A 72,089-nucleotide genomic window follows, 5' to 3' on the forward strand; every position below is an offset into this window, starting at 1 on the left:
AATGTAGGCAGAGTTTAAAATGTGTGATGGTCAGACGTGTTGTGAATAAATTCAGTTTCCTCAGAGGATCGAGCTTCAAGTTTATTTCAACGTCAAGGTTGAATACACTGAGTACATTACTATGTTTACTCCAAATTTTATGAAGTCAGTAAAGCTCTAATCAAGTTAAGAAAGTTTTATGAAGTCAGTTATGATCTAATTAAAACTTTGTTCTGAACGGTTTTTTTTATCAGTAAAGCTCTAAGAGCTTTGCTCTCTACATATTGTCTTTTCTATACTTGTCGGCAAGTCTTGTCGTTCAAAGATTGAGCACTTGCTTACTCCTGGATATCTTCAGCAGTTTTGTGCAAACAAATGCAGCCAATACAGACTGGCTGCCAGAAATAGATTTCGCGATATAATACGAAGGCGGGAAGGCAGGCAAGCAGGAAGGTAGGTAGGCAAGAAGGCAGGAACGTAAGCAGGAAGGCAGGCAGGAAAGCAGGACGGTAAGTTAATTGTGGCCCTGTGGCCTGGTGGCTAAAGCTCCCGCTTCACACACGGAGGGCCCGGGTTCGATTCCCGGCGGGTGGAAACATTCGACACGTTTCCTTACACCTGTTGTCCTGTTCACCTAGCAGCAAATAGGTACCTGGGTGTTAGTCGACTGGTGTGGGTCGCATCCTGGGGGACAAGATTAAGGACCCCAATGGAAATAAGTTAGACAGTCCTCGATGACGCACTGACTTTCTTGGGTTATCCTGGGTGGCTAACCCTCCGGGGTTAAAAATCCGAGTTCCGGGGGTCAACGCCCCCGCGGCCCGGTCTGTGACCAGGCAAATATAAGTGAACAAACGAACAGGGTGATTTCGCCCAACTTGAACTCTGAGCTAATGAAAAAACTTAATCTTGAGAATTTAATCAATTTTACCCTAATATGCCCCCGATCACATCACATTAAATGAAAAAAAAAGATACTTTGATAATAGCCTCATTCCTCATTAAACATGAACTGTTATAAAGTTTAATAAGCATTAAGCAAAATTAAATAAATTCGTATTAGGAAACATTAACGTACCCAAATAATTATGGTCACTAGACACACACTAACATAAGCATCGTACAGTAATTTATTTTAAGAGTGTTTATTAATGAAGGTCGAGTTCGTTATGTTGTTATTGGTAAGTAAGTGCGTGCTTCTTGATTGTTGTTTATTGCTGCATCGCTTCTTATTCCTCACACAATGAATCTTGCATATTATCCAGCGAGGCTGCCTTCATGCCGGTCAAGAGCTGTTTCAGTCAAGAATTAAAGCTATCTTTCCCTTCCTTAAATTTAACTTTATTACCTCATCTTGTTGGGATTGTATACCACTATTATGATTCTTGGTCTGCGTATTGTATTTTAATATCCATACCCGTGGATATTAACATGCACACCCATACACTTATCTAGTTACTGTATTGGTGTCATTTTCTTTAGTGTATTGCTATTTTATTTATACTTCAATCAGAGGGAAAGCGTTAAACCCGTCGGAGTCATGTACTGCCTGGATATATTCCTACTAAAAATACTGCTTATTTCAACAAACTCATAGACAAACTGATTGCAACATTTCCCCTCATAATAATTAGAGGTTTCCATTGCAACGTTGCAATTCATCATTGGTGAGCAGGATGCTGACTCCAATTAGGTGGTTTTGTGTTGTGTAGCTAATGGGATTCATTAGTATGAGGCTGCAAACGGAGGGAACTATAACAAGAGCCTCCAGACCCCAACCTGGTGGTATTGTGTACATTTGGTTTGGTATCTTTAGTATGAACCCTACAGGGATAAGCAGGCAACAGCCTGAGTGTTAAGAGACCAGGGTGCGATTGGCAGACGGAGGATCGACCCTCCATCACTCCTTGTACTGAATGACTGACGTGTCTACTCCACTTAAAACCATAGGGCAAAACTGAATCTAGTTTTGAAGTTATGTTTTTACTGCTAGATTAACGCTAGGCTGTAAGTATCTCTGGCAGTACTGTTGTTACTGCTAGAGACTAAGGCTAGGCTATAAATTATCTCTGGCAGTACTGTTGTTACTGCCATAGTACTAAGGCTACGCTATAAGTATCTCTGGCAGTTCTGGTGTTACTGCTAGATGAAGGCTAGGCTAGAAGTATAGAGATGACAGTGACATAAATACAAGGAGTGTGGTCATATAGGGCCTGGAGGATGTTCCGGGAGTCAACGCCTCCGCGGCCCGGTCCATGACCAGGCCCCGCGGTGGATCAGGGCTTGTTACTATTGGCCGCATGCAAACCAGTGTACGAACCACAACCCAGCTGGTCAGGTGCTGACTTTAGATCCTATTCAGTTCCCTCTTAAAGACAGTCAAGGGTCTATTGGTAATTCCCTTTATGTATGCTGGGAGGCAGTTAAATAGTCTTGGGCCCCTGACACTTATTGTGTCTCTTAGAGTACTCATGGCGCCCGTGCTTTTCGTTGGGAGATGTTACAGCGCTTACCGAATCGTTTGTTTTTGTAGGGAGTGATTTCCGTGTGCAGATTTGGAACTAGTCCCTCTAGGATTTTCTAAGTTTTTATTATGATGTATATTTCTCGCCTGCGTTCCGAGGAGTACAGGTCAACCATTCCCAGTAATTGAGGTGCTTTATTGTACTTATATGTGCAATGAAAGTTCACGTACAGTGCCCCAAGATCCAGGCTTTCAGAGACATCGCGATGCAAACCCTGCAGGATATGGCAAAAAAATCATTTAATTAGTGATAAGATATCTGAAATCTTGAGACAGTATCCACATTTTGCGTTTACTATATGAATATTTTTTTAAGAGATTGTAATCCATTATTGACTAATGTTTTAGGGGTAATAAGATATACGTTTTTTGAGACTGTAACGCCATATTAAGAAATTGCAAAATGTATAAATTAACTGGAATATATTTTTCGTGATGTAATACGTATTCCGGGTGGGGTCTGATAAAGACCCATTATGACCTCTGTAATTCTGTTTTTCTTCGTTACCGCTCATAGGATGGGTTATCCTAGGTTCTCTACATGTATGCTGCTGTGTATGATAATCTGTGTAACTGTATTTGTGTATGCCTGAATAAACTTACTAGTTGTGGGTGAAGAATGAATGAGGCACTCAGGCGACACAGCTAACACCCTGGGACACTTGTCTGCGACTTAGCAGAAGCCGGTCACTGACTCAGTTAATAATAATAATAATCTTTATTTACTACAAGTACATGTACATGGTATACAGTCCTAGCTGACAACAATGACATACTACTACATAGAAAGCCACTTGTTATGCTGAGCATCTCGGGCAAATTAAGTCAGTGTCCCAGGATGCGACCCACACCAGTCGACTAACACCCAGGTGCCCATTTTACTGATGGGGAACATAGACAACAGGTGGAAAGAAACACGCCCAATGTTTCTACTCTGGCTGGGAATCGAACCCAGGCCCTCGCCGTGTGAAGCGAGAGCGTTAACCACCAGGCCACCAGAGCCACCAGGCCACCCAGTGTATGGGCTCGAGATTTCTACGGCCTAGCATAAACTGGTCATTGACTCAGCTGAGTATTCAAATTCAAATTCAAATTTTTATTTCTTTACAAAGCTTACAATGTGTGATTTACATATAAAATATTGTTAAGTGCAAAGAAAGCGACTAGCATGCTTGAGCATTTCGGATGTCTATGGCCTAGCAAAAGCCGGTCACTGACTCAGCTGAGTGTGAATATGTTCTACTAGGGAATAAAAAGGCACAGAATATGTTCTACTAGGGAATAAAAAGGCACAATACCGTGATTGCTAAGGTTTTGCCCTGGGATCCACTAGACGTAACTGACAACTTTTTGTTACCGTTTCTGTGTTTTAAAGGAATTCCTGTTTTTTATTTCTGTGCACAATGGGAACCTGTTGTTCCTGTTTTTATGGAACGGATAATAAAAATAATAAAGTAACTAAAAGTAGTGGAGTTGAGCGCCTCTGGTGGTGAGAGTGGTGGCCTAGAGAGAGGTTCCTTGAAGGTGGTGGTGGTGGCGTAGATCACATCCAAGGAATGTGATCTATGGATCTAAGGAGGCCTGGTCACAGACCGGGCCGCGGGGGCGTTGACCCCCGGAACTCTCTCCAGGTAAACTCCAGGTATGCCACCTGGAGTGAACTTATCCTCCCAGGTGGTCCATGACCCCTACGGGTTGAGCGCTCCACCATGAGTAGTACAGATAGTGAAGGTGTAGTAGTGCCATCTAGTGGTGGTAGTCAGAGTTTGTCAGTTATCAGTGATGATGTTATAGTGAAGCTCAGGACAGTGACTAAGCACAAGGTCACTAAAAATCAGTTGAACTTCAGTGGTCGTACAGAAGGTACATGTCGCTCTTCCTCCTACTGTTCCGCCGGCTTTACCGCTTCCTCGTCCTTTTATTACACCTAAATAAGGTAAGTATTGTCTGGTGATGTATTTGACAGTAGAGTTGAGCTGCAGCTCCTGGTCCCCACCACCAGTTTGGTCACCAAATTAAAAATATTTTAATAGTCTTAATTTTCTTTGGGGTTTAATGTCTTGGAGGGGAGGATTGACCTTAGTGAAGGGGTTTTGATACGAGGAACTGGAGCTACTCCCCTTCCTCTGATCAAACAATAACTCCCACACTAGGCGTTATATAACCTATAATGGTGTATCCAGTTCTGGGCTATTTTTTTCAATATTGGAAAATAACTTAGTGAAGGTCTCTTGATCCAAGGAACTTGCGCGTTGTGATCCAGATAATTTCCATGTAAACAAATTGTTAGTCATCAGGCTTATGTGAAAGAAATATTTATTAAAGAAAATGATATCTGTACTTACTATGTTAAACATTAATGGGTGTATGTCAGGCAGTAATGTTACTAGTTTATATTACATGGTAATGTTTGGCTATAAATGTGTGTAATGTTCATAGTTATAATGCCAATGTGTTTTGTTTCAGGTGTAGTAACTGAGGAGTGAAGTGTCTGGCTATGTCTGCTGCAACATTGATCAACACAGCAACTTTGACCAGTCTGAGGGGTGGAGACAACTATTAGTAAATGATGACTCACAACATTTAGTGTTATATGGAGATGCAGCAGTTGGAGACGTCGTTAGAGGTGGGCAGGACCCACTTATAAGGTATTTCCAGGTTATAAGTTCACTAAAGTGGTTATTGAAGGAGACAGTAATTGTATTAGGTGGGAAGGTGGTGGGGAGAGTATAGGAAAGATTGTAAACAATTGATATCAAAAGTAGCTTAGTGGGAAGTATTAGCTTATCTCCCGACCAGATATGAAATCTTTGGCCAGGAAATAATGAGGAATGTATCCATAGGTTACCTTGAACTGGGTGGAAATAAAAATTGGAGAAATGGGTTTTAAAGCTTAGAATTGAAGACTGGTTAAAGCTTCTTTAAATCTGGTTAGTGTAATATATCTTTATTATGTAGTCTATATCCATCCTGCAAGATTGTGGAAAGCATGAAATGTGTGATATATCATGGCTCGGTAGTGGCCCACGTCAACTGAAGAACCGGGATTCGATCCCAGGCACAAGTGGGCATGTTCCCTTATATCCATTGGCACTGTTCACATAAAGGAACACTGAAGCATGCCTACTGGCCCTGGCAGGCCTACTGGTAGGGGTCGCATCCTGGGGAGTATAAATACCTGGAGTTTACCTGGAGAGAGTTCCGGGGGTCAACACTCCCGCGGCTTGGTCTGTGACCAGGCCTCATGGTGGATCAGAGCCTGATTAACCAGGCTGTTACTGCTGGCTGCACGCAATCCAACGTACGAGCCACAGTCCGGCTGGTCAGGTACCTACTTTAGGTGCTTGTCCATTGCCTGCTCGAAGACAGCCAGGGGTCTGTTGGCAATCCCCCTTATGTATGCTGGGAGGCAGTTGAACAATCTTGGGCCCCTGACACTTACTGTGTTCTCTTAACGTGCTATTGACACCCCTGCTTTTCACTGGGGGGATGTTGCATCGTCTGCCGAGTCTTTTGCTTTCGTAGTGAGTGATTTTCGTGTGTAATTCTGTGTTAATCTTCCGGGTTAATTATACTGAGAAGTTTAATGTCATGAGGGTAATGGTAGAGGTCTTTATGCCGGGTGTAATGAAAGCCTTTTAAATCAGGCATATCCATTATTAAGACAATGAGCACTGAAGCAGGCCTATTGGCCCATGTTAGGCAGGTCCAACTGTCAACCACTCGTTTGTCTAACCTATTTTTAAAACTACAAAGCCAAAGTTTTAGCTTAACATGACAGGATAAATTTTCCTTAGGCAGAATATAATATAGCCGGAAAAATCAGTACCACTTTCTCAGAAATGTGGAATTAACCACATCTTCCTATTTTCAGTAGGGTTGTAAAGAACCTGGCCAAGTAATTTTATGCTTTGAAGTCCCTTGTGGGTTTAGCGCGTACGACTCGAGTATGTATTAGAGCGTCTTGGGGGGGGGAAGCATTTTTGAAACTGGGTTATACAGTATATATTTACAGACTTGGTTGATCTTACCTAGACTCTTCACCCCTTGCGCCGCCACTGCTCTGCAAATTAGTAAGGCCTATACCCGGAGTATGCTGCATAATTGTGGTGTATATATGTAACACTATAAGTCTACAATTATTTAGTTTCTATTGTAATAACTTAGAGAATTAGGTGGTGGTAAGTAGGATAGGTAAGGTATAGAAATGGAGAATCTGCTATATGCATTATGAATGCATATAGCAGGGGAGAGTAATCTCCCCCGAAGGCATAGATTACGTAGAACTGTGGGCCTTGGAACCCACCAACGACCTTCAGAAGCTGTGTGCAATCTGTTATTGCACGTGGTTTCTGTGGGGATGCTGGTGGGTTTCGGGCTTTGGGTAGTGGTTGTGGTGGGTGTTCTACGTATTTTATGCCTTTGGCCAGTCTAATTTCTCTTTTACACCAAGTTCACAAAACTGACACTTGTGGAGGAAACTTTAGAGGTTTCGGTATAACCTGGGTGGTTGTGAGACCACTTTCGACTGCACTTGGCCTTAGTGTTGATACCTTTTTTCCTGAACCAGGTTTCTCTTAACTTCTGTTATGTTTTCACATTATAAATGGTGTACAATACCAAGTTGGTAAGAGACATTGTGACAGGTATCATTATTCATGAAATGTTTCGCTTGGGGAGTAGGCTTTATCTGTAGACTACAGAGGTGACAGCAGTCTTGGAGATTAAATTGGAGAGTTAATTTTGAGCTCTATCCTCCAACGTTGATAAAAGATGGTCAGTATCTTAGCCAGACTTTTTATTTACTTCTAATTTCTTGCCTAGCATTGCCCAACAGGAATATTGGAGTTTCTTTTTGTCTCTTGTAGACTCCTGTTGAACTTTATTATTGAAGGTTAACTTTTCGCAATTTCCCAACTGCTCTTTTGTGCTGATACTATTTCAGCTACGAATATTGTTACTACTACTACCAGGACTTATTGCTAGACTGACTACCAGCACTTCTATTATTGCCACTACTAATACTACCACCATTAGCATTATCACTACCATCATTTGTATTACCGCAGATCTTACCACTGCTACCTATACTACTGTTATTACTACTGCTTTTACTGCTACTATCTATACCACTAATACTGTTTTTTGAAACTTGGGCGCCTGACGTCCTTTGAAATTTCACCCCTTTCCCCCTCCATGGTTTTTGCGACCTGTCTTGTGGTCTATTATACTTTTTTGACCCTTTGACTTGATACTCGTCCAAGAGTAACCAAAAGATTCTCGAATTGCTTCTCCATTGTTGGTTTCCAAGAGTGTATTGAGTAGTTTTATATATTTAGGTAGTTAGGTTAAGAATAGAACTGGAGAAACTGCTATATGCATTATGAATGCATATAGCAGGGGAGAGTAATCTCCCCCGAAGGCATAGATTACGTAGAACTGTGGGCCTTGGAACCCACCAACGACCTTCAGAAGCTGTGTGCAATCTGTTATTGCATATGGTTTCTGTGGGGATGTTGGTGGGTTTCGGGCTTTGGGTAGTGGTTGCGGTGGGTGTTCTACGTATTTTATGCCTTTGGCCAAACTGCAAAGTTAAATATTCATTGAGTTTACACAATTTCATTATTTCGGAAAATGAGGCGTTTAGGTTCCTGTGGATATAAAAGTATTAGGGGTCAGAATTGCAGTTGGTTTGATAGTCTGTAAGTAGTGAAGTCTAACGCTTCTGGCAGCAGACGTTAATGATGAAAATAATGAAAACCTCTGTGATCTAAAGTGAAGTGTTAGTCGGCAGAAAGGATTCACTAACATCTGATGCTGGTGAGTATAGTTGGGGGGGGTGATTTAGATTGGTATTAATGAGAATAGGATTATTAGCCTTGTTGGGTTAGAAACCCAGAAAAATAGAGCTAGTGTGTGGGGGCTTGAATGTAGTGGTCCTCAGGTTGTGCCTAGGATGCCAGCCATAACTGGCAGGTAAGGTAGGTTATGAATTCAGGCTAGCATAGTAGTGTGTTAGGAAACTGGTATACGGCGGGCCTCCAACTGGTTAGATAACTCAGTGTGAGTTGTTAGCCTAGTATGCTATGAGAGACATGGAAGTGTAGGGGAAATACCATGTCTTAATGATCCTAACTACTATTACTTTTCATGTAAGGGCACTAGTGCAACTAATGTGACATTTTATTGTGGCAACGTTTCGCTCTTCGTGAGCTGTCAGGCCGTTACGGCTTGACAAAGCTGCTGAAGAGCGAAGCGTTGCCATAATAAAATGTTGCACTTGTCCTTCTACTTTACATATTGTCGGTAATTCTACCAACATAGTATACTGTCTTAATGTTAAATTTGGATGCCCTTCAAGGGGTGTCTTTGTACTAATGAAGGTCTTCATCTTGATGCAACTGCTTGTAAGTACCCCCTCCTTCCTTGGATCAAACCTGGTTGCCTAACATATCCATAGGGGTTACACACACCTTGGGGAAATATAGATAATTATGGGAAATTTTATTTGGGTAAATGTGCACGTAATGTAAAATTGTTTGAATGGGGGGGGGGGGGACGGTAAACTCGGGGGACAGGTAGATTGATTTAAAACCTGATTTATTAAGTCAGCGGAGAGTAGTGCCCTCTTACATTAGAGGGATATTAGAGTAGGTTTGACTAGGTTGTTTAACCTCCAACTTGTTTAATTGCCGCAGAATCATCCTGTCAAACAAGAGGTGATCCTGTCTTGTCTTTAGTGTTCTAATAGCCTGTGTTAGAAGACCTGTTTTGCACGCGGAAGTGTTTTCACTATTTTTTCAGTTGTAATGATTGTCCACTCCCCAGTGTCGCAACACTTGACTTTTTCATAGCTTCCGACATTTAAAAATGTATCATACCTCAAGCTACTAATAATGGCAGTATTGAGGCTGTCTGCTTCGTTACTACTATTGTTAGTAGGGTTGGGGTTGGTATATTTTTTTTTTTTTCCCCGAGCTTCGAGCTCCCGAATTGTGTGAATGTTGTCCTGCTGACATACAGCAGTTGAGGCTTGTTTCAGTTAAGTAAGTTTATTCAGGTATACACAAATAGTTATATTATTATAATCAAAAAGAAGCGCAAAGCCACAAGGGCTATACAGCAATAGTTATAGAATTATCATACATAGCAGCATATGTGTAGAGAACCTAGGATAACCCAAAAAAGTCAGACAGTGACTTATTTCCATTGGGGTCCTTTTCTGTTTGTGTTCCTTGAAAATTTTTTTGCTGTGATAAAGAGACTGTTTATTACATTTTAATTAATGCTCCTAAATTTATCGAATCTTATAGGTTGAAAATATTCTCCATGCTGTGTGGTTAAGTCAGTGTTGTGAGAAGCTGCAGGTCTTCAGAAATGTTATCACCAGTAGCAACTCGCCAAAACAATGTCTGCAAAGAAAGTATGGACATTACTAGATTATTCATGAACTGCAGTAAGCACTTATTTGAAGTTGTGTTGAGAATGCTTCAACATTGTAGAAAAAAAATTGTAAAAATATTTTCAAAGCTGATTAAAAATTACCATGAAATTGGAGTAATGTAAGTTTTTTAATTACCAGAGGTTGATGGAACTGGAAGAGCTGGAGGTGTTGGTGTGGTGGCTGGCAGAGGAATGACTAGTGGCGCCACTATTCTTGACCTCCATGGCTAAATGCGCCATTGACCTGGAGGAGGGGGGGTGATGACATCAGTGGTTGTTTGTGGGGAGGGGGAATGGTCGGGGGTTGGCTGCTGGTGGAAGGGTTTAGGGGTGAGTAGTTAGTTGTTGGTGGGAGGGGGGGAAGGTTGTCACTTGGTAATTACTAAGGGACTAACACAGTCTTGTTACTGTGTTAACGTTGCTTAAAGCTTAATATTTGAAACGCCCTGGACACTAGCCTAAAGACACTCGTTTGCGCCACATTCGTAATTCTAATGAACAATGTCCATGGACTCGTGTTGAAAACTGTCTCCTTGATGTTGGGCTTACGTATTTGACATCTCTTGTGGGTTTAGTGCTTAGTTTTGATAGTGGTAAGCTACAGCACCCTTTATATACAAAAAAAGTGTCACAAGTGCTATCTCCAATCATTGCAACACTTTGACAAATCCATTGAATCCTCCACCTTCCCTACAGTACTCAAAATAGCAAGGGTCACCCCGATCCACAAAGGAGGAGACCAAACAGAGTTGAATAACTATAGGCCAATATCCAACTTACACCCTCTCTCAAAAATCTTCGAAAAATTAATTCATAAACGAATCTACTCCTACCTTATCTCCCAAAACATACTCAACCCCTGCCAATTTGGATTCAGGCCTAATAAAAATACTAATGATGCTATTATACACATGCTAGAACATATATACACTGCAATAGAGAAAAAAGAAGTCCCACTGGGGATCTTCATTGACTTACGTAAAGCTTTTGATACAGTTGACCATGACTTGCTCCACGTAAAATTGTCACACTATGGTATAAGAGGGCACTCCCTCAACTACCTCAAGTCATACCTCAGCAACAGAAGCCAATATGTGTACGCAAATGGGGGCAAACTCTTCTGCGCAACCAATTACAGTTGGTGTCCCACAGGGAAGTGTCCTTGGCCCTCTTCTCTTTCTCCTATACATAAATGACCTTCCAAATGCTTCGCAATTACTCAAACCCACACTATTTGCAGATGACACTACATACGTCTTCTCTCACCCGAGCCCAGTCACACTAGCCAATACTGTAAATACCGAATTACAGAAAATATCTACCTGGATGAGGACTAACAAACTTACACTAAACATTGACAAAACCTACTTCATTCAGTTTGGTAACAGAGCTACAGATGTCCCTCTTAACATAATGATAAACGGATCACCTATCACAAAGCTAACAGAGGGAAAATTCTTAGGAATCCACCTTGATAATAGACTCAAATTTCATACACATATACAACAAATTTCTAAGAAAATTTCCAAGACTGTAGGCATACTATCGAAGATACGGTACTATGTTCCACAGTCAGCCCTCCTGGCCCTATATCACTCTCTTATTTACCCCTATCTCACCTATGGAATTTGTGCATGGGGCTCAACAACAATTAACCATCTCAGACCACTAATTACCCAACAAAAGGCTGCAGTTAGAATGATGATAAATTCTCACTACAGGCAGCACACTCCACCAATATTCAATACACTAAACCTACTCACCATACAAAACATCCATACTTATTACTGCACCTATTACATACATAGAACACTTAACTCTGATATTAACCCTCCCCTCAAACATCTCCTTGCCAACCTCAACAGAACACATGACCATAACACAAGGCACAGATCACTCTTTGATGTTCCTCGTGTCCATCTCACACTATGCAAAAACTCAATGCACATAAAAGGCCCTAAAATCTGGAATTCATTACCTGTAAATATAAAAGAAACACTACCTGTTTATAAATTCAAGTCTCTACTCAAAGATCACTTACCCAAAACCAAATAAATACTGAATAACTGAACCTTACAAATTGTATATCTTAAATGTTTCTCACAATTATATCACATAAATGTTAAACCTAAAACCGAATCTAACTTTATTATTTTTTAAATACACTACCTAACAGAATCCTTCATATGACTGAATGCAACCATATGACCTGTCTTTGTAATACTCACTTGTGCTTTATAGTTATCTGTTTACATTAATGTTTTATCACTGATTTCATCATTGCTTAGATAATCTTAAGTTAATTTTAAGCCAGCCCGTAATGCTATGCATAGTATAAGTGGCTTTGGCATGCTGCTCTTATCTGGATTTTTTTGTACCTCTGTATGTGTGCTCAAATTGATGATAAATAAATAAATAAATGACACCCGAATTGGCATGACAGTGTCCTTCATTGAGGACACTGTAAGACTCCAGGCAGACATCAACCAAATCTTTAAATGGGTCGCAGAAAACAATATGAAGGTCAATGATGAGAAATTTCAACTACTTCGATATGAAAAACGTGAGGAAATTGAAGCTATATTGGAGTATAAAACAAATTCCAACCACACAATAGAAAGAAAAACTAATGTGAAAGACCTGGGAGTGATAATGTCAGAGGATCTCACCTTCAAATACCACAACATTGTATTACCTGGAGAGAGTTCCGGGGGTCAACGCCCCCGCGGCCCGGTCTGTGACCAGGCCGCCTGGTGGATCAGAGCCTGATCAACCAGGCTGTTGCTGCTGGCTGCACGCAAACCAACGTACGAGCCACAGCCCGGCTGGTCAGGAACAGACTTTAGGTGCTTGTCCAGTGCCAGCTTGAAGACTGCCAGGGGTCTGTTGGTAATCCCCATTATGTATGCTGGGAGGCAGTTGAACAGTCTCGGGCCCCTGACACTTATTGTATGGTCTCTAACGTGTTAGTGACACCCCTGCTTTTCATTGGGGGGATGTTGCATCGTCTGCCAAGTCTTTTGCTTTCGTAGTGAGTGATTTTCGTGTGCAAGTTCGGTACTAGTCCCTCTAGGATTTTCCAGGTGTATATAATCATGTATCTCTCCCGCCTGCGTTCCAGGGAATACAGGTTTAGGAACCTCAAGCGCTCCCAGTAATTGAGGTGTTTTATCTCCGTTATGCGCGCCGTGAAGGTTCTCTGTATCAATCACATCTGCTAGAAAAATGACAGGATGGCCTGGTGGCTAAAGCTCCCGCTTCACACACGGAGGGCCCGGGTTCGATTCCCGGCGGGTGGAAACATTTGACACGTTTCCTTACACCTGTTGTCCTGTTCACCTAGCAGCAAATAGGTACCTGGGTGTTAGTCGACTGGTGTGGGTCGCATCCTGGGGGACAAGATTAAGGACCCCAATGGAAATAAGTTAGACAGTCCTCGATGACGCACTGACTTTCTTGGGTTATCCTGGGTGGCTAACCCTCCGGGGTTAAAAATCCGAACGAAATCTTATCTTATCTTATCGAGAACCTTCAAAAATAGGGATGCCAACCCTGTGATGAGACTCTTCAGGTCGCTTGTTCTGTCTAGGTTGGAATGTTACTACACACTAACAGCACCTTTAAAGGCACGTGAAATTGACCTAGAAAATGTAGACAACTGCGATAAAACACCTAAATTACTGGGAACGCTTGAAGTTCCTCGACCTGTACTCCCTAGAATGCAGGTGGGAGAGATACATGATTATATACACTTGGAAAATCCTAGAGGGATTAGTACCAAACTTGCACACGAAACTCACTCCTCATGAAAGCAAAAGACTCGGCAGACGAAGTTATCTTAACTGTTACATTCCACTTATTTCTTATTTTTAAAAATGCTCATGTAATTTATTCTTGTGCATTCGAGTTATTCAGTTACTTTATAGCTGTGAATATGATGATATAAAGTACCATACCATCATGATAATTAAGATGTGCAACAGTTAGGTATCTTTATCACAGAATGTTTCTCCTACACAGTAAGCTTCTTCAGTCGAATAGAGGCAACAGAAACTATAGAAATGTGAAGACGATGTAATCAGTCCATCACCCTGAGGGACTGACCACCTCAAAATTGTCATCATTATATCTCGACCGTTTCTGTTGCCACTGTACTCTACTGAAGAAGCCTACTGTGTAGGAGAAATATTTTGTAATACCTAACTGTTGCATGTGTCATAATTATCAACTTCCTTTATTCCTATTAACTAAAGTAAATCCTCCATACATTAGCCTTTGGAAATACGAAAAAATCCACTGGGTCACATGATTTTGAAACGGTACGCAAAAGTTTGTTGGTTACATTGTTTGGTTATGATTGTAACAGTGAACAAAAATCTTTTTCTATTCACTCCTCTTCAAGGGGGGGGGGGCTCCTTGTAGTAGTGAAGAGGTTCTTGGTCTAAGGAATTGGACCTTTTGATCTTCCCCCTACGGAACCTAATTACCCCCCAGTCCTCCCTTCCCTCCCCACTCGCCACCCTCCCCTTGTTTCCCATCCCATTTGTAGCCTCTGGAGTCCTCCCCTTTGACATTAGTTTCTAGGTAGGGGATGGTGTGCCGGGGTTCGTCCCACTCCTTGAGGTCCCTCAGGGGGGGTGGTGTTTGCCTTGGAATCTGAATTGTCTGAAGATGTCCTGCTCCCTTACCGGATTTCTGGAAAGTGGGCGGGGCGCCCTTCGGGTAATGGGTGTAACTCTGGAAGTGGCCTGTCGGTTCTGGGAGGTAGCAGCCGAAGGAGGTATGCTTTGTGGCAGGTTTCCTACCGCCCTTTCTTTTGTCTGCCTAGGTAGCTCGGTAGATGTGAGGCTGCTATCCCGGAGGGCTGGTTTACTGGCGTGAAGGATAGGGTATGGCATGGGTTCCATGCTGCATCTTCACTACCTGTGGGCTCGAGGCCCCCTCAGATGAGGGGAGGAGCTTTTGGCCCCTCCATGCCTCCTAGTGACTGTCTCCTTCCATTTTTTTTTTTTTTTTTTTTTAAATAACGAGAAAGAAGATATCACAGAAGTACCACCTTTATTATGGAGTCTTCCAGTTAAGCCCTTCCTCCTCCCAGACCCCTTTCTGTTCTGACCCGGCTAAGTTATTGGTCCATTCTCTCGACTCTTCTCATACCCCGGTACTTTCTGCCGGTGACGCTTCGTCACCTGCTTCAGGTGTTGTGGCATTACCCGTTTCTGTTCGTGCCACTACTACTGGCATGCCTTTCACAATGCGTCTGGCTTCCCCAAATACGGTGAGACAGTTTTTGGATCACCCACATCTCTCAGGTCAGACCGCCCATGGTACTATTAAACATCCCAAGACAACCTACTGACAACAGTTCATCAATGATCGCTCAAAATCAACCTACGCGATGCTCGCTACCTTTGTGTACCTGGCTAACGAGTATGGATTGGACAAAATTCTTTTATTTTCAAACGACGTCCCAAACTGATTATCTTTCTGATCGTGGAATTGTTAAAAAAATTTTATAGCACGTTGGTCAAAATAGATCCTTCCACGCTCTTCGAAGCAGTGCACGTGTTGTAACAGTGTAGAATTCAGAGCAAGCTCATGCTCTCCTGCATCACTTCCATAGATGACATACCAGTCACCGTTTGTAAGCACGCTACTCTTAATTCTTGCAGAGGTACTGTGGCCTTACCATGTACCATTGTACAGAGTGATTTTTTGTCTTGCGGCAATGATATTTCAGAACAATTAGCCCTTCAAAACCTCCCTATTCTTAAGGTAGATACATACATCCTGCCCACTTGTGGGCGGAGGCGCTTTCCTAGTAACATCGCTAGTTTAGCCTTTGACCGAAATGAACTTCTGACCTCTGTCTATATTGCAGGCCATTGCCTAGAGGTCCATCAAGTAGTTCCCCCTCCCAACAGTGTCGTAATTGCTGGCGTTTGGGGCATACCACTAAACACTGCAGATCTGCGGCAGAATGCCCGGTCTGTGGTACAGCAGATCATTCCAATACGTTTTGTAGTCTTTCCCCCTCTTGTCTCAATTGCAAGGAACCTCATCCTTTTCATGCTGTTGCCAAGTCTATTGTAATGAACGAGAGATCCATAATCTTAAGGAGCACGAGGGCCTTACACTATGGCTGTCTCTCAGCTCTGCTTTCAAGGAAAACCTTGTGTCCAGTATGCTCGAGTAGCCCGAAGACCTCCAACCTCCACAGTCCTCCCGCCTCCTAATCTCTCTGTGTCCGTGTTTTCTGGGGGTCACCCTAGTTTCTAATTCTTTTTCAGTTTTATCCTCTGACACTCCTACCTCCGTACCACTTCCTACTACTACTTCATCTTGCTCGCTTGCTTCTCAATCTAAGAGACCTCACAGACCTACACTTTCTTCGCATCCATCACCTGTACAGAATCTACATATCTTCTGCCTCAAATCAAACCCTAGTTCTCACCCCCTTTCCAACTCTCACAAAGGTGGAGGTTCATCCCCCTCGTATAGCACCCTGTCCCCCCCGGTCTTCCTCCATAGTTGCTCTCCAACCTCCTTCCTCTCCTATTACACTGCAGGACTCTTCTACCCAGCCAATGCATCTCTCCAGGTTCATACTCCCTGCCCCCCTCAGACCTCTTTGGTTACCTCCATAGTTACTCTGACCTTTCCTTACCATGCCTCTCCTGTCTCTGACACAATGGCATCCTCGGCTTCATTAACAACCGAGATGTTAGTCTATCTCCAGTTATAATGCAGAGACGACACCCCTGATGGACACCAATGCACCTCCTCCTACCCCTTCTATTTCATGACCATCACAACAATCTCTTCCTCCGCGACATTGTAATTCTTCCTTGCTTACACATTGTTGCCCCCACATGTTGACTTTACTGATCCTAAAAGCCCATAGGTTTTATCATTTCTTATTGTTGTCATTTTTATTTCTGTACATGTCTTTTTTACAGTGGAATATTCGTGGCCTTTGGGGCAGTCGAGGAGAACTCCAAGTGTTGTCCCCAGTATGTGTTGGGTTGCAAGAGCCCAAAATTCGTTCTGCTGTCATTCGCCCCGTTTTGGGCTACATGCTGTTACATTCTTCTGATCCTCTACCTGACAAATCAGTTAATGAAAGCGCTCTTGTACATGTTAATATACCGTATCAACACGTTTTTGTTCATTCCCCGCTGCATTATACTGCAGCTCGTATTTATTTACAAAGATGGTTTACAGTTTGCTCTCTATCTTTCTCCCTCCCATGCATTCCATTTTTAATTTCTTCTCTACTGCTGCCCATATTGTTGGGTGATTTCAACTCTCACCATCACCTGTGGGGGAGGGTCTCACTGCGACTCATGGTGATCAGTTCGAGACTTCTCGCTTCTCATCCTCTTCATGTTTTAAATATGGACACACACTCTCCTGCATTGATCTTTCTATAAGTTCCTTACCCATTGCACTTGATTTTGCATGGTCTGTTCTTCCAGATTTACATGATAGTGATCACTTTCCTGTCCTTCTTACTTCTCTGTATACCCGACCGTTTCATCGCCCTAGTTGGCAATTTGCTTGAGCAGATTTGGACTTATGCTCCCATCTTACCACCTGTTGCGAAGACCCCCTTTCATCCTCTATTGATGAATTGGCACACCAATTTTTGACCATAGTCCTAACTGCAGCAACACGGTCTATCCCCCAAACCTCAGGTAGGCATTCTCAGGCACGCATACCTTGGTGGTCTCCTACATGCGCCCATGCAGTACATTTAAAACGTGCTGTGTGGGGCCGTTATCGATATAATCGTAATGCAGAGCATTGTTGGATTTTAAGCAGGCATGGGCAGTTGCCCACCGCGTCATCCACAATGCTAAACGCACTTGTTGACGAGACTACGTGCCTACCATTACCTCATCTTCCCCTATGTGTGCGATTTGGAAAAAGGTGCAGAAATTGTATGTACCTCATCTGCTAGGAAAATGATAGGATAGATAATGAGAACCTTCAAAACTAGGGATGTCGAGCCCATGATTCTCTTCAAATCGCTTGTGCTCTCTAGGCTGGAATACTGCTGTACACTAACAGCCCCCTTCAAGGCTGGCAATATTGCAGACCTGGAGTCTGTACAAAAAACTTTCACAGCGATGAGGCCCCTAAACTACTGGGAACGGTTAAGGTCCTTGATCTGTGTTCCCTTGAATGCAGGCGAGAGAGATAGGTGATGATATACACTTGGAAGGTCCTGGAGGGATTGGTACCAAACCTGCACACGAAAATCACTCCATATGAAAGTAAAAGACTCGGCAGGAGATGCAACATTCCCCCGATGAAAAGCAGAGGCGCCACGAGTACACAGTGAACACAAGTGTCCGGGGCCCAAGATTGTTCCATTGCCTCCCAGCATACATAAGGGGGATTACCAACAGACCCCTGGCTGTCTTCAAGAAGGCACTGGACAGGCACCTAAAGTCAGTACCTGACCAACCGGCTGTGGTTCGTATGTCAGCTTGCATGCAGCCAACAGTAACAGCCTGGTTGATCAGACCCTGATTCACCATGAGGCCTGGTCTCAGACCGGGCTGTGGGGGCGTTGACCCCCGAAACCCTCTCCAGGTAAGTACACTCCGGACCCAGCTCCCATTTGGCGGATTGCTGAAGTTGATGGCGCAGAACCTCTAGAAGTTGCCACAGAAATTGGGAACTATCTTGTCCGTATCTCCCGAGGGTTTCACCTCTGTCCCTCATTTCTTGCGTCTAAGCCTACCAAAGAGCAATTGCCCTTAGATTTCTCCAATGGATTGGAGCTGTATAACTTGCCTTTTACTCTCCTAAAATTGGAGTTCACGCTTTCCATTTGCCAGCCGTTGGCAACGGCAACGGCAGTATGCTACATCTCCATTCTACAGCCCTTCCTGTTCTTTTACGTCTTTTTAATCTTATTTGGGAGCAAGGGGTTCTCCCTCAACAATGGAAATCGGCTATTGTACTAGTTTCGCAAACTAGGCGCCTTGGGGCTTGACATCTCTCACTATCGTCCCATTGCCCTGACCAGTGTGGTCTGCAAGGTGATGGAACGATTGGTGAATAAACGTCTGATGTGGTTCTTAGAGACACTCAATGGCCTTTCCCCTCGCCAATATGGCTTTCACAAAGGCCACTCTGTCCTAGCGGTCTTTTTTTTGATCTAGAGGAGACATATGACACCACTTGTAGGTATAACATTCTTGCCCAAGCCCACTCCTTAGGCCTCCTTCACTGCTTTCTTGTCCCATAGACATTTTCGGGTCCATATTAGCGCCTAGCTTTCTTCAGACATTGTACAAGCTGAGGGAGTCTGACAAGGTTGTGTCCTTAGAGGACCCCAATGGAAATAAGACACAGTCCCTGACTACTCACTGACTTTATTGGATTATCCTACGTGGCTAACCCCCCAGGGTAGAAATCTCTACAAAATATAATATTACCTGAGAAAGGTAAATTCCTGCTGGCTGTTGTCTATAATGTATTCCCTGGAATGCAGGCGAGAGAGATACATGATTATAAGATAAGATAAGATAAGATTTCGTTCGGATTTTTAACCCCGGAGGGTTAGCCACCCAGGATAACCCAAGAAAGTCAGTGCGTCATCGAGGACTGTAACTTATTTCCATTGGGGTCCTTAATCTTGTCCCCCAGGATGCGACCCACACCAGTCGACTAACACCCAGGTACCTATTTGCTGCTAGGTGAACAGGACAACAGGTGTAAGGAAACGTGTCGAAATGTTTCCACCCGCCGGGAATCGAACCCGGGCCCTCCGTGTGTGAAGCGGGAGCTTTAGCCACCAGGCCACCGGGTCACCCCGGAAAATCCTAGAGGGACTAGTACCGAACTTGCACACGAAAATCACTCACTACGAAAGCAAAAGACTTGGCAGACGATGCAACATCCCCCCAATGAAAAGCAGGGGTGTCACTAGCACGTTAAGAGACCATACAATAAGTGTCAGGGGCCCGAGACTGTTCAACTGCCTCCCAGTATACATAAGGGGGATTACCAACAGACCCCTGGCAGTCTTCAAGCTGGCACTGGACAAGCACCTAAAGTCGGTTCCTGACCAGCCGGGCTGTGGCTCGTACGTTGGTTTGCGTGCAGCCAGCAGCAACAGCCTGGTTGATCAGGCTCTGATCCACCAGGAGGCCTGATCACAGACCGGGCCGTGGGGGCGTTGACCCCCGGAATTCTCTCCAGGTATGGTAATGCTGTACCACATATTTTGACAAAAAAAAAAAATACATTCAGGGGCACCCAGTCATTCACACTGAACCACTCGAGTGACAGAGTACGCCACAGCAAAATAAAATCTAATATAGCCACACTGAGGATGACATTAAAGCAGAGGACAGCAGTGAACAGGTACAACCCTGGAGTTTACCTGGAGAGCTCCAGGGGTCAATGCCCCCATGGCCCGGTCTGTGACTAGGCCTCACGGTGGATCAGGGCCTGATCAACCAGGCTGTTACTGCTGGCCGTACACAATCCAGCGTACAAACCACAGCCCGGCTGGTCAGGTACAGTGGAACCTCAAATATCGAACTTAATCCGTTCCAGGAGTTCTAAATTCGAAAAGCGAAGCAATATTTCCCATAAGAAATACAATTAATCCATTCCAGAAACCCAAAAATATTCACGAAAAAAAATACATTTTATAGATTAATTATGCTTTTACATATACACAACAAATGTAGTGATGAATGGTTTGAAAAACCGACAAGTTGAAGATTGAGACACTTATGCAGCATATGGGAAACTTTATTCAGGAAACGTTTCGCCACACAGTGGCTTCATCAGTCCAATACAAAGAGGAAGGCGTAAGGAGAGGAGGAGAATGAGGTAATCAGTCCCTCAACCTGGAGTCGATGTGTTCAGTCCATCAATCTTGATGGACTGAACACATCGACTCCAGGTTGAGGGACTGATTACCTCATTCTCCTCCTCTCCTTACGCCTTCCTCTTTGTATTGGACTGATGAAGCCACTGTGTGGCGAAAAAGTTTCGTTAAGTCCAATGAATAAAGTTTCCCATATGCTGCATAAGTGTCTCAATCTTCAACAAAAAATGTCCAGTGTTCAATTATGTATTAATAAAAATTTAAATAGAAAAATAGCATATAAAATAACTACAACGTTTTACAAGAAATTACTTACCTTTATTGAAGAGTGGTGATGGCATCTGGAAGATAGGGAGGAGGAGAGAGGGAGTTGGGGTTAGTGTTTGGAAGGAGAATCCCCCTCCATGAGGACTTCAGGTATCAAAGCTCTCTCTGGGGTTACTTCCCTTCTGTCTTTTAATGCCACTAGGCCCAGCTTGAGTCACTGGACCCCTATCTCACAAAATAACTGTCCACAGTCCTATATCAAAATTATGTTAATATTTTTTTCTGTTGTTTGTTGGCCAATCATACTGAAACTTTGTCACATTAAACTATATATGCACCTCTAAAAGTACACCAAAAATAAAATAAATCGGTTGAAAACAAAAAAAAAAAAATATAATCCCATTCTCCCCCCTTAAGATTTCCCTAAAATGGAACATGGTTCTGTCACTGAACTTGTTGCAAAGATGGCTTGGTTCAGCTTGCTCAGGGTGGTACTTCTCCACAAACATTTGGACATCATTCCACTTCTGTATTATTTCCTTCCTCACATCTATGGTGTTTCTCACTTTCTTTACCACAGGGGTACCACTAGCAAGTTTAATTGCTCCCATTGTAGCTTATTTCACAGTCCCACAAGCACTAACCACAATGAAATAATCGTAAAATGTTTGAATGAGATCTCAGGTTAGTGTTCACTCAAGCATCAACAAAACCAGACTGGCTCACAGCTCCTGCGTGGGGACACGGACAGAGCGGGCTGCCGGACAGGTCCGGTACCCGGCAGTTCGAAAATAGGGGCGAATTCGATAATTGGGACAAAGTTGGTTCGAAAAAAGGGTTCTATTTTTGAAGAGTTCGATAAGCGATATATTAGAAATTTGAGGTTCCACTGTACTGTCTTTAGGTACTTGTCCAGTGCCTGCTTGAAGACAGCCAGGGGTCTATCGGTAATCTTCCTTATGTATGCTGGGAGGCAGTTGAAGTCTTGGGCCCCTAATACTTATTGTGTTGTTTCTTAACGTGCTAGTGGCACCCCTGCTTTTCATTGGGGGGGGGATGTTGCATTGTCTGCAGAGTCTTTTGCTTTTGTAGGGAGTGATTTTTGTGTGCAAGTTTGGTACTAATCCCTCTAGGATTTTTCAAGTGTATATAATCGTGTATCTCTCCTGCCTGCGTTCTAGGGAGTAAAGGTTTGGGAACTTCAAGCGTACCCAGTAATTGAGGCGTTCTATCTCAGTTATGCGTGCCATGAAGGTTCTCTACATTTTCTAGTTCAGTAATTTCACCTGCCTTAGAAGGTGCTGTTAGGGTGCAGCAATATTCCAGCCTAGATAAAACTAGCGATCTGAAGTGTCATCATGGGCTTGGCATCCCTGCTTTTGAAGGTTCTCATTATCCATCCTGTCATTTTTCTAGCAGATGCAATTGATAGTGTTATGGTTCTTGAAGGTGAGAACTTCCAACATGATCACTCCCAGGTCTCATGAAATTGTAATGACATGATTGCAAACAAACCATACCATGGGTGGGGTTTGAACCCGCGGTCAGAGAGTCTCAAAACTCCACTATGTCCACAAATGCATTTGTGGACACAGTGGTGCCTATGCTAACCTTCCTATGGTGTAGAAATATACCTAGTTGGACGAATCTTATTGAAGTTAGCTGACCCAGTGGCTAATGAGACGGTCTGGAGTTTTGAGACTCTGACCGTGGGTTCAAACCCTACCCGTGGTATGGTTTTTTTCACTCCCAGGTATTTGACGTTAGTTTCTCGCTCAATTGTGTGGTTGGAATTTGTTTTATACTCCCATGAAATTTTAATTTCCTGACGTTTACCATATTGGAGTAGTTGAAATTTCTCATCATTGAACTTCGTATTGTTTTTTGCAGCCCATTGAAAGATTTGGTTGATGTCCGCCTGGAGCCTTGCAGTGTCTTCAATGGAGGACATTGTCATGCAGATTAGAGTGTCATCTGCGAAGGAAGACATGCCACTGTGGCTTATATCCCTGTCTGTCCGATATGAGGATGAGGAACAAGATGGGAGTGAGTACTGTGCCTTGCGAAACAGCTTTTCACCGTAGCTGCCTGTTGACTACTGCTATTTGTGTTCTATTTGTCAGGAAATTATAGATCCATCTACCAACTTTTACTGTTATTCCTTTATCACTCATTTTGTGCACTATCACACCATGGTCACACTTGTCGAAGGCTTTTGCAAAGTCTGTGTATTACATTTGCATTCTGTTTCTTCTATAGCATGCAGGACCTTGTCGTAGTGATCCAGTAGTTGGGAGAGACAGGAGCGACCTGCTCTAAACCCATGCTACCCTGGGTTGTGTAACTGATGGGTATCTAGATGGGTGACGATCTTGCTTCTTAGAACCCTTTCAAAGATTTTTATGATATGGGACATTAGCACTATCAGTTTATAGTTCTTTGCTATTGCTTTACTGCCCCCTATGTGGAGTGGGGCTATGTCTGTTGTTTTTAGTAACTGTGGGACGACCCCAGTGTCCATGCAACCTCTCCATAGGATATTATTATTATAATCAAAAAGAAGCGCTAAGCCACAAGGGCTATACAGCACCATAGGATGCTAAAAGCACGTGATAGTCACATTTCTAAAAACACTCCCACATAAGTGATGGTTGCAGAGTAGAAACATACCATGATCATCTTAATGTACTAAATCAACCTGGACAAGGTTAGTTAAGGTTGGTACATGCTGAGGAAATTTGTAAGGGATGAATGCTCTTTGTGAAAACCTTGCTGAGATTCATGGGTTAAACTGTATTTTTCTAGGTGGCTTTAAATTGCATCCCAAATTATTGATTTCATCAGTTCCCACAATTGAAATTGTCGATAAATTAGACACATCTGCAAATCTTGGGTATCTTTAGATACCCAAGAGTTGCAGATGTGTCTAATTTATCAACATGTCGGTTCTCTGAACCATTCATCTACAAATTGAAATTATGTTGATTTGTATGTGTGAAACTAAGGACCTATATCTTATGCCATTATCCACTAGTATGATACCCATTAGTAGTGATGAAGAGACCAGCTAATGGTTGACTTAAGTTCTCCTTATATTCCTTGTTTGGTTTTAATCTGTGAAGTTGTCTGAGGACAATGTCACCAGTGACTTTGATCTTGCGTAATTTATCATCATCCTGATCTGTTCAAGATTTATCTCCAGGACTTCATTTGTATCCTCTGGCATAATGGCAGGGAGGAAAAAAAAGTGTTAAAAATGGTGCACATTTTTGTCACTGACATTGAGCTGTTCTGAGTTATATTTGCACATCGATAGTATCATAACCAATATGGTTGACCTTCACTTCATCTAAGCTCAACATTATCTGCAATATTAGCAAGGGTTTTAGGTAGTAGGTTGGTAGACAGCAGCCGCCCAGGGAGGTACTACCGTCCTGCCAAGTGAGTGTAAAATGGAAGCCTATAATTGTTTTACATGATGGTGGAATTCCTGGTGTCTTTTTTTCTGTCTCATAAACATGTAAGATTTCAGGTACGTCTTGCTACTTCTACTTGCAGTTAGGTCACACTACACTTGGATGTACAAGCATATATATATACACACCCCTCTGGGGTTTCTTCTATTTTCTTGTTTATTTCATCTTGTTTCCATGGGGAGGCAGAACAGAATTCTTCTTCTGTAAGTCATGTGTTGTAAGAGGCAACTAAAATGTTGGGAGCAAGGGGCTAGTAACCCCTTCTGTATACATTACTAAAGTTAAAAATAGAAACTTGTTTTTCTTTTTGGGCCACCCTGCTTCGATGGAATACGGCCGGTTTGTTGAAAGAAGAAAGAGCAGCAAGGGTAAAATTTTCATTGCTGATGCACTTTGGTGTTGGGAAGAGTGAGGCCAGGAGTAAGTTGTTTTATTGGAGAATGTTCTCAGAATCTGTGTGTTTCCTGGATACTAGTGGCATACTTATCCACCATAGAAAGAGACAATATCATGCATGTGAAAAAGTATATAAATCTTTTTATAAATTTTTCTATAGGGCTGTGATGCATGCAATAGCAGTCTTGATCATTGCAGCAGTGGAAGCAAGAATGCATCAAATGCTCACAGTGCTCTAGTATTGCCATCATTAGTGATGGCTCAGAGTAGATGACGTGAGGGCCTGCCAGACGCATCATCCTCGTTGGGCCAAAGCAGTCGTGGAAGTTGAGAACCAACATGAGCGAGACACGAGGACTGTCAATGTAGCTATTCAAACTGACTCATCATCTCAGTCACCTCCCCTGACACTTCCCTCAACACATTCCTTAGTGCTCTAAATGATACTTGACACCAGTCTGCCTCACTGGATTGTAATTATGATAACTGGTACTAATTAGCTTCACTGGTGTGTAATAACATTTGAATTTCATATTAACACGTAAACGGTCCCAGCAGATCTACGTTCACATGTGTAGTGCTACAAAAGTAGATCTAATTTTTTTTTACATATTTTCAAATATAACAAAAAAAATAGATGAAAGTTTTTTTTACACATTTTCAAATGTAGAAAAACAAAAAGATCTACTTTTTTTACATACTTTCAAATGTTGAAAAAACGTATATGTACGTTTGGACCGTTTACGGGTTAATACTAATTAGAAGTAGTGATTATATGACTTTGATAACTAACATTAATGTCCTCTTAAAGTTATCAGTACACTTAAAATTGCACTTTCCATCTGCATGGATAAAAAAAAAAGTTGAACTCATCAGTTACCCAGAGAATGAATATCTGCAAATTTTGCTTAGGAAATGTAAGATGATAAAGGATATCAATAGAGTACATATAATACCTGATTAAACTTGTATTAATAGTTGGGAATGTTTAGTGTCAAGGCTCAGTATTAGCACCTCGTAGCTCAGTGGTAGGAGGAATGAATCAAAGGCTTGGGCTTGCACCCAGGCCCCTGGTTCAGTCTTAAACTGGTTGAAGCTCTTGTCTGCCCCTCTTCACATAGTAAATAAGTACCTGGGTGTTAGCTAACTTGTGGGTTTCATCCTGTAGAGTATCCATAAACCTTTGAGCTGGGTTATAGTATGTGCCTGTAAATTCAGTACTACTGTGGTAACTGCAGTGTTAAAAAAGTGAGCTGCAAAGAGTGAGATGAAGAAAGAAGAGATGCTAAAACTACATAGTGATGCCATAATGTAGAAAGAATTCTTAGCGCCATCAGCAGGGAGAGCAAAACCCCACATTTACAAATAAAAGAGGTATGCTTAAAAGTAGGGACATGCCAAAGTATCAGTATCAGATAATTTCGATGGCACTCGTATTGGTATCCGCTAATTTTAATGGTATTGGTACTGGTATCAGTTAGTACAGTACAGTATCAGCTACTTTTGATGGCGTCAGTTTCAGTATTGTCCTAAAATTTAGTATTGGTATGTGCAAAAAATTTTACGTTGTCCCATCCTTCCTTAAAAGTTTTCCTTCACAAATAATGGAACATGATCAAAAAGATGCAGTAAGTATTGTTAAGAAAATTCCCTGATTTAGGTATTAAAGGATTCTTGTTATTAGTGTAGGCATTAATTGCAATCTGAATACGTTCACCTCCTCCATACTCTCTCCCTCCAATCTGATATTCAATCTTTCATCACCTAATCTTTTTGTTATCCTCATAACCTTACTCTTTCCTGTATTCACCTTTAATTTTCTTCTTTTGCACACCCTACCAAATTCATCCACCATCCTTTAATGAACCATATTCATTATGAATTACATTATGGTACTAATTTTCAGGTTGAACTAGATGAAGTTGTTGTGCTGAGCACCTCTCCAGAGGTGGCCATCAAGCTCATTTTTGGCTGCCTCCACCCATCTGCTATCCTTCATCCCTGTACCACCAAGGTGTAGCCTTGCCGGGCCCACTCTCAATACAGAGTTAGTGCAAGTTCATCAGTCAATGAACCCAGGATGTAGTGTGGACAGCAAGTAAGCACAGTAAAGCTTCATTATAACTGACTAATGGAGGAGAGGGGGTGTGTAATAAAAATCCATTTTATCAAAATGCCCACTCCAGTGAACGTGGTCCATTGGATGGAAAGCATACTAGATAATCTGTAACAAAAAACCATTTTCAAGATATTGCCACAGAAACAGCACCTTTTATTTACAAATTTACTCCAGTTTAAGAGCTCAAACGTTTACCATTGGCATATTCTGGTCTGATGAAGATTTGTATTGTTATTTGGCTAAGTCATAGTTTATTGATTCCTTACACTAATTGGAATATTGGTTTCCATGCAGTAAGTGGAAATAGTGGTGGTAATCTTGCTACCACTTGTGATAGACTAAACTCTCAACAATATTTTTCTTTCATTAAAAATCAGTCAGTTGGCTTCTATAATATAAGAGTGAGTTTAACCTCCCTCTCATGAAAAGGAGTTTCTGTGGCTAGTATAAAAAAAAAACATAAATGACCTAGCAAGTTTGGGAGTTTTCTCTAATAATTTTATAGTGTTTGATTGGGCTGAGCTTGAGGGTGGGGCCTCTTGAGTGGGTTGATTTAGTTCCTGGGCATTGTGAGGGTGTTTATCTACAGGAAGTTGGCTTGTGCATAATGTTCTAAAACCTATGGAACTTTTGAAATTGTTGATGTACAGGCCCTGGACCTCTTGGGAGGGTTGTTATAGCTGCTACATATGTTGTAGAAGTTGAGCTATACTTGCCATGCCTATAGGAAGCTTCGAGTCAAAACTGTTAGGCATGTTGCTTGTGTTAACATACAGGGTGACCAGGGTTATGTGATACAAAGGATACTATCTGTGAATCATGCAGGGACAGAAACGAGTCTAGTTGCGGATTGTGGCAGCAGTTGAAAAAACTATGCTAAGTGAGGCTAAGTTTTTGAGAACAAATTTTATTTGCAATCACAGTTGTATGAAAAAACTCAAAGCAGCAGTTAGTGAACTCAGTTCACGAAAAAGGGGACATAGTCAAACCCCAAATGAGGCAAGGCACATTTGCAAGTCTCCTAATCTGTTGCTGTTCCATACCAGTAAATGGAAACCTAGATATACTATCATATATTGTCACAGTAGTAATATGCAACAGAAATTTATTCATGCATGTGCACTGTGATCTACATACAGTACAGTTAGAAAAAGACAGAGGGAGAAAAGGAAAAACTTGGATATGTATGTTAACACATACAGGAAAATAGTTGATATCCCTCTGCTCATGGAACCACTGCCGCACATCCCTGGCAGTATAAAGTATTATTCATGAAGATTTTTTTCAGGGAATGGGAAAGCATAGGCCCAAACAGAGGGAAACATGACCTTCAGTATTTCAAGATACTGGTCCATATTGAACCATTGTTCAATCTGAGCCAACTCTCCCACACCATGAAGGTAAATCCATCCCCATATATTGCAGGCTATGTGACCACTCTTTGCTTCTTCATAGATATTGCTACATGTTATTACATTGAAGTGCAATTGCATGAGGGCATTTGTGAAATGTGCCTGATGAATGGCAGTTATACAAAAACACTTATCTGCTTGTCTAAAATGTATGGGCAGGTATTGTTAGTGTTGCCTCCATAAAGTTCATTAGAAACAGAAGTAAAAGCTTTGGTAGAGGCCTGCCCTACCATTGCATTCAAGATATCATTTTAATATGAACATATTTTAATAAATTGAAGATTTTGCACCCTTATCCATCTTGTGGATGGTAGTGCAATTATTATTATTATAATAAAAAAAAAGCGCTAAGCCACAAGGACTATACAGCGCTGCAGGGCAGGAAGGAAGCGAGGGCATCAGGTGGCAAAAGGGAGATGGATGAGTAATAGGTTACGGATAACAGCGGGGCAGTGGATGGTGAAAGGGTAAAGGGCAGCAAGAGACTGAACTAGAAAGGGCTGAGGGGAGTGCGAAAAGTATCATCAGAGTTTGTGGAGTAAATCAGTCGTTGTCAAGAAGTCAATGAGAGAGTCAGGATTAAAGGAGGGTCCATCAGCAAGAAGGGAAGGTAAAGAGAGAGTAGTAGAACAAAGACAACGTTGGAGGTAAATTCTGCGTGCTCGTTGATAGAGAGGGCAGTCTAACAGAATGTGGCTAATCGATACTGGAACTTGACACTGCTCACAGAGAGGAACAGGGTGCCTCTCCATGAGTAAGACGAGTGTGGCCAATGCGAAGGCGGGAGAGAGTGGTCTCCCAACCTCGGCACTGATGACAAGAAGACGGCCAGTAACCTATGCTCGGTTTAATAGAATGAAGTTTGTTACCGAGCAGAGTTGACCAACGTTGTTGCCAACGGGTGCGAAGGTGGGTAGCTATTGCAGCAAAATAGTCCAGAAATGGAACACCTCGATAAGAAATTGGTAGGTCATGTACTGCTGACCGCGCAGCAGTGTCTGCCTGTTCATTGCCCTGTACGTCGACATGACCAGGGACCCAACAAAAAACAATATCTTTATGTTTGGTAGAGATACGGCGTAGCCAAAGTTGGATACGGAGAACTAGGGGATGAGATGTATCAAATTTTCGTATAGCCTGTAGAGCACTAAGGGAGTCTGAGACTACTACAAATGATGACACAGGCATAGATGCGATACGAATAAGTGCTGCAAGAATGGCATACAGTTCAGCAGTAAAAATGCTAGCTGAAGATAGTAAATGCCCCCGTACGACGCTGTCTGGAAACACTGCTGCGAATCCGACGCTGTCTGAAGACTTAGAGCCATCTGTGTACACAGCGGTGGCATGAGAATGGGAGTGGAAGTGATCAAGAAAAAGAGAGCGGGAAGCCACCGTAGGCAGTTGAGCTTTCGAGCAAGGGAGTGAGAAAGAACAGACCCAAACAGCTGGAACTTCCCAGGGGGGTAGGAAAAAGTGAGATGCTACATGAACATATAAAGGTGGTAACTGAAGGGAAGACAAGAGTGAATGTAGGCGAAGAGAAAAGGGACGGAGCAAACAGGGGCGGCGAACGAATAAAGAATGTCTACTAATATCGGTGACCATTCTATAAATGGAAGGATTGTGTAGATCGTGAGAGCGTACATAGTAGCGAAGGCAATGGGCATCACGGCGATCAGACAAGGATGGAACATTTGCTTCTGTATAGAGGCTCTCAACAGGGGAAGAGCGAAAAGCACCAAGGCACAAACGTAAGCCTTGGTGATGGATAGAGTTAAGGCTAGAGAGAGTAGCAGGAGAGGCCGCGGAATAAATCTGGTCACCATAATCTCGTTTCGATAAAACGAGGGCTGAATGTAGGCGAAGCAGAGTTCGACGATCAGCTCCCCAGGAAAGATGAGCAAGGGTTTTAAGAAGGTTTAGCCGGCTGTGACAAGTTGTCTTCAGAGAGGTAATGTGAGGTTTCCAGGATAACCGACGGTCAAAGAGAAGGCCTAGAAACCTGACTGTATCACGTTCGGGGATACGGGAGCCATAGAGATACAAAGGATGATCGGAGATAACAGAGCGTCTAGTGAAAGTAATTTGGTGAGTTTTGGTACTTGAAAATTTAAACCCATGTGTGGTGGCCCAAGTGGAAACACGGTCGACTGCATGCTGGAGAGAAACTGCAATAAGGTGACAGTCAGCGCCTGCACAAGCAATAGCGAAGTCATCAACATAGAGTGATGACCAAATATTGGGTGGAAGAACAGAGGCCAAATCATTTATAGCAAGGAGAAAAAGTGTTGTGCTTAGAACACATCCCTGAGGGACACCTTCAGCTTTGACGAAGTCCGGGGAAAGAACATTATTGACTCGAACACGGAAATGTCTGTCAGTTAAAAAGTTCTTAAGGAAGGATGGTAGATTGCCTCGGAGGCCTAAGGAATGGGCCTGGGCCAAAATATTATACCTCCAAGTTGTGTCATATGCCTTCTCAAGATCAAAAAATATGGCAATAACTGAGTGATTATTCGCAAAGGCATTACGAACATACGTATCCAAGCGTAGTAAGGGGTCTATGGTAGAACGACCCTTACGAAAGCCATATTGACTAGCGGAGAGACTGTTGTGAGTCTCTAAATACCACATTAAACGTCGATTTACGAGGCGTTCCATCACTTTGCAAACTGCACTAGTAAGAGCGATGGGGCGATAGTGGGAGGCATCATGTCCTGTAGTACCCGGTTTGCGGAAAGGGAGAACAATGGCAGATTTCCACAGCTGGGGAAGAACTCCTTGTGCCCAAATAAGATTGAAGAGGTGTAAGAGGACTACAAGGGCTGACCGATGTAAATGTTGTAACATACGAATATGAATGTCGTCAGGCCCAGCTGCCGATGATCGGCAAGCTGAGAGCGTTGCCTCCAGTTCTTGAAGTGTAAAAGGCACATTATACTGTTCTTCTCTGAGAGAAGAAAAGTCCAAGGGTACTAACTCTCTGGCAGACTTTGAGGAAAGAAACGAGGGGCATAGATGGAGCCCTCGGGAAATACGGACCAGATGTGTGCCAAGTTCAATGGCAACGTCGAGAGGGTTTGCTACATCAACACCAGTGACCCGTAGAACAGGAGCCGGGTCAGGAGAGTATTTACCACTCAATTTCCTCACTTTTTTCCAGACTGCACTCATAGAAGAAGCAGAGGTGATGGTGGAAACATAGTCTCGCCAACAAGTGCGTTTAGCTTCACGGATGACACAGCGAGCGATCGCACGCTTCTGCTTAAAATCAACAAGTTTCTCAGCGGTTCTATTGTACCGGTACCTGCCCCATGCAGCACATTTCAAACGTACTGCACGAGCACAAGCAGACCACCAAGGCACGCACTTCTGAGATACACCCGTCGCCCAAAAGACACCCAAAGCTACTCCGCGATACCGGAGAGGGATCGGGACATCTCCAGGCAATCCAGATTCCACGGCAAACTACGCCACCGCCAAGAACCTCAACGGAATGGGATGGACCCCGGTGTCCTTTCCCCTACGTAGGAACTAGCGCGCCTGTGGGAGAAATCCCAAAGGCCAAAAAGAGGGGTGAGGAGGAGGAGGAATGGAAAAAGGGGAGGATGGGATAGGGGAGGGGAGAATTGGGGGGTAATTAGGTTCGGTCTGAGGAAGAAGACCGACAGGGCTAATTCCTCAGACCAAGAGCCTCTTCACCACGCCAAGGAGCCCCCCTTGAAGAGGGATGGTAGTGCAAGAGCATATGGATACACAAAAGGCCTAGTTCCTAGGCCTCAAAAGGGTTTACAGGAGTACATCTGGATTTATATCTACAGTTCACTTACCTGTTGCAAGCAAATTTAGGAAATTTGTTTATTTATTTATTTAGTAATTTAAGCATACAGAGGTACAAAAAATACAGGTAAGAGCAGCATGCCAAAGCCATTTATATGCATAGCATTACGGGCTGGCTTAAAATTAACATCTTATTTTCATTAATAAGATCTCTTGACATATCACATATGTTGTTATGCTGTCTATATTCCTCAGTAAGTGGACAGTTAAGTAACCAAGCCTGGCTACTGCATCAGTCTGTTCACATTGCAAGTTGCTCCATAAACATTTGTCTACATTCATGTTATAGATCTACTCAGGCTTCTACAACATTCAGTTTCATTATTTACTCCAAATATTCCTAATGCTAGACACAGATACACCAGAGTTTTCCTTCAGGGTACTTTTTTCTGGCTATCATATCAACTTTATCATGAAGTAATCAAGTGTGTGTTGGAATCCATAACAATTGTATATTAATTCCCGTTTCCCAGATATTTTATCTGGGTTCTCCAATGAACATGTTGGTATTCATTAGGAGAGTCGAGAGCCTTCAGTGATGACGTAGAATCAGTAGTAATCATAGTCAAGCTCAGTGTCATTAGGATGGCAAACAATTCAATTTGCAGTGTAGATGCTCGGTTAATTCTTAGGCGTAACTCGACAAATTCTTATCATTCTTAACTAGGGAAATTGCATAAGATCAGATGCTGCATTCCCAGTAGACTCCTGCTTAGATCCATTAGCGTATACAACCTGTGATAATTAAAATTTTGTGAATAAATTGTAATTTTCATTGTAGGCCCAGGGAGGTAATTGCTGAGTAAAGAATGTGTGTGTGGTCAAAGTTCCTTAATATAAGGAATTGAACTTGTCCTTCAGGCGGTGCTGCATGACCTGCAGTCCCTAGTTTCAACCTTAGCTAAACCTTTTTGTACTCTTGAACCAAGGAATTGGAGCTCCACCCTTTTCTTTGAATTGAATGTGGTTATTGCCTCCCATTCCTATAAAGTATTACATGACCCTCATGGGTTTAGCTCACACCCCCTTTCCTCCTGATAATGTAATTCCTATGGGTTTCCTCTTTCCCAATCAATCCCTCACTAATAACTTTTGCACATCCTTATTTTACAGATAGAGTTGTGGCAAGGCTTGAAACTGGCATCATGTGTGTATGAAAGGCAGTACCTCAGGGAATGGAACAAGCCCATAAACACAGGACTTCTATGGGTTTCCTAATGAGACTAATCAGCTTGTAGGGGGTGCAAGAGGCACACATGTGACTTGGGGAAGACCTATTGTTGTAAGCAAACAGCAGCACAGCAATCCTCATAGCTAGTAAGACTACCACATATTACTTGGTAACCAAAGCCCACAGTGGCCTGTATTCCTGCCTTCTCAGCTATCTTAAGTCACTCTATATACCCTCCTGATCTCTCCCCAACACACATTTCTCATCCTTCATGCTCTCACCACATATTTTCCTCTACTCCTTCCAAATTTCTTGCCTGTCCTTTCATGTATTCTCTCCCATCTCTGTTTCCTCACCTTCCCTGCTTTAATCCCTTTCTCTTACCTCTCCTTCCCCACACTTTTTTTAGGGGGGGGGGGTCCCTGTATTTCCTCTTTCCCACATCCTAAATCAGCCATTTGTACAAGTTAAAATAAAAATTAAAAAAAAAAAAAAATTTTAATTTTTCCTTTTATATGTATGTATATTAAGTCTCATAGAATTGTTGAAAAAAGACAAATTTTTCATTCCCATTTTCTAGGAGTTTTTCTTTTGATAGCCTATCATGGGAAATGTCAGTAAAAATAGGAGGCTATCATAGAAAATAAGAAAATAGTCTAGTATGCAGTTCCTATAGCTACAGGACTGCTTGGGATCCAAGGTCAATTACTTGAATCAAAAATCCCTAGTCAACATCAAGGAGCCTCTCATGAGGGGAAAAAAAAATTTTTTTTTAGAATTATCAGGGGGGAGAAGCACTAAGCCCATAGGAGAGGTTCAATTTTTTGGATCAAGGCACCACTTTGATGCAGACATTACTAAAGGTGATGCCTGCACAAGGGCACTTGAATGGTTTGAAGATTGAGATACGGAATCGTTATTCAGGAAACGTTTTGCCACACAGTGGCTTCATCAGTCCACTGTATAGTCCTTGTGGCTTAGCGCTTCTTTTTGATTATAATAATAATAATAATTCATCAGTCCAATATAAAGGCGTAAAGAGAGGATGAGTTAATCAGTCCATCAATCTTGTAGAATATGTTGCATAAGTGTCTTAATCTTCAAAGTAATTAATGGCAAGCAGGAAGAGGGTAGTGCTACACCCTCAATCTGGAGAAAAATTATTATTGATGCAGACAAAGCAGTGCCTCTCCAATAAGAAATCTCTGGAAAAGTGGCAAATTGCTGTGGCGGCTAAAGGAATGAATTTGGGTTGATTATTATTATAATCAAAAAGAAGTGCTAAGCCACAAGGACTATACAGCAGAATTTGGGTTATGATAAACCCACACGAGACATTAAATTGAGAAGGATTATCAGCAAAAGTACTAAGGATGTGTATCTGAGGGGGTTCAAAAATTAAATTAATGAGAGAAAACAAATTCTTACTCCCAAGTTCCAAACTGTATGGTGAACCAGGCATTAAAAAAAAATCAAGAGCAAAGGGTCTGTAATATAATATACTCTACTGCCTCATGAGAGACAGAAATAAAAGTTTAGGTAAGGAAGAAAATATAAAGGAGAGATACAAAGAGCAGACTATGTGCCACTTGTCTAAAAATTATTATAATCAATTTAAGTGCTAAATCCCTTGGGTCATGTTTGTCTAAAAACAAGACACTGCCCTCCTAGGCAGTTTCTGGGGTTACAAAAGTTTAATTGCTGCCATAGAGGGCACAAATAAGAATTGGGCAGATAATCAATTCTTTACAGATTGAATCCATCAACAAGATCTTAGATCTAGTGAACATAAACATGAGGGGAAGGAGCCCCTGTCTGCCAACAAGGACAGAGAAGAATATTCATCTGATAATTCCACCTCTAAATCAAGAGGATGGGATTGTCTCCACCAGTGACTAATAAAAATTGACCTACTTGAACACTTAGCTTCTAATAAGAAAGTCCTGATCCACTTACAGAACTACTCATAAATATGTTACTTCTAACAAGAAAGCATGATGTCCTCCTTAAATCCCTGGACAAGGCTAGGCATCCAACAAGTCAACAGCAGAGGCTGCAAAACTTTGTGGCACAGGTGTGCTCACAACTTTCAGGGCTTACCTTTTCCCCTTCTCTTAGTCTTTTATGACTTGGCCAAAATTGAGACTGGAAAGCAATCTGGTTAGATCTAAGAGGAAAGGTCCAATATTTTTGATCAAGAGTTCCCAACCAGCATCTAACTAGAAAGGAAGATAGTATCAGCAGGAGCATTAAAGTTAATACAGTGCATGGAAGGTGAACATGTTCAATCCAAACAGTATGAATCACCATTTAACTGATGGGAGTTTTGTGCTAGTTGTAGTGCTACTTGTGATAGTAATAACAGCAGTAATATTGACATTTATTGAGCACTCAGACCCCCATAGGTGACTGCTCAAAGTTATTAACATTAATAAAAGCAACATGAACAATCACCATGCCAAGTTAAAATAGCAAACAGCAGCAATTAATGTTAAATGAATCTCCTACAAGTACCCTGGTAATTATAAAGTTCCCTACAAGTATCTTGGTAATTATGAAGGTCTCTACAAGCACTTTTGTTATTTATAAAAATCATAAGGCAGAAAGACTAAAATATGGTCCACAGTCAGGGACTTTTATGGTGACACAAAAATCTTATTTTTTTTTTTTTCCACTCATGAGTGATAAATTCTTAAGGGTCATACAGCACCTTGGATGGGGATGGGGGGCAATCAAATTTAATCCAAGGGCACAAATGCCTATACCATACCCATTATTACATTCATATGAGTGCAAAACCCATATGGATACTATGGTGACAGGACAACTCTGTCCCGGTCATTGGCATCCTTGGACAGTTGTGTCCGTCCTTCTTGCGACCAGGACATTTACGTTCCAATACATACGTATTTTTTTTATTTTTAGGTTAGGGTAGCATCCATTTTATTGATTAAAAGTCCAAACTTAAGTATGCATGTTGTGGAAACCCCTCGTAAGAAATTTAATTTCTCCTCATTTGTCTACAATTACCCTAATTGATTAGACAGTTGCTTTTTGAACCAAGATAAGAGGCTTAGCATATATAACATGAGGATTTGTTACCCAGTAATAGTTACATATAGTGGGATGCCAATGACTGGGACACAATCATCCAAGATGCAAATAGTAATAAAGTAGGTAGAATTACCGACAATATGTAAAGTAAAAGGACACAAGTGCAACTAATGTGACATTTATTGTGGCAACGTTTCGCTCTCCAGGAGCTTTATCAAGCCATTACAAACAATACATGGACACAGAGGGTATATAAAGGCTCTGAGTGAGGTGCAATACTAGTGAGGTACCATTTCGATGTTCACTAGTGGTAGTAGTAGTAACAAAAATAATACAATATGGAAGAGCAAATAATTCGTACATGAGTAAAAGGATATAAAAGCTATTACTTGGGTAACATAAAAATAGGTTGGACAAATATAGAGTGGAAAGAGGCAGCTTGTTTCAGTGTTCACTCTCTGTAATGTGCTCGTGTAGTATATCAGGAGAGACTATGTGATGGCAGGGTTTACTGTTTTCAGGAGGATTCTTGCTAAGACTTCGGAGATGGTGAAGCTGCCGTTGTTTTGTTTAATTGTATTCGAAACAGCGATCAGTGCTGATTCAAGGCACTTGCGTGTGCGGAAATTAGTTTCTTTGATCACTAATTGGGCATCTCTGAATTTCATGAGATGATTGGTGGAATTTCGGTGTTGTACACAGGTGTTGTGTACAATTCTTCCCAACAGCCAGGTTGCACTGAACGTCTCAAAAGTACTTTCACAAGCTAACACCAGAGTCGCCATCGCTTCTACCACTTCAATAAAGGATCTAACCAGGACAAAACCCAAGCACCACGAACCAGTCAATGCAGGAGTTTACACTATACCCTGTGGAGGCTGTGACAAGATCTACGTGGGTGAAACAGCAAGAAACCTCGACACCCGCCTCAATGAACACATTTACGCATGTAGGAACGACAACAACGCCTGTGTACAACACCGAAATTCCACCAATCATCTCATGAAATTCAGAGACGCCCAATTAGTGATCAAAGAAACTAATTTCCGCACACGCAAGTGCCTTGAATCAGCACTGATCGCTGTTTCGAATACAATTAAACAAAACAACGGCAGCTTCACCATCTCCGAAGTCTTAGCAAGAATCCTCCTGAAAACAGTAAACCCTGACATCACATAATCTCTCCTGATATACTACACGAGCACATTACAGAGAGTGAACACTGAAACAAGCTGCCTCTTTCCACTCTATATTTGTCCAACCTATTTTTATGTTACCCAAGTAATAGCTTTTATATCCTTTTACTCATGTACGAATTATTTGCTCTTCCATATTGTATTATTTTTGTTACTACTACTACTACCACTAGCGAACATCGAAATGGTACCTCACTAGTATTGCACCTCACTCAGAGCCTTTATATACCCTCTGTGTCCATGTATTGTTTGTAATGGCTTGATAAAGCTCCTGGAGAGCGAAACGTTGCCACAATAAATGTCACATTAGTTGCACTTGTGTCCTTTTACTTTACAAGATGCAAATACCCTAGTACTGAATACTATACCACCTGGGAAAAAGAGGACAGGTTCCATGACAGCCTGGGTGATCTGGCAATATTTCTAGTATGTGCTGGTAGCAGGCTGAATAGTCTTGCATGACAGATGTTGACACTGTTATCTTATTGTGCCCATGGCATCCCTGCTCTTCACTGGATCTATTGTAAACTTCCTCCTATATGTCTCACTCCACTTCATTTTTTATGGTTGTAGATCCATATCTCTCATGTTGTTATGGTGGTACATAGGTTTGGGATTAAGCCCTCAGGTATCTTCCACATAATGTGACTCTCTCTGCTTTCTTCCTAACTCAGCAGTCACCTTGCTGGCCCCTCAGTACATGTCAACACAATCCTGCAATAAAAGTTAGCATTTATTCATAAAATACTTTAAAAGCTCATTCATTCAAAACCACTCTTGCCAGAAGTTATCTGAAATCACTATTCAAATGACCTTACAAGTTCAAAATTAAGAGGCAGTTGAAATTCAAATAAGTTCAAAACTGAATATAACAGTTTAGAACTTAAAGGCAAGTTATTAGATAGTAGTAGAGGTGGTTGCAAGTCAAATATGTTTGAAAATGATGCACTGTTTAACAAATGGGCTCCAAGTCAAAATAATATGGACTCAGAATCAGAGGTATGGTTATTTGGGTTTGAACAAGAGGCACAGTTTAAGAGCTAACTGGGGTTCAAACAGGATTAAAATCGAAGACAAAAGGATTCAGAAATTTGGCTCAATAGGATTGGCATTGAAAAAGAGAGTGGGATTCTTCTCACCTCATCTGTATTCTGGATATTAAACATGGTACCTAAGAAGAATACTGTATTAGCAATGCTTGAGGTGTCAGGTAATCTTTATTTCTACAAGTACAAGATATACAAGCTAAGCTGACATCAATAACATACTACATGTACTATATAGAAAGCCCCTTGTTGTTCAGAGGATTTCGGCCAAATTACGTTAATTTTGTCCCAGGATATGACCCATACCTATCTTACTGATAGGTGAACAGGGACAGCAGGTGTCTTAAAGAGACTTGTCCTAATGTTTCCACCCACACCAGGGATCAAACTATGGACCTCAGTGTGTGAGCTGAATGTGCTGCCAATCAAGCTATGGGGCACACATGAACCCCCAAGGGTAGTGAAAGTGGAAATTTTAATCCTTAAACTGTCCAAACGTAGATCTACGTTTGCTCGCGTAGCGCTCCGAGAGTAGATCTGTTTTTTTTACATGCTTTCAAATGGAGAAAATCAAGGTCTGAGCTCTACACGCATAAACATAGATCTATGTTTGGACAGTTGAAGGGTTAAATATGCATATGTGATGCATAATGCTTTCACATTTTGTCTGAGAATTCACATATACAATTAGAGAGAACAAAAAGAAATGTTAATGAGTGTGCAAAATAAGGAGAAAACAAGAAAAGGGTCCCCACTTAGTGCACAGGAAATGTGGTACAAAGCCTTAATGTACTGCAAAATAGTGTTTGAAAAGGAAGGAGAGCATTCACAACAAAAAATGTTGTGTTTATTATTCTGAGCTGATCACTGGACATCAAGTGAGGTAGGCTTCTTTCAGTAAGCGAGGAGGGCAGGAGGCTGAGGTTATTGGGCAGGCTGATTTACCCTGTTTCATCTTACCTACAGCCTTGAAAACTTTAAAAAAAGCACAATCAGCTTCATAACATAAAGTCTAGTAGCAAGAGTTAAGCAGCTGATCATATTGCCATGCAAAGTTTCCCTGTGAACTCTGTGCAAATTATTTCCAAGAACGATTACAATCTCCACCTAGTGTTTAATGCTTTTAAGATAGTACAACCTTGAATATTAGCCAAAGGTTTAGCATAATTTACACACTGCATATGCACTAGTGATTTTACATACACTTTTATTTATTAATTTGAACATGATACAGTGAGATACAAAGTTATTACAGTGCAACATGCCAAAGCCCCTTGTATGCAGAGCATTATGAGCAGGCTTAAAATTAACTAAGCAATGATATATTCAGTAGTAAAAACATTATTGTATACAGATAACAATTTAGCACAAATGAGTATTACAAAGACAGGTCATATAGCCATTTACTGTGTTGCTGAGCATTCAGTAGAATGGAGTATTCTGTTAGGTAATGTAATTAAAAAATAAAGCTTGATTGGGTCACAGGTTAGACATTTATGAGATACAATAATGAGAAACATTTATGAGATACAATTATTCAGTATTTATTTAGTTGTGGGTGAGCAAGTGATTTTTGAGAAGAGAATTGAATTTATAAACAGAGTGTTTCTTTTATATTCACAGGTAATGAATTCCAGATTTTAGGGCCTTTTATGTGCATTGAGTTTTTGCATAGCGCGAGATGGTCTCGAGGAACATCAAAGAGTGATCTGTGCCTTGTGTTATGGTCGTGTGTTCTGTTGAGGTTGGTGACGAGATGTTTGAGGGGAGGGTTTATATCAGAATTAAGTGTTTTATGAATGTAGTAGGTGCAGTAATAAGTATGGATGTTTTATATGGTGAGTAGGTTTAGTTTTGAATATTGGTGGTGTGTGCTGCCTGTAGTGGGAATTTATCATCATTCTGACTGCAGCCTTTTGTTGGGTAATTAATGGTCTGAGATGGTTTATTGTTGGTGAGCCCCATGCACAAATTCCATAGGTGAGATAGGGGTAAATAAGCGAGTGATATAGGGCCAGGAGGGCTGACTATGGAACATTGTACCGTATCTTCGATAGTATGCCTACGGTCTTGGAAAAATTTTTGGAAATTTGTTGTATATGTGTTTGAAATTTTGAGTCTATTATCAAGGTGGATTCCTAAGAATTTTTCCTCTGTGAGTTTTGTGATAGGTGATCTGTTTATCATTACAGTGGACCCTCGACTAACGCTATTAATCCGTTCCTGAGAGCTCATTGTTAGTCAAGTTAATTTTCCCCATAAGAAATAATGGAAATCAAATTAATCCCTGTAGGACACCCCAAAGTATGAAAAAAAAAATTGTTTTTACCACATGAAATATTAATTTTAATACACACAAACTGAAGAAGACATGCACAGTTACATGACACTTACCTTTATTGAAAATCAGGTGATGATTGATGGGATGGGAGGAGGGGAGAGTGTTGATGGTCTTAGTGTTTCGAAGGGGAATCCCCTTTCATTAGGACTTGAGGTGGCAAGTCCTTTTCCGGGGTTACTTCCCTTCCCTTTAAATCTCTCAAACCAACCTTTGCTGGCCTTAAATTCACTTACATCACCACTAGTTGCTGGCATTTTTTTAATTAAATCGTCATGCAACTTCCTAGCTTTTTCACATATGATCGCTTGAGAGATGCAATCTGTTTTTCGTTTATCCACACCAATAACAGTCTCTCAACATCTTCGAGTACTTGCGATCTCAGTTTCGAAAACATAGTTGCACCTTTGGCAAAAACAGCTTCCTTGATTGCCGTTTTCTTGCCCACAATAGTAGCGATGGTTGATTGGGGTTTTGTGTACAACCTGGCCAGCTCGGAGACACGCACTCCACTTTCATACTTAGCAATGATCTCTTTCTTCATATCCATAGTAATTCTCACCCTTTTTGCTGTAGGGTTGGCACTAGAAGCTTTCTTGGGGCCCATGGTGACTTATTTTGCAGGTAAAATCACTAAAAAGGCTGTGATAATATGAAATGTTCCGAGTGTATGCTTGGAAGTGACCACGGTGGCTGGCTGGCTTGTAAACACTGGCCAGAAGTGGACGCGTCTCAGACGGAACGAATAGTGTTGGTCGAGTTTTTTAGCGCTAGTCGAGGCAAAATTTTTGCGTTAAAATGTATCACTAGTCGGATTTATCGTTAATCGATGCCATCGTTGGTCGAGGGTCCACTGTAGGTTAAGAGGGACGACTGTAGCTCTGTTACCAAACTGAATGAAGTAGGTTTTGTCAATGTTTAGAGTAAGTTTGTTAGTACTTGTCCAGGTAGATATTTTCTGTAATTCGGTATTTACAGTATTGGCTAGCGTGACTGGGCTCGGGTGAGAGAAGACGTATGTAGTGTCATCTGCAAATAGTGTGGGTTTGAGTAGTTGCGATGCATTTGGTAGGTCATTTATGTATATGAGAAAGAGAAGAGGGCCTAGGACACTTCCCTGTGGGAAACCAACTGTGATTAGCTGTGCTGAAGAGTTTGCCCCCTTTGTGTACACATATTGGCTTCTTTTGCTGAGGCAAGACTTTAGGTAGTTGAGGGAGCGCCCTCTTATACCATAGTGCGACAATTTTATATGGAGCAAGTCATGGTCAACTGTATCAAAAGCTTTACGTAAGTCTATGAAGATCCCCAGTGGGACTTCTTTTTTCTCTATTGCAGTGTATATGTGTTCTAGCATGTGTATAATAGCATCATTAGTATTTTTATTAGGCCTGAACCCAAACTGACAGGGGTTGAGTATGTTGTGGGAGATGAGGTAGGAATAGATTCGCTTATGAATTAATTTTTCGAAGATTTTAGAGAGAGGGTGTAAGTTGGATATTGGCCTATAGTTATTCAAGTCTGTTTGGTCTCCTCCTTTATGGATTGGGGTGAGCCTTGCTATTTTGAGAACTGTAGGGAAGGTAGAGGATTCTATGGATTTGTTAAAGAGTGTTGGAATGATTGGTGATAGTACTTGTGACGCTTTATTGTATGTAAGGGTGGTAAGGTATTTAAATCTCCTGCCTTGTTTTTTGTTGATAATAAGGGAGACATCAGTAGGGTTAGTCGGAGCTAAGAACAGTGTGTTCGGGTAGTTGCCAGTGAGGTAGTCATTGGGTGGGGTATCTGAGCTTAGGATTTTATTGGCAAGGTTTTTTCCTATAGTGGAGAAGAAATTATTGAGTCTGTTTGCTGTGGGAGTTGGGTTCATCTGGTTTTGTTAATTTAATTTCACTATTTTGTGATATCTTTTTTGTTCCTAGAATTACTGATAGGGTTTTCCAGGTCTTTTTTATATCACCTTGTAAGATGGATAATCTGTTCTCATAATACAGTTTTTTAGCCCTTCTTATCAGGCTGGTTAGGATTGACGAGTAACGTTTTGTTTGGTCTCTGGTTATGTGATCCATTCTGTACTGTTTTTCATATAGGTGCTTTGTATTTATGGATTTGAGGATGCTGGGTGTTAGCCAGGGACTGTTCAGTCTCCTAGCTGTCATCTGTTTAGTTTTTTGGGACAGTGCTTGTTATAAAGGTATTGGGTCTTTTTTAGAAAATTATTAATACATTCGTCAATATCTGTATAGATTTCTAGCTCAGTGTGCCAGTCAATGTTTGTCACTGCTGCTGTGAAGTTATTAATGGCTGCCTCATTGTGAAGTCTGAAAGTGACTTTAGTAGTGTCTTGGGGTAATTTGCCAAGGTTTGTGATGAGGAAGGTAGGGTAGTGATCTGTGGTATTATCTGCCTGATTTTAGAGGGGATATGGTGTTGGTCCAGTAGGGAAACACTAGTCTCTGTAACTCTTGTAGGTTTTGTTACTGCTGGTAGCAACATGCAGTTACTCATAGTGTTTGTGAATTCAGTAACATGTGGGTCCTGGTCTTGCAGGAGATTTATATTGAAGTCACCTGAGAGTAGCAAGTGATCTTTGTTCATGCGTGCATCAGTTATCATACTTCCTAGGTTGTCACTAAAATGGCTAATGTTTGACTGTGGTACTCTGTAGATGTTTATCACTGTGAGAGGTTTTTGTTGTATATACAAGCATACCTTGTTAATATGGCGCTTCATTAATATAGCACTGTGATTTGCTTTAAGGCGATGTTCACTTTACAGAGGTGGTCTTGAGCCTAAGCTGCCGTATTAGTGAGGTATGCCTCTACCATACCACCTCACCATTCACAAATATGTATGTCATTGTGTCATTAAGGACTATCTGTCTTATTACTATTGGGTGTCCTGTAACTTGATCACTATCACACTCAGCTCACATACTGAGGTCTAGGGAATGATCCTCCAGTACAGCTGGAAACACTAGGAAGTGTTTCCACAAGACACCTGCTGTCCCTGTTTACCCATCAGTAAAATGGGTACCTGGGTGTTAGTTGATTGGTGTGGGTCACATCCTGAGGAAAAAGTTGACTTAATTTGCCCAAAACTTTGTATAACAAGGGACTTTCTATATAGTAGTATGTCACCTAGGCCTGTACACCTTGTACTTGTAGAAATGAAGATTATTATTATTATTATTAAGAGAGTGTGTGTGTATGTAATGTATATACACCTTAATCTCTAAACAGTGGGACCCCCGTATCTGCAGGGAATATGTTTGAAGGACCTGCCATGATACTGAAACTGGATAGTAGCAAACCCTAAATGTACTGTATATAAGTCCTATACATACCTATTATAAAGTTTAATTGATTAATTATGCACAATAAGTGGAGAATTATCACTTTTTCACTGATGAGAAGCACATCACAGCTTCTCTTAGGCTTTGAAGAACTCCCAGCTTCTCTACTTTTGTGCTTTGGGGCCATTATTATGCAGAATTAGGTTAAGTCTGCCCGAAATGCCTCAGCATGATAGTGGCTTCCTTTGCTCCAATGATATTATGGTATAAACACACATAGTAACCTTAGAAATAAATATTTTATTTTTATTTTAACAGGACAACTGGTGTAAGGAAACATATTCAATGTTTTACCCTTGCTGGGGATCGAACCACGAACACTCAGTGTGTTAAGCAAGAGGGAGGGGAGAGGATTATGTACATGATCCCAGTGGAAATAAGATTGACAGTCTTTGATAATGCATTGCCTGCTTGGTTAAGTCATCATGTTAACTAACTTTAATAGAAAGTCTGCAATGCCAAAGTTTGTTGGTTTTTATCAAGTTGTTCAACATGTAAGCAGTAATAAGTACAAAGTTGTTTTATGTAACATACTGTAGTTAATTCTACCAACATTAATACAAATACAAAGTTAGAGAAATTAGCAATGGTCAGTACAAAGTCACATCTAGACCATAAGTTTATTTAGGTATAGGTACATATAAGTGCAATTATCATACACAGTAACAAGTAAAATAACTACTGTGAAAAAAAAAAATTGTAAATTTCCAAGCACTTTCGTGATTTCTCACATTACCAAGAAACGGTTCCTTGATAATGTGAGGAATAATAATAATAATACCTTTATTTCTACAAGTACTGTACAAGGATGTCAGCCACAGCACCGTGTCTTCCTTTGCAGATGACACCCGAATCTGCATGACAGTGTCTTCCATTGCAGACACTGCAAGGCTCCAGGCGGACATCAACCAAATCTTTCAGTGGGCTGCAGAAAACAATATGAAGTTCAACGATGAGAAATTTCAATTACTCAGATATGGTAAACATGAGGAAATTAAATCTTCATCAGAGTACAAAAATTCTGGCCACAAAATAGAGCGAAACACCAACGTCAAAGACCTGGGAGTGATCATGTCGGAGGATCTCACCTTCAAGGACCATAACATTGTATCAATCGCATCTGCTAGAAAAATGACAGGATGGATAATGAGAACCTTCAAAACTAGGGAGGCCAAGCCCATGATGACACTCTTCAGGTCACTTCTTCTATCTAGGCTGGAATATTGCTGCACACTAACAGCACCTTTCAAGGCAGGTGAAATTGCCGACCTAGAAAATGTACAGAGAATTTTCACGGCGCGCATAACGGAGATAAAACACCTCAATTATTGGGAGCGCTTGAGGTTCCTAAACCTGTATTCCCTGGAACGCAGGAGGGAGAGATACATGATTATATACACCTGGAAAATCCTAGAGGGACTAGTACCGAACTTGCACACGAAAATCACTCACTACGAAAGCAAAAGACTTGGCAGACGATGCACCATCCCCCCAATGAAAAGCAGGGGTGTCACTAGCACGTTAAGAGACCATACAATAAGTGTCAGGGGCCCGAGACTGTTCAACTGCCTCCCAGCACACATAAGGGGGATTACCAACAGACCACTGGCAGTCTTCAAGCTGGCACTGGACAAGCACCTAAACTCAGTTCCGGATCAGCCGGGCTGTGGCTCGTACGTTGGTTTGCGTACAGCCAGCAGCAACAGCCTGGTTGATCAGGCTCTGATCCACCAGGAGGCCTGGTCACAGACCGGGCCGCGGGGGCGTTGACCCCCGGAACTCTCTCCAGGTAAACATGTACAAGATATACAAACCATAGCTGACATCAATGACATACTGCCATATAGAAAGCCCCTTGTTATCTGGAGTCTACCTGGAGGTTATTCCAGGGATCAACGCCCCCACGGCCCGGTCCACGACCAGGCCTCCCAGTGGATCATGGCCTGATCAACCAGGCCATTACTGCTGGCCGCACACAGTCCAACATACGAACCACAGCCCGGCTGATCCGTCACTGGCTTTAGGTATCTGTCCAGCTCTCTCTTGAAGGCAGCCAGGGGTTTATTGGTATTCCCCTTATGCTTGGTGGGAGGCTGTTGAACAGTCTTGGGCCCCAGACACTTATGGTGTTTTCTCTTAGTGTATCAATTGCACCCCTACTTTTACATAAGAACATAGAACACTGCAGAAGGTCTACTCACAACTTGTCCAATACCCCTGCCAAGCTACCCAAGACTCTATAACCCCACCCGGTAGATCATCAGATTCAAAATTCTGAACCTGACTATAAATACTCGCGTACCTTCCACCCCAGGTAGATCCGTTTGTGACTTGAAAAAGCCCACTGTGTGGGCGAAACGTTGTCAATAAAGGATCACATTAAACTGCATGTGTTTATGTTTCCATTGTGTCGGTATTTTATACCATCTATTTTCACCCCTACTTTTAATTGGGGGTATTTTGCATCGCCTGCCCAGTCTTTTACTTTCGTAGGGAGTGATTTCTGTGTGCAGATTCGGGACCATTCCTTCTAGGATATTCCAAGTGTAGATTATGCTGAGCATTTTGGGGAAATTAGGTCAATTTTGTCCCAGGATGCGACCCACACCAGTCAACTAACACCCAGGTACCCATTTTACTGGTCTACCTGGAGGGTATTCCAGGAATCAACACCCCTGCATCCTGGTCCATGACCAGGCCTCCCGGTGGACGATGGCCTGATCAATCAGGCTGTTACTGTAAGGAAACACGCCCAATGTTTCTACCCTCGCCGGGAATCGAACCCGGACATGCCATGTGAAGCGAGAGCTTTGCCACCAGGCCACGGGCCTGGAAATTCAATATTTTTTTTTTCCACAGTGGTTATTTGGCATATTGTGATATCACGTTTGTGATCACACTAACGTGTATTTTTATTTATATAATCACAACTAAGCGCTAAACCCACAAGGGACAGCACTGCAGTAACGTCTGTACAGCACCTAGGATCCCCCTCCCCGAAACAAAAACAAAAAAAAAAAAAAAAGGCAAACTTATTTTCATTGGGGTCCCAAAATCCTCATTTATATTAGTGGTTTCCTTTGTGTTTAACAAACTTTATACTACGCAAAGAAATACATTTATGAATTTGAATAGCCCTTGTGGTTTAACGCTTCTTTTTTATTATAATAATAATGTGAATTTGAATATCTTAATAACTCTCCTTAGCGTTAAAAATCTAACCAAAATTTTATGCAAGGATTTTCGATATTTCCAAACTTCAGTCTAAAAATAGTGAGAGATCCATTTATATCATTTACATATTAATATTTACTATAAAATACAAAGGAGGGGAAAGATTATTAACATTTAAAGTCAATTCTTGCACTTACAACAGTGTTGTTGCCACTCCTCTAAATAGCCTTAAATCTGCCTCCCACAGAAATAATTTCCACTAACCTCCTCATGTCTGGCTGCCCAAACACACCTGCAGGAAATTGATGATAGAGATAAATTCTCGCCATTTTTTTGGTGTTTTTTGCAAGTAAAAATACACGGATGTGTTCCACAAGAAGTGTCCTCGTGAGGGTTTATAGGACCACTGACATTTTGCGCCGTATTGAACCCGGTCTGTGTCCTGGCAACCACACCCATGGATTATTATTATTATTATAATCAAGGGGGAAGCGCTAAACCCGGAGGATTATACAGCGCCTGGGGGGGGGATGTGGAAGGCATTCAGGCTTAATTCGGGGAACTGGAGCACAGATCCAATTCCCTAAATCAAGAGCCTCTCACCAACATCAAGGAACCTTCCTTGAGGGGCCACACCCATGGAAGCAACTAATTTATTTAGTTATTTATTTGAATATGATACAGTGAAGTACAAATAATAATAATAATTTTATTTTTACATCATATACTGTTGTACAAAGGAATAAAAATAGTTGAGTGTGCATGCCAAAAGCCCCTTGTATGCCCATAATGCTCTGCATATAAGGGGCTTTGGCATGTTGCTCTTTAATAACTGTATTCCTTTGTACTTCTCTGTATCATGTTCAAATTAATAAATAAAATAAAATAAAAGAGTATTTCGGGCAAGTCATTTTGTCCGACTTTTTTTTTTGGGGGGGGGGCGGTACATCCTGGGTAATTTACACTATAGATGAATGGTTCAAAGAACTGACACGTTGTTAAATTAGATAAGATAAGATTTCGTTCGGATTTTTAACCCCGGAGGGTTAGCCACCCAGGATAACCCAAGAAAGTCAGTGCGTCATCGAGGACTGTCTAACTTATTTCCATTGGGGTCCTTAATCTTGACCCCCAGGATGCGACCCACACCAGTCGACTAACACCCAGGTACCTATTTGCTGCTAGGTGAACAGGACAACAGGTGTAAGGAAACGTGTCGAATGTTTCCACCCGCCGGGAATCGAACCCGGGCCCTCCGTGTGTGAAGCGGGAGCTTTAGCCACCAGGCCACCAAGATGGAAGTTGACTAGATAGCGGGGATGCCATGCATGACCTGGAGAGAGTTCCGGGGGTCAACGCCCCCGCGGCCCGGTCTGTGACCAGGCCTCCTGGTGGATCAGAGCCTGATCAACCAGACTGTTGCTGCTGGCTGCACGCAAACCAACGTACGAGCCACAGCCGGGCTGATCAGGAACCGACTTTAGGTGCTTGTCCAGTGCCAGCTTGAAGACTGCCAGGGGTCTGTTGGTAATCCCCCTTATGTGTGCTGGGAGGCAGTTGAACAGTCTCGGGCCCCTGACACTTATTGTATGGTCTCTTAACGTGTTAGTGACACCCCTGCTTTTCAGTGGGGGGATGTTGCATCGTCTGCCAAGTCTTTTGCTTTCGTAGTGAGTGATTTTCGTGTGCAAGTTCGGTACTAGTCCCTCTAGGATTTTCCAGGTGTATATAATCATGTATCTCTCCCTCCTGCGTTCCAGGGAATACAGGTTTAGGAACCTCAAGCGCTCCCAGTAATTGAGGTGTTTTATCTCCGTTATGCGCGCCGTGAAAGTTCTCTGTACATTTTCTAGGTCGGCAATTTCACCTACCTTGAAAGGTGCTGTTAGTGTGCAGCAATATTCCAGCCTAGATAGAACAAGTGACCTGAAGAGTGTCATCATGGGCTTGGCCTCCCTAGTTTTGAAGGTTCTCATTATCCATCCTGTCATTTTTCTAGCAGATGCGATTGATACAATGTTATGGTCCTTGAAGGTGAGATCCTCCGACATGATCACTCCCAGGTCTTTGACGTTGGTGTTTCGCTCTATTTTGTGGCCAGAATTTTTGTACTCTGATGAAGATTTAATTTCCTCATGTTTATCATATCTGAGTAATTGAAATTTCTCATCGTTGAACTTCATATTGTTTTCTGCAGCCCACTGAAAGATTTGGTTGATGTCCGCCTGGAGCCTTGCAGTGTCTGCAATGGAAGACACTGTCATGCAGATTCGGGTGTCATCTGCAAAGGAAGACACGGTGCTGTGGCTGGCATCCTTGTCTATGTCAGATATGAGGATGAGGAACAAGATGGGAGCGAGTACTGTGCCTTGTGGAACAGAGCTTTTCACCGTAGCTGCCTCGGACTTTACTCTGTTGACGACTACTCTCTGTGTTCTGTTAGTGAGGAAATTATAGATCCATCGACCGACTTTTCCTGTTATTCCTTTAGCACGCATTTTGTGCGCTATTACGCCATGGTCACACTTGTCGAAGGCTTTTGCAAAGTCTGTATATATTATATCTGCATTCTTTTTGTCTTCTAGTGCATTTAGGACCTTGTCGTAGTGATCCAATAGTTGAGACAGACAGGAGCGACCTGTTCTAAACCCATGTTGCCCTGGGTTGTGTAACTGATGGGTTTCTAGATGGGTGGTGATCTTGCTTCTTAGGACCCTTTCAAAGATTTTTATGATATGGGATGTTAGTGCTATTGGTCTGTAGTTCTTTGCTGTTGCTTTACTGCCCCCTTTGTGGAGTGGGGCTATGTCTGTTGTTTTTAGTAACTGTGGGACGACCCCCGTGTCCATGCTCCCTCTCCATAGGATGGAAAAGGCTCGTGATAGGGGCTTCTTGCAGTTCTTGATGAACACAGAGTTCCATGAGTCTGGCCCTGGGGCAGAGTGCATGGGCATGTCATTTATCGCCTGTTCGAAGTCATTTGGCGTCAGGATAACATCGGATAGGCTTGTGTTAATCAAATTTTGTGGCTCTCTCATAAAAAATTCATTTTGATCTTCGACTCTCAGCCTGGTTAGCGGCTTGCTAAAAACTGAGTCATATTGGGACTTGAGTAGCTCACTCATTTCCTTGCTGTCATCTGTGTAGGACCCATCTTGTTTAAGTAGGGGCCCAATACTGGACGTTGTTCTCGATTTTGATTTGGCATAGGAGAAGAAATACTTTGGGTTTCTTTCGATTTCATTTATGGCTTTTAGTTCTTCCCGCGATTCCTGACTCCTAAAGGATTCTTTTAGCTTAAGTTCGATGCTTGCTATTTCTCTGACCAGTGTCTCCCTACGCATTTCAGATATATTGACCTCTTTTAGCCGCTCTGTTATTCTTTTCCGTCGCCTGTAAAGGGAGCGCCTGTCTCTTTTTATTTTACATCTACTCCTTTTTCTTAGAGGAATAAGCCTTGTGCATACATCGAGTGCCACCGAGTTAATCTGTTCTAGGCATAAGTTGGGGTCTGTGTTGCTTAGTATATCTTCCCAGCTTATATCGGTTAGGACTTGGTTTACTTGGTCCCACTTTATGTTTTTGTTATTGAAGTTGAATTTGGTGAATGCTCCCTCGTGACTAGTCTCATTTTGTCGGTCTGGGGCTCCTCGCATACATGTCTGAACCTCAATTATGTTGTGATCTGAGTATATTGTTTTTGATATGGTGATATTTCTTATCAGATCATCATTGTTAGTGAAGATGAGGTCTAGTGTATTCTCCAGTCTAGTAGGCTCTATTATTTGCTGGTTTAAATTGAATTTTGTGCAGAGATTTAAAAGCTCGTGTGAGTGTGAGTTTTCATCAGAGCTGCCTCCTGGTGTTATTACTGCAACAATATTATTTTCTATATTCCTCCATTTTAGGTGCCTTAAGTTGAAATCCCCTAGGAGCAAGATGTTGGGTGCAGGAGCTGGAAGATTTTCCAGACAGTGGTCAATTTTTAACAGCTGTTCCTGGAATTGCTGGGATGTTGCATCCGGAGGCTTGTAGACTACCACAATGACTAGGTTTTGGTTCTCGACCTTTACTGCTAAAACTTCCACTACATCATTTGAGGCATTTAGCAGTTCTGTGCAAACAAGTGACTCTGCAATGTACAGGCCAACCCCCCCCCCCTTTTGCCTGTTCACTCTGTCACATCTGTATAGGTTGTAACCGCGAACATTGCCTTTGCCTCTGCAAGCAGTCCACGGATGAAAGGTATTTTGTTGTTTGTTGCTGGCTTTAGACCCTGTATATTTGCAAAGAAGAATGTCATCGGACTGGTGGTATTGTTGGTACTGGGGGGGGGGGATTTTTTTTTTTCCGGCATTAGTATCTGTATCTGTTGGTTTGGAGTGGAGGCCATCGACTGTGGTTCCACTCCAGGACCCCTCAAGGAAGGTTCCTTGATGTTGGTGAGGGGCTCTTGATTTAAGGAATTGGATCTGTGCACCAGTTCCCCGAATTAAGCCTGAATGCCTTCCACATCCCCCCCCCCCAGGCGCTGTATAATCCTCCGGGTTTAGCGCTTCCCCCTTGATTATAATAATAATAATCCACTCCAGGAATGACTGGATTTGGTGTACGATTTCTGCCATTTCCTGCCAGTTTTTTTTCCTTCCTGGCACTAAAATACCTCTCCCTCTTGAGTGGTTGTGGCTACCCAGGTTTTCCCATGGCCTGGATGTTTTGTATCTTTTTGTCCCCTTTAGATGGTATGCCTGGCAATTTAAGTTATAGCACAGTCTTTCCTGTACTGAAGAGGTACACATTTCAGGGTGAAAAAGCTTACAGGAAGGGAGTTTGCATTTTCCTGTTGTCATATGGGCACGACATTTTCTAGGGTGGTCATAGTTGCACGTCCCATCTGTTTTTCCAGATTTCCCATGCCAGCAGATACCAAGTGCATAGTATGTGCACAGGCTTGGTTTCCGTTTGCCTTGGGTTTCTGTGACTGTATTTTCTGTTGGTGCATGTTTCCCTGTCTTATTCCTATCCTCCCTAGCACCAACAACGGAGCTCCCACCAGTTGTTTTTGGTAATATATCCTCACTATTGCTAGTGGAGTCCTCTTGTTTGCTATTTCCTGCGGTATTTCTAGTTTGCAATATTGGTTTTATCTTATCTTTGACTACACTTGTTTCCCTACTATGGCTCCTGTCCCCTATGAGGTCATTTATATGTATTCCTTCCTCCGTATAATTCCCGACTATGAGTATGAAGTATAATAATATAGTAATAACCTGTATTACTACAGGTGCATGATACAACTAATACAGACGTTAGCTGACATTAATGGTATACTATATAGAAAGACCCTGGATATGCTGAGTATTTCGGTCAAATTAGAGTAATTTTGTCCCCAGGATGCGACCCACACCAGTCGACTAACACCCAGGTACCTACTTACTGTTAGGTGAACAGGGACAGTAGATGTCTCATGGAAACACGTCCTAATGTTTCCGTAAGTATGATAGAGTTGATGAATTAGCTAAACCATTAAATAAAGAGAATAAGTATTACTTTGGTTATTCATGATTAAAGAAAATAAAACAGTACAGATAGGAACTACCAGATCCATTATCCATCATAATGAAAATGATGGATCAAGGCTCCATAAATTAAATATATAATGACTACTGTAGTGACTTTTGATGTCACAGTATTATTTATTAGAGTCCCTGTCCGTGATATACTTACATATCTTGAAGAGGAGCTAGAAAACACTCGTGCCCTGCCCTACCCCAAGAACATAATTATTAAACTTATTAAGCTTTGTGTTATGGACTGCAAGTTCATATTTGAAGGTAAATACTATGCTCAACAACAAGGCATGGCCATTGGAAATCCCCTTATCCCCTTACTCAGCAAATTATACAGCATAACCTCGGTTTTCAAATTATATTTGTTCCAGATGTTGATAACCAAAATCGGCAACAACCAAAGCAATTTTTCCTAAAAAGAATAATGTAAACAGAATTTATCCATTCCATGCCCCAAATGACAATATAATAATATTTTAATAAATTACTACTCCATAAAAAATGTATAAAATTATACAGTGCAGGGGAAACTGTAAAAATGAATACAGTACTAAATGAAAATTTCACTGCCCCTTACCTGTCAGAGGTGAGCTAGTGTTGTTTCTCTTCTTTGTCTCTTTTCACCACTAACACCTTGTTCTAGCTCAATGGTTCTTTGTCTCACTAAAAACCTGTCCAGTGAGGTTTGTTTCAAGCTTCATTTTAACACTTGTCTAAACTGAGACATTACACTGTCACTGTATATGTTAGAGAGATGGATGGCCACTGCCTTGTCTGGATGGTTCTTTTCAGCAAACTCCTGCACTTCATACCATTTAGCACGCATTTCCTTGACAAGCGCAGTGGGCACATCATCCTTCCCTCCTTTTCTTCTGATGACGGTTCTACTGCTGTTCCTTCTGAAGGTCACATCTAGGCCTAAGGTCTTCCCCAGGGACACAATACCCTCTACCAGTTCAGACTCATCTTCAAAGCATTCAAGATCCCTGGCTGTCACAATTTCTTCCATGCTGACTGCATGGTCCTATTAGACATATTTCCCCAGGCTTTGTCTATAAGCCTCAAGCACCTGAGGATATTGAATGGTCCTTCCAGAACTCCTTGAGGGTTAAATTTGTTTCTGAAGTGATTTCAAAGCACCTTTCAAAAAGTGCTTTGGTGTAGACTTTCTTGAAGTTACAAATGACCTGCTGGTCCATGGGCTGCACGAGAGGAGTGATGTTAGGAGGCAAGAACTTTACAATTATAAAATTAAACTCTTCCAGCAACTATTTTTCCAAGCTTGGAGGGTGAGCAGGAGCATTATCCATGAGTAAAAGGGCCCTGAGTGGCAATTGTTTTTTAATAAGGTACTTTTTGACAGTGGGAGCAAAGACCTCATGAACTCACTCAAAAAAATCGTCTTGTTACCCAAGCTTTCTTGTTGGCCCTCCACATTACAGCCAACTTGTTCTTAAAAACTCCTGGATTTTCAGAATGATAAACAAGTAAAGGTTTCAATTTCAAATCCCCACTTGCATTACCACACAATAACAGAGTGAGCCTTTCTTTCATTGGCTTGTGTCCTGGTACTGATTTTGTCCTGTTCTGTACACACAAAAACTTGTCCTTCGACAACCAAGAGAATGTACAAAAGACCGGGACGTTTTTTCCTCAAATGCCTTATTTGAAAACACATTTATTTGACAAATAATGCAATCAACAGCCGAGGTTCGACTTTACAAGGAATTATGAGACTAGACTCCTTAAAGATATCCTCCTATGTAAAGCTAGGATATGTACATGTTCTTTTGTCTTTGCCCTAGATTTCACAATATTGATGAGTTCCTTCCTAGACTCAGTGGTTTAGTACCCTCAATTAAGTTTACCACAGAGCATGAAGTAGACAACAAATTGCCTTTCCTAGATGTTCTAATCCATCATGTTGACAGGAAATTTAAACTTAGTGTACACAAAGTCAATTAATGTGTCGTCATACATTCACTATTATTTTAATCATGAATCCTTACAGTGTTCTTGAGATCTTTGCGTATTTGTAGCCCGGAGTATTTTGATGATTAAATTAATGAGATATGTATTCAACTGAACCGAAATATTCTAGGAATTTTGTTGAGAAGGCATTACTGAAAGCCAATTAGACTTTGTATAGGACTGAACCTAAGGAAGTACTTTCCAGAAAAAATATATTGTTTTTGCCTTACAATGAGAATCTGGACAGCCTGTGTGATGCATTAAGAAAGCTGAATATAAATACGTATTATCTTTCAAGAACACTGGAACAATGAAGAATTTGATCAACCATGTACCATCCAACATGGTGTTCACAAGGTCCCATGACCTCTTTGGCTAACCACTAGAAATCAGACTACCCCAACACCAGTGCTCGGAAATGACAGCTCTGGAGTTGAATGCAATCTTTAGCCATGTTAGTACCTGCAATCATCCACTGGGGCAGACAAGAACATAATTTAATTATGATAGGAATGCCTTGTATAATTCTACTGATGGATTATACAAATTCAACTGCTATTTAATAGTCATTTGTACATAATCTTAGGAAATGATGCTATACAAAATTGCAATTGCCCATTGTGTAATGGATCCTTGTGATAATCTGGTGACATTAGATCATTGTTCTCTGTATCCATCCTATTGGAAGTCATGCCTGTCTATCCCTGTAGGTAGGTGTAGGCGAGAGCATGCCCCTATTAGTGCTCAATTTTTCTGGTTCCATTTTGAGATACACCGTGATAGATTGTTCCACACATTTTGCCCATTGGAGATTGCACCCCCCTGTCTGTATCACCATATACAGGGAATTATGGAAAGTAGAGCATCTCCCATGGGTTGGTGGAAGTGAGCATATGTTCCTGTCACTTCTCAATTTTTCTGGTACCATTTTGAAGGTATACTTTAATAGGTAGTTAGTAGCAGTAAGTCTGTTTAGGCCCTGCAAATGAGTACAGTTACACAAGTTTATATGACTGCAACATATATGTGAGTTTCATGGGATAACCTAAGGCAGAGATTCATGTGTCTTACCATATCTAGGAATACAGAGGAACAGTTACTATTAAAATACTTAAGATGTAGTAACAAGCCTCTGTATGGAGCAGAGTAGGTAATAACGTAGGATGGGAGTAGGTAAATATGTAAGGATCTTTGTAGGTAATCCTCTCTGCTGGCACTTCCTGGAGCATAATGATGTATGTTCATATATTAATGTAAAGCTACAAAAAGCTTGAGTGTGTGGATGTATTAACCACTTAGGTAACATTATTTCATATGGCACTAGATCAATTGATATCAATTAGATGCAGTTTTGGGCTTACTAGCACTTTTCCTTATTATTCTGTAATTTTCTTTATATAAACTTCTGAGGTTTCCCCCTCCCTTACCTAAATGTAGGAGTGAAAGGATGGGAGGTTGGGTGTTGACTAGCAGAGAGCCCTCTCACTCACTTTACAGTGATAGGGTCCAGTGCTGATACGCTTCTGCCTTGTCTCTGAGAGAAATTTTCCCCTCCAATCTATCTGTTGCTAGTCTTAATATATAGAATACCTCCTGACGACGCATGAGTGCGAAAGATCCTGAACAAAAGATTTCGATCCCCATGTGGGTTGTTCCACACACACACACAAATATACATATACATGTAAACATACATACACATATGTACGTATATAAAGTCATTATTAAGGAAATGCTTGTTCACTGAAACATCCAACTACGATTTATATATTTATTCAAAGGACATTATATCACAGCATATTCAGCAAGCCCAGATGCATATAAAATCTTTACGAAACTAACATGGTGCATTTTATCCACAAATACAATTAACAGATAACGCAAGAGAAGAAAGATATGATTTACTATAAACCATACATGTATATATATTTTACTAACGTAGAATGGAGCTTACTACAGAGTAATTAGCATGGCAAAAGCCAGTGGTAATGACCTTGTTACTTCACTGATGTCTACAAAGCTAGTTTAACTTATTTATATTTATGGGGAGCACTAAACCCATAGAGATCATCCAGAGCAGAGGAAATATGGAATGGGAGGCACTCAAATTTAATCCATGGAAGTGGAGGTAGCTCAAATTCCTTGGACCAAAAGCCCCCTCACTGGCATCCAGAAACTAAATGACCTATATGGATTCAGCACGTTTGTGAGTAAAATAATAATAATAATGGTAACTTTTAGGCTTATATATAAGTAAAATTAAATTTTGCATATGAATTACTAGTGTATAGTAATTTGATTCCAACACAAAATACAAATAATTATTTCTTCCCTCTGTATTTGTGATAAAATTATGTGGCTTAGGTTTAATTAGCATGTGTCAAACATCTTCAAAAAGAAGTTAAAGCCATAACTACAAATAAAGTATTGTCTTATAATAAAAAAAATAAATTACATACTCTTTATATTAACTGATGGCCAACAATACCTTGGCAAATTTTTTTGCAAAGACATTTCTGAAGAATCCAGTTTCAAAATTCTTCATATTATAGATGTATGTAACCCCTTCTCTTGTATACATTACTAAAGCTAAAAAGAGAAACTTTTGTTTTTCTTTTTTGAGCCACCCTGCCTCTGATATATGTTTTTTTTTGTGTGTGTGTTTGATATATATATATATATATATATACACATGTAGTAGGTTGGTAGACAGCAACTGCCCAGGGAGGTACAGTACTACAGTCCTGCCAAGTGAGTGTAAAACGAAAGCCTGTAATTGTTTTACATGATGGTAGGATTGCTGGTGTCCTTTTTTCTGTCTCATAAACATGCAAGATTTCAGGAACGTCTTGCTACTTCTACTTACACTTAGGTCACACTACACATACATGTACGAGCATATATACACACACCCCTCTGGGTTTTCTGCTATTTTCTTTCTAGTTCTTGTTCTTGTATATTTCCTCTTATTTCCATGGGGAAGTGGAACAGAATTCTTCCTCTGTAAGCCATGCGTGTTGTAAGAGGCGACTAAAATGCCGAGAGCAAGGGGCTAGTAACCCCTTCTCCTGTATAAATTACTAAATTTAAAAAGAGAAACTTTTGTTTTTCTTTTTGGGCTACCCTGCCTTGGTGGGATATGGCCAGTTTGTTGAAAAAAAAAAATATATATATATATATATATATATATACACACACAGTATTGTACTGATGTGTTTTATGGTTACATGTTTATATAAATTAACTGTGATATAAACCAACCATTTGAAAGTCAGTGTCATTATTCTAAATCCCCCACACTATACCTATATAACTATTAAACCACAATACAAAATAACCCTGTACAGAATTAGCATTGGTTATGCCCAAGGAGCAGTATAAATTATAATTTACCCAAATTCCCAGGTTTATCATTTTTAATGTACACAATCTCCATATTTTTAATAAATTAAATTATATAACTGAGGCAGATATTTATCAACAGTGTAGCAGTGTTGACTAAAGACTGTACATGAATATGGGCCTGCTGATTTAATACTGTTGTTGTATAGTTTTTCAGTACAGAATTTGAACTTTAACAGTACAAATAAAATGCGTGGACATACAACCAATTTTTAGTGGTTATACTAAGATACTTACCTTATCACACACTATAAATTCATTGCCAGATTTAAGGCTTATTTCCTCGCATTTGTATTTGTGCTGTCTCTCACAACCACGGGAGAATGACAGCTCGCAGCCAAGAGTATCAATCATCACAGTACTAAATTGCAAAACTACTGCTTAACATTTTTTGGCAATATTAAATTACTCTAAGACATTTATGTACTCAACTAAAAAAAAACTTCACTTTTCAACTTAGTACAATCATGCCATGCACTCGTACATTGCACCAGCCACTGGATTCATCTCTCACAAAACAAATATACATTACCCCTGAGCACTACCTCAAGTTTCTCAACAAAAGCATACTAAAAATGACTTTTCAGCTTGCACTAAATTTTTAAAGGGACACTATTAATATATATAAAATATTAAATTTTAAAACTACTAATAGGATTTATTTTTGTCAATTCAGCACATGATCTTGTGTCATGCTCCAATTAACAAGATTTTTGATTACTAAGGATCTAACTAATGAATGTATATTAAAATTATAATAAAATTTATTTTTGCTTATGAATTACTCTCCAATTATTCTGATATAAATAGCAAAGATGAGTATATGGTTCAGAATATTTAACTTATAAAAGATAATTATTTCTGTTCTAGCTGTTGATAATCAAAGTATTGGAGCGTAATCTAAGGAACAACAACCACACATAAAATACACGCCTACACTCCCTCTACGAAGCATTACCAATGGAGAACATAAGACCAATGGAATATTCATAAACATCTTCATTATCTTAGACCATTTATGAATGATTCTACATGAAAATGTACAATCGAAATACTGTTTTCCTGATGAAGTTTCAACAGAATTCATAGCACACAAACTATCATTTTACATAAAATTCATCCTCACACTTTGTTCAGCAACAATAGTGCTAAAACCACATGTTTATCATTTTGGCTGGTTCCTCACTTTAAAGGAATTGGCAGATAGGACAGAGGACAATGGAATCATGGTACAAAATATTTCATAACATTAAAACGATAAGACGACAGGAAGACTCTTGTAGTCATAATTCAATTTTTATGTATTGTTGAACATATCAAATGCCAGCAATACAGTACACCAGCTGTGACTTAGAACAAAACAATTGCTAGTGCTGGAAAATTTGCACCACTTAATGAGGTATTTAAAGGAAATGTATGAACTGTGCATACCATACATTAATTTGTTGCTAAATACCTTATTCATTAACAAAAAAATCTTGGGGTAAAAAAAGTATATTAAAGATCTCTTACATAAAAATATAAGTCAAGGCTGACCTACATTAAAATATTAACACCAAAATATACAGTAATACATTATAAAATAATGAAAATTGTGCCCTTCAAGGTTTGTACAGAATGTTATGATAAGCATAGTAAAGTGGAAAGACTCAACAGCATTGCATTCTGCTCTTACCTTACATAAGAAGAAATATAGCAAGTTGTAGCCTCCACTTCCTATGACTATTCACAGCATAAACTCAAACCAAGAATATTTTTTTTGGTTGCTGTTTCATATAGTTGTATCATAGTTGTCTGACACCGTTCATACATGTGAGGTGTACAACAGTGTTGAGTCTGTGTGATGATATCCAAGAAGGGTCAAGCTTTTATTTCTTTACCACTAGGACAGTGAGCATTACTGGATTCTCTTCCATAGCTCAATATTTGCAGCCAAGCCACATTTACATATATGGACAAGATTAAAAAATAGTTCTCAAGTATAATGTTTACTACATAATTTTAGGAGCTAAATTTCTCCTGGACACTTGTTCATGTATGTAGCTTGCATGGTTCTACGTATTAATGTAGCGGAACTAAGCTTAAAAAAAAAAAAAAGGCTGAAATTTGAAAATATAAACTGTAAAGACATTCTACTTGAGCACTATAATCTATTGAAGCATACATAAATAGGTAATAAAGTCCATGACTGCATAATAATTATGACCATGACTGGATAACTTTTACACAACCTGATTAAGAAATAAATTCTAAAGACCAATTTGTACTTTCACTTTTTTAGGGAAACATGGTTATGTACTGTAGAACAAGAAAAAAAAATTTTGTCTTAGAGTAGTAGGGTTATGAAAAATCTGCCATACATGTATCTACAAAAATGGTTTTGAATTTGTACAAAAAATAACAGAACTTTGGGCAAAAAGTTCCTCTCATAGTAGGAACTTAACCAAATCAGTGGGACACCAATGTCACAAAATAGTTTATGCCTTCCAATTCACTAGTAAACCAACCAAGAACTGAATTCATCTCTAAGACAGAAATCAGTTCTCTTGACTGGTCCACTAAATACATGGCAAGTCAAGGCAACCTTGAAAAGTTTACTTTCCTATACTAGCCAAACTATATAATCAGTTTCCACAACCTCTTTTATCTAAGTATTTCAAGTGTAACCAAGAAAAATTAACTGTAGAAATTATGTTATATAACTGGTAGTTAAGGCAGTTTGGTAGATTTGAGATCTTGTTGCAACTTATGGTATACCTTATGTTAAAAACCGGGATATTTCTCCCTTAATGAAAGCATAGTGATGTCTCTCACCTTTCCACCTTCAAAGTGCTTTCATGTATTGTAATGTATATAAATTATAATGCAAAATATAAACTTTAATGAATCCCCTACAAGTTATTTCCATAAACTTCTACTAACAATAACATGTAAAAATTGAGACAGTATGTACTAACTACACCAAAGCTGTCATTCCATATAAACTAGCAGATTGCATAGCTACAAAAAGTTTTCTTTTAAATCATTACATCAAATGATCATTCATATAAACATATGTATTTACCATAGGAGCCATACATAGATACAAACAATCATACTGTGCTATACAACTTTGATTATCTTTTATAATCATCACAAGCCCGCCTTATTCGAAGACATAACATGTACACATCGTATGTACTGGTCAAGAGCTTCTTACAATACACACACATAACCACAGAAAATACTGATGAATTTTCACACAACAGGATTATATAAGAAATCATGTATTGCACTTCAGATGTAAAAATCTTTAGGTCTACAACAATTAGAAAAACCCCAAGTCATTTCAACCATTGTGCTTCACTCACAGCTCTTGCTACCTCAGCAGTCCCACGTGATAAATTTCATTATATCGTAAAATCTCACATATCATTCAATTACCTACGGTCTTTTTAATGGGCCCAAGTTCAGTTCTATTTACAGTCCATAAGTGACGGATATTTGATGTAGAGTTTGTAATTAGGAATACACCGTAAGAATAGACTTGTGTGCTAACATTGCTTCCTACAAAGCCCCACGAGGAAACAAGACACAAAGTTCTAGGGAGTTGTACCTTAACAAATGGCTGGATCACCACAGGAGGACATGTTACTTGTGACAGCAATGACAAGCAACCACTTGGCAGAAGATAATTATAAATAATTTCATTCATTCAGATACTGTATACATTAAGGATTGTATTCAGGTGATACACTCAAGTAAGTCGACTCACTCATGATACATCACAAATGCACTAAGCATCTAGGTTAGTACTTGCCTGACATTATTTCCTTCTAAGAGGGTGGTGCACCTTGGTGCTGGTGAAGGGCTCTTCTTGGAAATTGGAGTTGCTCTCCCCTTCCTCGGATCAAACCTGATTATTTCTCATTCCCCAGGCATTGTACAACTCCTACAGGTTGACCACTTCCCTATGATTATTCTATATATTAATAATTTTCCAACAGTACTGTGAACAGCTTCAGAATTTAGCCAGGTAATTTTCATTAAAACATATGTATGTAAAAACGAGAAGCGTAACCAAGGTTGGAGGCCTATATAAAATGCATAAAAATCATGGATAACAATCTATGAACCACAGTGTATCAACTGACTCAGGTGCATATCTTAAATACAATATCCTGATATTAATTTCTTTTAAATCTACACAATATTCCATAATAATATGAACCAGGATTGTCAAGCTGAATTCTCATAAAGACAGTTGGCTATAATTGGACGTTAGTACTAAATTGAGCTGAATTGAGCTTAAAATTTTTCCTGCCATAAAATCTACAATGTTCAAGAAAGGGTTACAATTCTAAAGATTCATGAAAAACTAATTCTCAGCAGGAATAAAATTTTGATCCTTTACTATATTCATGGTAATCTAAAAATAACATTCTCACCAAAATATGTTTATATTTCCATGAATATATAGAATCCATTACAAAAAAATGGCCCATCCTTGATGACTGCTTCTTCAAACTCTCTTAGGTAAACTGGACCGCATCACAGCCTTGATGATCGGAGGTTTGTTGTTCCTGCAATCACTGTTGGACACTTACATTATAAAAGACAGATTGCAGACAGATTTCCATGTATTTTCATCTTCTGATTAATGAACTTCCAGGGATGCAAATAATTTCTTGCCATTTGAAAATTCCTAAATATATTTCAAATTAAAATGGCTATTATGACTGTTAGAAGCATATCTAAAAATGTTGAAAAACTAAACAAAGTATCTCACTTCATGTGTGAAAGAAGCACTTTCCAAAACAGTGCATGGTACAGATAACTTTTCTCTCACACATTTACAGAGGTGTGGACCTCTTTCAGGTGTACACATAAAACATATCCACAAAAAGGGGTTCAAATTAAAACACACACACACACACACACATATTGTCTTCCACTGGAAAAATGATGTGTTTATAATGTATCTCTTTCCAAATATCTGGAAAACTGATCTCCTCTTTCGCAACTCGAGGAAATTTTTTGTCTTGATGTATATTTTCAAATATGGGCTAATGATGGAGGAGTAGGAAGATTGGCACTGGAGGCTGGCAGAAAGATGGGGTTGAGGCGGAAGCACTGGGCCCGAGCGCTGATGTTGCTATGTCCCCTCGCTATCCCACACACTGAGGTCCCCTGCCACAATACAAATGGAAATGGCACCAATTATTTGTCCACATCTCAAGTGAATATAATACATTTAAAACTAATATTCAATCTTATGTATCATTATTGTGGAAATGTATTGAACAAAAGGAAAATGTTGATCTCTAATCAAGGGGGAAAGTAAAAGTCTTGATACTGATAAATTTTTGTACATTCATGGCAGTAAGGAGTACTGCCATGAATGTACAATACTGTACTGTACTGTAGTAAGGAGACCATAATACAGTGGACCCCCGCTTAACGATCACCTCCAAATGCGACCAATTATGTAAGTGTATTTATGTAAGTGCGTTTGTACGTGTATGTTTGGGGGTCTGAAATGGACTAATCTACTTCACAATATTCATTATGGGAAAAAATTCGGTCAGTACTGGCACCTGAACATACTACTGGAATGAAAAAAGTTTGTTAACCGGGGGTCCACTGTATTGAATCGAGTGGGAAAAATGACCTAATTGTAAGTGTAATGTAAAGTAAAAGGACACAAGTGCAACTAATGTGACATTTTATTGTGGCAACGTTTCGCTCTCCAGGAGCTTTATCAAGCCGATAAATGTAATACCAACTGTAATAGTGGAAGACCAAATAAAAAGATATCAGTGGCACATTCATCACTGGCAAACCTCATCAAGAACTCCTTTAAGATAATATGCAAGACTCTATGTAGTACGTAGCACCAGCATGGAATTCATAGGGCCTCAAAACATAAGTTTATGAAGGTCCAGCAATTTACTACCATTCTAGTCAATGAGATTAAGGTCCTGAATTATGAGAAACTTAAAGAGCTGAATCTCAACAGTAGAGACACTGAGGAACAGAGAGAATATGGTCACAATCTTGAAGATAATTAGAGATGCTGATTAAGTGGATATGAATAAATACCTAGTTCCTAAGGAAACAGAATTGAAAGAATTATAAGAAATGACTTCTTTAGTAAGTAAGTAAGTTTATTCAGGTATACACAAATACAGTTACATAGAATTATCATACATAGCAGTGCATGTGTAGAGAACCTAGGATAACCCAAAAAAGTCAGACAGAGTGACTTATTTCCATTGGGGTCCTTACTTATTTCCATTGGTGTGAGGGCAGTGAGCAAGTGCAAGTGAACTATGGAAAGAAGTAAAGGCTAGCTGCTATGAAGTTTTGGGAAAGCTAGGGAGTAAAAATTCCTGTCTAGGGGTACATATAAAGTTATTTAAAAATAAGCCACCCTAAGCCCATTCATACTTTGTACGCTCCTACACAAATTGTTAAATAGGTGGTCAATACTTTAGGTCTGATCATCAGGAAGGGCAGATAAACTAATCTTCAGAAAAATATATATAGTGTAATTGCCTACAATGTCACCTTGCCTTGGTGGGAAATAGCAGATGTGTTAAAAAAAAATATTGCCTGAATAACGCTAGCCATATGACAACACAGATAAGGCTCCAGTGATAAAACACCAATCGGTTAAGGGTTAAGAGAGACCCAAAGACTGGAATTTGATTTCTACAAACACATGTAGGTAAGTATACACCCAAACTAACAACGTGGGTTTGGGAAAGGCAAATCATGCCTCACAAGGGTTAAAGTCTGTTTTTTTTTTTTTTTTTGTCAAAGAACTGGCCATATCCCACCGAGGCAGGGTGACCTAAAAAGAAAAACAAAAGCTTTCCTTTTTAAATTTAGTAATTCATACAGGAGAAGGGGTTACTAGCCCCTTGCTCCCAAATTCTGTAATAGGATGATGTAAATTAAACAGGAAAGCTAAGGAGGGCACTACAAACTCCTGGACTGTCAGAAAGTCATTCACATGGCAGTTCAAAGGTAACTAATTTACAAATTACTAATGAAATTTGGGATACATGTCAGGGTTGATACCCAAAACCTATATAAAAATAGATAGAGGGAGTATATACACCTGACAAACAGAAGGCAGAATCATAGTGATGAGACAATGAACTGGGGAAAAGTACAGTAACAAGTAGGTTCCTCAATAATCAGTTACCGAATCCATAATGCTCTTGATATACGTCAACAATCAGTCTGATGGTTCAAAATAATGCAAAATTCCAGAGAACAGAATGTGAAGTGAATGTATTAAACTGCAGGATGACATGAGATGAACAAGTTGCCAAATGATCCAATAAATAGCTGCTCAATTTCACCCCTCATGGAAGGTTCCTTGATGTTGGTGAGGGGCTCTTGATTTAGGGAATTGGATCTGTGCTCCAGTTCCCCGAATTAAGCCTGAATGCCTTCCACATCCCCCCTCCCCTGGGCGCTGTATAATCCTACGGGTATAGCGCTTCCCCCTTGATTATAATAATAATAATAATTTCAACCCTAAGAAATGCAAGATAAAAAAAAAAAAGCCATTAGAGTAAGGCAGTTGTTCATACCAGTAGGAAAAGGGAGTAGACATAACACTAAACCTATTACTCGTCACTTACATAAATAGGATATTGTCAGTGGCATATGTAGCCTCAGCATATGAAACAATGATATGGAAACCTCAACAAGGATGTTGAGGCAATTTAGTGTTTGAGTTTGTAGTGCCTTGATGGTCCACAGCTTTGCCACTGGGCTAGTCTACAAAATACAGTGGACCCCCGGTTTACGATCAGCTCCCAATGCGACCAATTATGTAAGTGTATTTAAGTAAGTGCGTTTGTATGTGTATGTTTGGGGGTCTGAAATGGACTAATCTAATTCACAATATTCCTTATGGGAACAAATTCGGTCAGTACTGGCACCTGAACATACTTCTGGAATGAAATAATATCATAAACCAGGGGTCCACTGTATAGGACTTGTGCTATGAGGGTAAACTCTGAAATAAATTTAAAAAAACACTGTAGGAATGAAGGCTTTAAAAGAATATGGCTACACCATACATAAAAGATACTCAGAATTATCAACAAGGTGGACGGCAAATGTTTGAAAGGGACGAGACCAGAACAAGAAAACAAATGACGACTAAATGAAAGTCAACCAGATCTAAGAAGGCACTTCTACAGCAAGTGATATGGACAAGAAAATAGTTTGATTATTATTATTTAATTTTAAAAATAGGCACTAAACCCATAGGGATTAATAAGGTAGGAGGCAAACTTAACTTCAAATGTAGATATGACAAACCCAATGGGGCTGGGGATGCATTTCACACACTGATCAATGGTTAAAAGGAGACTTTCTTAGGTAATCTATACATTTGCTGCTATGTATAATAATTGATGTAACTGTATTTATGTGTACCTATACCTGAATAAACTTACTTATTTGCCTAGCAGCTGGAGGTTTACCCCTATAAACAGACAGGTGAGCATACACAGCATAAACAGGACAACATACTGTACAAGTAGAGAATCAATGTAAAAAAAATGTAATGCAGATTCAAAGATGAATACTGGCCTTTATACATTAGTATTTACCTATCTGCTCAGATTTTTTTTACATTTTACTAGGTGCATTAAAAAAAAAGTAAATATATGTACTACCAAGTGTAATGTAATGCTACGTGAAAGATACCGTTCAGACCAAAAAGACTGACCTGAGTAAAAGAGGTCAGTCGGCAGTGAGCTGCGTCTGTGGAGCGTATGAGGCATGGCAACTCTGGGGGGAGGCAGGCCTCCCGGGGTGCCAGGTGTCATGCCACCAGACGATTGGGAACACAAGTCAGGATCATCTAATGTTGAACTTCCTGATTCTAGGTGTGACCTGTGCATGAATTATTCATTATATGTCTGCACCTAAACCAGTCAATAACAGTATTACCATAATACAAGTGAGATTCTTATGTGTATGCTTTAACAATCTATAATTAACAGAAATGATTTTAACTTGATAACCAATTACTTCCTTCATAGCAGCGATGCCGTTAAAAGGCTCTTAATCCAAGAAAGTGGAGCTATCCTCTACTTCCTTGGCTCAAATCTGATTGCCTACCATTCCTCCCTTTACCCAGGTGCTGCACAACCCTTACATGTTTAGTGCTTCCCAATCAATACAAGAGCAATTCAACTAACCTCCAAAATCCTGCAAACAGTTCCACACCACCAGATCCCCGGTGGAATTCATGGTGGTGAGTCAGGGATGAAGGAATTCCAGCTCCTCCAGAGCCACCACCACAAACCCCGTGACCTCCATACGCAGTAGGCATCGAAGGAAGTGCTCGGGCTACCAAGGACGGTAGCATTTCTAGACCGCCAGAGCCTCGACGCCCGAATCTATCGTGCATTTATTTCATTATTTTACCCTCATGTTATGTAAAAATTATGACTATTATAATCCCCTACCAGGGAAGGAGTCAGTGATAGGGTTAGAGGCAGAGAAATGGAAAGGGATGGGAAAGGGTGCAGTGAAGGGAGTCAGTGTTAGTGATGGTGTCGGGGAAGTGGGGAGTTGGTCCAGCTAAGAATGAGGTCAAGGTTGCATCTGGAGGAGTTCCCTGAGTAGCCCCTCATCTGCTGCTCTTTTCCACTCTTGCCAGATTTTTACATGCACTCTTAGCTATTCTCTCTCCAGCATCATCTCAACCTAAGAAGACACAGCTGTAGAACTGTGGGGCCTTTAGGCATGCTTTCTGCTGTAATATTGTCCCAGTCTATAGAAGACTAAAAGACTAATTTGATCGGGTGGTGCTTGCTATAAGAGAACTGCCCAATCTGAAAAATTTCCATCTACTCTATCACTTCCTCCCTTCTTGTGTACTTCACAACTGATATAATCTTCCACTTCCCATCTACTACTACCCTGGGCCACTTTCAGTCTCCTGAAGTTCATGGATCATCACTGACCTCCCTTTTCCTCCCACTGCCTCTCCTTCCAGATTTCTTTGTTTTCACCATTTCCCATGCTCTCTCTCTCGTCACACTGCCAGTGAATTCCTTCACTGTTCCCTCTGAACCCCTGGGCTCCCTCTCTTCCTTCACTGTTCTCTCTGAACCCCTGGGCTCCCTCTCCTTCCTTTACTATTCTCTCTGAATCCTCAGAGGCTCCCTCTCCTTCCTTCACTGTGTCTGTCCCTTCTCACCTCCCTCTCATTTTTCTTCATGGTCTCCTTTAGCTCTCTTTATTTCCACTTCCAGTTTTAGACTCTGTCTTCTGCTACATTATTTCTATTTGTTCTGCAGCATCCTGCTTTATTACAGACTGCCCATTTCTTCCTGGAGAGAATTGAACTGCCTTAGAATAGCCTCCCTCATTGTTCCTCCTTCTATAGTCTCTTTCAGGATGGAAATATAAACACAAATTACAGTATAATGCAATTCTTAATTGACAACATTTTGCCCACACAGTGGGCTTTATCAAGTCACAAACAGATAAAGCCCACTGTATGGGTGAAATGTTCTCAGTAAAGGATTACATTATACTGCATTTGTGTTTATTTTTCCATTGTGTCAGTATTTTATACCATTTATCTCCATAGTCTCTTTCAGCTTGAGGGATCTTGCCCTATATAATTGTTCTGTCATTTTATTCCTTGTTTCACTGCACATTACTACAGTTTCTCTCTGAAGGATAAGTGAACTTTCCCTCAGACTCCTCAGGCAATCCATTCCAATGTTCTACAACTCTGTAAAGACTCACTTTCAAGCATCCATTTGCTACTACTGTTATCTCAGTTTACATCTGTGAATTCTTACTCACTCCTCTCCCAGCTGGGTCTCCAGGTCATCCATTATCATTTCCAGGTGTGTGTGTGTGTGCATATGTGTTCTTGTGTATGTGCTTATGTATGCATGTGCACATGTGTGTTTGTGTGTGTGTGTGTGTGTTTGTGTATTCACCTATTTGTACTCATGTATTTGTGGTTGCAGGGGTAGAGATTCAGCTCCTGGCCCTGCTGCTTCACTGATCACTACTAGGTCCTCTCTCTCTCTCCCTGCTCCATGAGCTTTATCATACCTCGTCTTAAAGCTGTGTATGGTTCCTGTCTCCACTACCTCACTTGCCAGACTATTCCACTTCCTGACAACTCTGTGACTGAAGAAATACTTCCTAACATCCCTCTGACTCATCTGAGTCTTCAACTTCCAATTGTGACCCCTTGCTTCTGTGTCCCATCTCTGGAACATCCTGTCTCTGTCCACCTTATCTATTCCTCGCACTATTTTGTATGTCGTTATCATGTCTCCCCTAACTCTCCTGTCTTCCAGTGTTATCAAGCCAATTTCCCTTAACCTTTCTTCAGAGGACATTCCCCTTAGGTATAGAACTAGCCTTGTTGCAAACCTTTGCACTTTCTCTAATTTCTTGACATGCCTGGCCAGATGTAGGTTCCAAACTGGTGCTGCATACTCCAGTATGGGTCTGACGGTGTACAGTGTCTTGAACGATTCCTTACTGAGGTATCAGAATGCTATTCTCAGGTTTGCTCTGTGTGTGCATGTGCGTGTGAGAGTGTGTGCATGTGTGTGTGTGTACATGTTACAACAAGTGCTATGCAAGATACATAAGCAGATTCACCATCAATTTCATGGAATCCTTTTCAACAATAATTAACTGAAGTTGTAAGTGAAAAACTGCTTTACCAATAGGGTAATACATGAAACTCTTGTATGCAATATTCAGACTGTAAAAGTTTATTTTGGGAGACCAAGACAAAGTTTAACCCTTTCAGGGTCCAGACCCCCAATCTGAAACTTATCCACAGGGTCCAATAATTTTCAAAAAATGTTTTTGTTATTTTTCTTATGAAATGGTAGACATGTTTTTACGAAGGTAATAAAACAAGAAGAACAAAATTTGATGAAAAACTGACGAAATTACGCTCTTGTGAATTTTGCTGTGTCAGTGATATTTGTGCATCAGCGATTTTGCTCACTTCGACTTCCACTTGTAGGCCAGTTACATTATTCCAGTCGACCAAATTCTTAGTTATTTCACTAGTATTACTTCTATTTTATCAATTGAGCACAAAAAATCATCCAATTAATTATTTCAACTACCCAATAAAGTGATCAAAAATTGGCAATTTCACACAAAGTTCAAAATATTCCAATTTCAAAATAAGGTCCAGAATAAACAATGCAGGCATTTCTGGCACTAAAAATAACATTTCCTCTGTTTATTAGTTATGTTTTCAGGCATTACAACTGAATTCCACTTTAATTTTTTATTCACATAATGAATTTTTATTCACACCATAAAATAGAAGATTTACTGCTATGTAATATTGTAATAATTATATAAATAATATCAGCGCATTCGTGAATGCACATTAGACCCACCAGTTGATGTGTATTGGATGTGTTATGTGATTTGTTTACCCTTGAACATCAACAAAAATCAAACATTTCCAATACTTTGAGCCCAGTTTCAAGCCATTTTCAGTACCAAAACCAATCAAAATCATCTCTATTTCTGTAATATATCTTTAATTCTAAAAAATGAGACCAAGAAACTGTAAATACAACTGTAAAAAACATACAAAAATACGCTGCAAAGTTGCTGTTATAATCCAAAAACACAGTCGTACACTTACCACATTGATGCATTCTCTTGTATCTAGGCCAAAGTTTACTACTCACAGCTTATCTGAGTGAGCTGAGCTCATGGCATAGAACTACGGCTTGGACCCAGGCTTCAAAGCCATAGAACTACGGGACGGACCCTCGAAGGGTTAAAAAAAAATAATGGTCAGGTAATATATAAATAAGCCTACATAAAAATGTTACAATAAGATACTGTACTGTACTAATATAAGTATTGTCAATTACCTCCTTTCAGAGTGATCTTTCATAAATGAAAACTCGTAGCCCACATCTGTTCCAGGAATATCGAAAGGTACAGAGCCTCTTCGTCCCTTCAATCTTGAAGGGCCAAATGGGGTGTCACTTATTGGAAGGTTTTCAGTTGATGTTAAGGGTGTTCGGGGGCTCCCAGGAACCTCTGGGCCACTATCAGTGTCAGACCCTGAAAAAAAGTATTACAACTGAAACTCAAATTTAAGTTTTAGTGGTTATGACAATACTACAATATTTCATGGCTTATTCGATGCATTTTTTTCCATAAAATGTCTCCAAAAACCACCCTGTGTCCTATAAACTGAAGGTCAGTGATAGGAGCCATAAGTGTGGGGTGTGGGGTTGGTTGTAGCTCTCCCAGTTATGTCCACTGCCGAGCCATTGAAACTAAAACAAGTCTTATGAGCTGCATCTTATAAGCCATGAAATATGGTATAAATTTCCACCAGTTGCTTAAGTTCAACTAATTCATTGCAAATACTATGAAAATATAGTCTGTTCAAGCATTTTTTCTTAATTTACAATGTTTTTTTTTTTTTCAACAAGTCGGCCGTCTC

The 72,089-nt window shown here is 40.6% G+C and overlaps 1 protein-coding gene and 2 long non-coding RNA genes across 16 annotated transcripts in view; 1 reads left to right on the top strand and 2 right to left on the bottom strand.

The window, feature by feature from the left end:
* The first annotated feature begins 4,079 nt into the window (after positions 1 to 4,079).
* Positions 4,080 to 33,927, top strand: LOC128702289 (uncharacterized). Of its 8 annotated transcripts, none has more exons than XR_008409072.2 (6): positions 4,080 to 4,439; positions 4,970 to 5,151; positions 22,962 to 23,117; positions 25,142 to 26,317; positions 26,850 to 27,041; positions 33,431 to 33,927. It is a non-coding gene; the product is annotated as an uncharacterized lncRNA (long non-coding RNA). The 8 variants fall into 8 exon arrangements; XR_011394236.1 differs by having other exon boundaries at positions 4,111 to 4,439; positions 25,142 to 25,451; positions 33,431 to 33,917; XR_011394237.1 differs by having other exon boundaries at positions 4,112 to 4,439; positions 25,142 to 25,432; positions 33,431 to 33,917.
* Positions 33,928 to 35,856: 1,929 nt separating this feature from the next.
* Positions 35,857 to 48,280, bottom strand: LOC138855087 (uncharacterized). Its single transcript, XR_011394239.1, has 2 exons — positions 47,919 to 48,280; positions 35,857 to 38,452 (listed from the first exon to the last, which is right to left on the bottom strand). It is a non-coding gene; the product is annotated as an uncharacterized lncRNA (long non-coding RNA).
* Positions 48,281 to 56,952: 8,672 nt separating this feature from the next.
* LOC128702288 (uncharacterized) overlaps positions 56,953 to 72,089 on the bottom strand; it is a 522,463-nt gene continuing 507,326 nt past the window's right edge. For 5 of the 7 annotated variants that reach the window (XM_070102166.1, XM_070102168.1, XM_070102167.1 and 2 more), the window contains 4 exons: positions 71,506 to 71,701; positions 67,810 to 68,010; positions 67,335 to 67,501; positions 56,953 to 63,756 (listed from right to left, as the gene is read on the bottom strand). In XM_070102166.1, coding sequence (XP_069958267.1) covers positions 63,632 to 63,756; positions 67,335 to 67,501; positions 67,810 to 68,010; positions 71,506 to 71,701 — 689 coding nt within the window. In that variant the 3' untranslated portion in view covers positions 56,953 to 63,631. Of the gene's footprint in view, positions 63,767 to 67,334; positions 67,502 to 67,809; positions 68,011 to 71,505; positions 71,702 to 72,089 lie in introns of all 7 variants that reach the window. The other 2 variants (XM_053796465.2, XM_053796462.2) reach the window with 1 other exon arrangement.

Source organism: Cherax quadricarinatus, chromosome 80 (assembly GCF_038502225.1).
Source record: "Cherax quadricarinatus isolate ZL_2023a chromosome 80, ASM3850222v1, whole genome shotgun sequence".
Classification (NCBI taxonomy): domain Eukaryota; kingdom Metazoa; phylum Arthropoda; class Malacostraca; order Decapoda; family Parastacidae; genus Cherax; species Cherax quadricarinatus.